This window comes from Nyctereutes procyonoides, unplaced genomic scaffold (genome assembly GCF_905146905.1).
Source record: "Nyctereutes procyonoides isolate TBG_1078 unplaced genomic scaffold, NYPRO_anot_genome, whole genome shotgun sequence".
Classification (NCBI taxonomy): Eukaryota; Metazoa; Chordata; class Mammalia; order Carnivora; family Canidae; genus Nyctereutes; species Nyctereutes procyonoides.
The window spans coordinates 17,521,836-17,593,924 of NW_026575048.1; positions in this window are offsets into that span (position 1 = coordinate 17,521,836).

The window sequence follows — 72,089 nt, forward strand, 5'->3', positions numbered from 1 at the left end:
TAGCATGTTTAGTATCTGTCACTAGACTGAAAGTTCCATGAGGTGGAATGATGCCTACTCTGTTCAGAGGAGGGCATGATTTGGTGAGTGAATGAATGAATTGCCCATAACTGGTAGGGTAGACAATGGAGCATGGCTGTAATAAACTCATAGAACTTTCAAAGGTGGTGTTCTTTCCCTGTGTCACACTAAACGAGGATAATTTCTGCTTCACACACATGTGCCTTCTTTCACCATCTCCCACTGATATCTCTGCTCCATGGAAGTTATTTATGTAACTTTATGAAGGTGGCCTTCAGAGAAGTTATGCTTACCAAAAATGTTTATATCTCCAAATGGTAGCTTTTGCTGAAAAGACAGTGAAAAGTTAGGTTCACATTTTCAAATTATTTTTGTGAAAATTTAAATGGTTTCAGATCTTAACCGGGGCTTAAGAAGTTGAACGATGATGATGATGATGATAAAAAATAATAATAAACATCTATCAAGTGCTCTACACACTTTTTAATATATTAGCTCATTTAATCTTCACTGTATCCCTACTTATTTTGGAAGAGTGAGGCATAAAAAGATGATAAACTGAAGCAAAAAGCTACACTCTATCCCCCCTTCCTTTACCATCACATATAACTACTTTAAATTTTTCTCTATTTACCCCAAGAGCCCAGGATTTGGTAACAGATTTTTAATGCAAATCAATTCTCAAAAAGGTGGCACCTTAGACCATTCACCTCAACTAATACGAAGGCATAGCATTTGTCTATCATCAAATCAGTGTGTCTTCCATCTTGGGAATCAAAAAGCAATGACAAGTTCAAAGCTCCAGACTCACAATCCTGCCTGGGAGACAGGAGTCATCACAATTGAGAGCCCGCCCACAGCAGCATACATGGGAATGGAGGGGCAAGTGGGGAGACGGTATGTCGGAGACCAAAATGTGCACCCCAAAATATACTAGTCTAGCATGAGGATTATTTTGAGCTGAAAGCAATTGAGAAAACACAAATACAAGATGAGCTCTCTGTAGTCCCCCCACACCTAAACATAGATCATAACTTCCCCTTGTGAGGGTGCCCCCTACCCCACCCCAAACCACTTCTTGTACCATGAAGGGACTAACAACCTTAACATCAGAAAGGAGATGGCACTGAGAAAGAAGTCTACACAAATGAACCTTACTAACTCATTCTTATCCACCACTATTTTCCCCACATATTTGCCTTCCTACAATTTGCCTCAGGAGCTCAAAGTCCCTTTCCTTTGTCTTGTCACTTTTCTTTAAATATATCCTCTTTTTCTCAAACAGTCTAAAAGCCTACAATGCTAGCTATTTCCTTGTGGGGTCTTCTTTCTATAAAGTCCCCCTATGCCACATAAAACTTTTAACATCAAATAAATTTGTGCGCCTTTACTCCTGCTCACCTGTTGTCATTTGTTTGTTTGTCTATTTGTTTGTATTGTTTTTCTTTTGTTTTGTTTCTCAGTCCTAGCTGGAGAATGTAAGAGGGTGAAAGGAAAATTTTCCTCCCCTACAGATAATAGATGAGGGTATCATATTCCAGCTCGCAAGAGTCAGACCTGAGAAACATTTCTTGGTTGGGTTAGGTTTAAGGCTGGCTAAAAATTAGAGCTTGAATCTACAGTGGTGAGATTTAGCTACGGTTAATGTCTGGGTCATGGTGAGTGTAAGGATCAGGCTATAGGTTAAATTGAGAACCTTGTTTCAATTGAAGCTTAGTGTCTATGTTTCAGTCAGGGCTAGACTTCTACTTAGACCTTAGAGTTAGTTTATATATTGGAAGCTGCTGAGATCTGGTTTGGGGTCACCATTAAGAGTTTAAAGTTATTGTCAGGAGTCCAAGTCAGCATCACAAAGATAGTTGGACACTCTATCAAAAGTAGTATTTAGATCTAAATTCAAACCTTAAGGAATGTTACCTTTTAAAGTTCTGACAAAATCCTAGATAAGAATCTGTGGTCAGCCTGTGTTTGGGGTAGAGAAATGGGACAGATTTATGTATGTTGACAAGGTAAAGATGAATCTGAAATTGCATCTGGTGGGGACAGCTCCACAAACGCAGAAGGTGGACATGACTGCTGCCCAGAACAACTTTACCCTGGGTCCCTGGTGTTACTTATGGCCATGAATAAGGAGCACCTCAGATCATTGTACTTCTTTCCATCATGAGTCACCCTTCCCCCTGGCTTGCTTACCCTCCCTACCCTCAAACCAACAGCTAGCCTGTCAGGCTTTAGTAAGTCAAGGAAATCTTGGTTATTCCATTGATAAAGATAAGAAATCACTTCGATGTCTTCCAACCTGGAGCAGGGAACAGATCCAGGCCTGCACAGATTCTGTTTGTGAGTTTGCACCTCTGTGCCCCAAAACACCCCTACACTGCAGCCCTAACCCAAACAGCCCTGATTGTCCCTCATCCAAGGTCTGTTTTTTCCATGTAGCTAGATGTGGAGCTGAATCATTCAGCCTCTAGGGACTTCCCAGGACAGTGAGTGGTGAGCACTGCATCCCAAAATAAAAGGAATAAAGAACAATTTAGACTAATGGAAAATGCCAGGGCAGCACTGGCCTCACCCGGGTACCACCACCGTCTCCACTCTAGTGATGGTGATTGGGTGTTGTCTAAAGAAGAGACCAGGAAACTCATGAGTAAAATCAAACTGCAGAGTCTGATTATAATGATTTATCTGTTGAGAAATACCAGGGATTAATTTTGATTATCAGTGTAGAAACAACAAAGAAAAATGGCCCCAAATGAGGAAGGGAAACACAACATAGCTCAGCTACACAGCGAAGTTTAAGACCACAGGGATACTTGGCCTCTGTTAGGAGTCCTGAAGCTGCCAGAGGGTCTTCTCCACCTCTTTCCCAGGACAGCAGGGTCTGATCTGCACAACAGGTACCCACATCTTCTTCACAAAACTTTCCTGGACCCATTTGAAAAAGCAGTCATAAGCAAAATCACCTTTCTCCACTGGAAAAACACTACAATTAGAGGTACATTCCTCACCAAAGAAAGTACAAGAAAAGAGAAGGGACAGGGGGGACCTGGGCTTTCATTCGCTGTGATGCACTGAGGGGTCCCCTCCTTCAGGGCACAGGCTGCCACCTGTGAAACAGGGATGGCTGTGCCCATTCCCCCTCACAGGGGCACAGGGGCCACAGTGGGTAGAACCCCTGCTAAGGAAGCCAGGGAGCTCAGACAAACACATCCGTTACCTTCTGTGATCCCACGTGTGAGTCTCAGGAAGCAGTGACCTGGCGACGGTGGTATGTACTCCCGTCCTGCAGGACTGACATTGCGGGGGGGGGGGGGGGGCAGGAAATGGGGAGGAGACTTTGTCCAACTGACCCCCAGTCCCCAAGTGTTCTTACCACACAGCCTGCATTTGTCCCTTCCTAATTTGGGGCCATTTCTCCTTGTTGTTCCTACACTGATGACCGAAATTAATCCCTGGCATTTCCCAACAGCTAAATCATCATAATCAAACTCTGCAGCTGCCAGATCTGCTGACTCAAACCCCCTATGTATTCATATGATATTTGCCGGGTAATTACAGAATAGAGGTAATTATATTCATGACTCCATTACTTTCATAATTCCAGAGACCCAGAAATCACTAAAAAAAAAAAAAAAAATCTCACAGGGTGCAGAGAAGAAATTCCTTCAATAACAACCCTAGCCCACCTCTTACCCTGTTTGTCCTCTCTCTGCAAACCTTGCCACTCAGCAGTAGCCGCTCCTGAAGGCAGAGAAGAGGGAGAAGAAAAAGGAGACTGACACCTAATGCTCAGTTAGGACCAGAAAGTCTATGGGTTGTCAAACCAATGTGTGTTAGTTATAGGAATGCAGGCTATGGTGTGAGTGAAGCCCTAAACGCCAATGAGTCCTCAGGGGCTTCACAGTGAAGAGGGATGGTGTACTCATGTCACAGTCCATCTCGGGTGGTCCCCACTGGGCACAAGTCTCATGCTCATGTGGGGCTCCAGGCTCCCTCAAGCTCATGGTTCTGCCCGCCCCAAGTCTTCATTGGCTTCTCCCATCCACTGAAACATGGGGAGATTTCACTGCTTTGGCTCAGACGTGACACTCACGGTTCCACTCGCTTTCCTACTGGCAGCAGCTCATCGCAGGGTGCCATCTAGGTGCCAGCATATGGGTGGAAACAGCCCCGGGAGTCAGCCAATCCCAGGGGCAGATCCATGCTCTGGTGGGGACCTCACCCCCTGGAGGGTAGCTGATCATTTGTGCCACCCAGATCCTCCTGACAGGGCCTGAGTGAGCCTCGGGGGTACCCATGAAATGATGGGCCACCGCAGCTGGACACCCTGAGGCACAGATCAAAGTGATAAGTATCCTAAACAGATGATGCAGAAAATTCGTGGTCTCCTTCTGTTATTGTAGCATCCAGAAAAGACCCTCTCGCAATCATGTCCAAATGGGACCCTGAAGCTAGTCCCGGGCAGGGCATTTTGCCTCTCCTGTCTCCTACTCCCCAGCCCGACCTCTCCTGCATGCTGCTGGACCCCCAGATGTCTCCTAGCATCAGTCCTCTCTGCAGAGCATCTGCTCCCCACACATGCAGCCGTGGGCCATGCCCCTCTGCAGCCGTGGGCCTGGGCAATGGTGACCCACGCGGCAAGGATTCTGGTCACCCGTCAAAGGGCAGCAGGATGGCCGCTGAGCCAACAGAAGAGGAGAAGGAAGCAGGCTGTGATGGCAGAAGTCAGGAGTCAGGATCCAGTCAAGCTCTGCACATGATGCCTCGAGGGCCTCCCCTGGGGATGTCTGTTTAAGGTTGGTGGCGGAAAAGGAGGCCCAGGAGCAGAGGCACTTGAGAGCGTGGCAGAGACTGGTCCTCTGGCCTGGAGACCACAGGAAGGGCCCTGCAGCTGCCTGTATTTGGAGCAGATCCTCCAGGACCGAGCCGGAGGTTGGCGGCCTCCTTGAACCTGTCTGTGAGCAACATGGGGTGGGAGGGTTGGGGGGCCCTGGACTGAAGGGAGCACCAGCGATGAGGCCAGACAAGCTCACACAATGGGTCCACTCGAAGCATCTCACCCACATCAGAAAGGCCCATAAGCCCAGAGTCGATTGCCCAACCGACAAGTGGTGTCTGCCCGACATGTTTCACGTGTGGAACACTCAAAGGAACTTTTCCCCATTTCAAAACTCCAACCTCATGGCTATCCTATGCTTCCCATTCTGCACTTTCCACTTCAGCAGTTTTCTTTTTGTTTGTTCCAGAAAAGAGACAGAATTAAGTTTTACTGCGCTTTTACACTTGAAAGCCTCTACAACTAAATAGAGCTTCTCCCCCCAGAACTGCTTTTGTGGGCTGCTCAGAGCACCCTACAAGTAGGGCACCCAGGGGCAGCCTTCCTGCATGGAGCACCCTACCTTAGCTCCCAAAACTGAGTGCGAGTACCTCCCCCTGGCAGAGCCCTCCCGTGAGGGAGTTAAAAAACAGGACAGGGTGCAACGTCTAGGGCAAGAATAAGCATCTTCCAAATGAGACACCATCCTCCAAGCATGTTTCACCTGTGAAACTCAGGATTTCCAGAACACTGGTGGAAAACTTCGTTGGTCTAACATTACAATTTTTGATTCAAAATGCAGTATCTGGATGCATCTATTGACAACCAATAATAAAGAGCAAGTCTAATTTCTTTCTTTGTTGTTTTTTTTTTTTTTTTCCAATTACTCTTCAAGTAGAAGGGAATGGGCCTTTCACTGCCCTCCCTTCTCTGGAGCCTCCTGTGTGTACTACCTGTCTCTGCAGTTCCCTTATGTCTCATCCATCCAAAACTCCAGTATCCTCCAACCTCAGCCATCTGGAGCACAGCTGAGAAAAGAAAGGTCCTACAAAGGCAGCTGAGCACACAGGTTAGACGCACCAGGATCTGCACAGAGACGTGGAAGCCTCAGCCTTCCTGTCACACCTCCGTTTCAACAGCTCCTTAAGTTTAGTCCTTAGCCCATGGCATGTGAGGACAGCAGTTGGGAAGGGAACAGGAATTACTACAACAGACAGGAAGGAATATTGGTAGCAATGAGGGGTAAACAGACAGAAAATCAAGAAGCAGGTGACAAAAGCTCTAAATCACAGTCAGCTGGGTGGGTGGCTGATGCCTAAGCTAACAGCCCAAGGCTTTGCAGGAGCCGGAGGGTCTTGGAGGAGGGGTCCGACCTGAATGGAGAGAGGAGAGGAACCGGTGCAGCAAAAATGCCAAAGGAGCCAGTATTTGTGTTTGGAGGAAAGGCAAAGGAAAGAGGTCAGGGTGGGAGAAGGCATCTTAAAGGCAGCGCGTGGAAGCCAGGCCAAGCTGGCCTGGGCGGGCGAGCCTGGAACCAATCTGCTGCAGTGGTGTGTGTTGGGTGTGAGCGTGGGCGCCCGTGCACACGAGGCGGGGGAGCGATGGAGGGCACAGATGACGAGGACAGCTCTGGGGGCTGCGAGGCAGGGGCATTCCATAGGGCCAGGGAGCACCCCGGGTCCGAGCAGGGATGACATCAAGGCAGGATACCTGCGGGCCTGGGAAGGCCGTGGCTCAGATACATCATCACACGGATCCAGAGTGGCAGAGCCGGGAGGGACCCAATTCATCTTCGGATCTCACTCCCTATTTGTCACAGGCTGACACTGAGACCTGGATGGGGGTGGGTGGCAGTGGCGGTAACAGGTCCAGCGAGCGGGACAGCCAGGGCTAGCTCCGAGGCCCCCGCCTCCCCGCCCCCATGCTGCTCTTCCTCCCCCTGTCCCCACCCTGCGGGGTTCCCAGCAACCATCCTTGCCCTGTGCTGGGATCAGCAGGGTCTCTCTTTACCCTGAGCTCCCCCAGCAAGCTGGCCTCCACCATTTAGCCTGGACAGAAGCAGGCAGTGGGGCGCCTGGCCGGCTGAGGAGTTGGGAAGCTTCGTTAATCATGCTTTCAGAGCACTTTGCAATGCAGAGATGAAAGACGTCTGAGGAGAGCAAAGTACAGCCATTACAATCTCCATCTTCCTAATTGAGGAAAATGAGGTTATTTCCAGATCCTCTGTGATGCAATGGCAAATGTGCTTGATAGGCCCGCGCTAGGCTTCTCCCCCCGCAGCTGCTCGGGGCCAGCCGGTGGAGCGCTGTGTGGAGGGCACCCAGCTCCTCGGCTGCAGGTTCGGGCCCCACCACTTGGGCGTGCCCCAGCGGCCCAGCATCGCCCCCGATGCCTCAGCCCCGAGAAGGGCAGCCTCGACAAAACATCAAAGTGGGGCGCCTTCGTGCGGCATGAAGTCCTCCTCTGCACTGAGTAATTGGAACAAAACGACCCAGGTAGTCTTGCTGTAACATCAAAGCTGCGTATAATAACCTCACAGATGAATTCAAGAGTGAATACATTCACAGCCACTGCTCAAGTTTGAAGTATGCCATGATTTTTTTCAGCTTCAGAACTGAGCAGGGAGAAAAAGAAAAATCACCAGCCATAGCTTTCTTTGTTAACCAACTGCCTCCCCTTTCAGGCTGCAGTGAAAGGTGTGGGCCTGCAGCCTTTAAGTAATAAGAAGTCAGTCTAGGAACAGCCATGTGGATGGAAGACCAAGACTCAGAGAGCGGCTCAGGGGAAAGATCCTGAGGGTAAAAGATAAAACATCCTAGTGAACACGTATGCGCACAGAGATGCCTGGGTGGCTCAGTCGGTTGGGTTTCTGCCTTTGGCTCAGGTGATCCTGGAGTCTTAGAATCGAGCCCTGCTTTGGGCTCCCCGCTTGGCGGGGAGTCTGCTTCTCCCTCTCCCTCTGCTCCTCCCCCTGCTCATGCTCTCTCTCTCTCTCTCTCTCTCACTCTAAAATAAATAAATAAAATATTTTCTGAAAATAAAACATGGGGCAGCCTGGGTGGCTCAGCGGTTTAGCACCGCCTTCAGCCCAGGGCCTGATCTGGAGTCCTGGGATCAAGTCCCACGTCAGGCTCCCTGCATGGAGCCTGCTTCTCCCTCTCTGCCTGTGTCTCTGCCTCTCCCTCTCTGTCTCTCTCTGTCTCTGTCTCTCTCATGAATAAAAAAATAAAATCTTTAAAAAAGTAAAATAAAATAAAATAAATAAATAAAATAAAATAATAAAATAAAACATGTATGTGCAGAAACACAAACTCTCGCCCACTGGAGAGGCCACTGGTGTGCGGAAGGCTGAGTGCAGCATGGAGGGGCACTGTCCAGAACATCTGTGATGGTTCATCAAGATCATGGTGGAGGGGCTAGTCGCCTCTGTGGCTTCCAAGGAATGGCTCCCTTGATTTAGGCTAGAAGACCAGAGGCAAGCATATATTTATATTTATAAAGCTACCAAAGGGAGGATTCCAAAATTGGTAGCAGAGCTAATTCAGAAGTAGCAGAGCTGTATTACATATATTTCCAGAAACCAGTCATCCCTCTGGGATGCGATCTCAGAGGTCACAGTCAGTGTGACCCAAGAATAGGATTCTGAGGTATACTGTGGCTAGTGTCTACAAATAGCCATCTGTGAGATAATAGAAAATATACTGGTCTCTGGACCCCTCGTTCCTGGGCACAGAGCTCCCAAAACCCTTGTAATTGCCTGGATGATACAAGTGTCTTTTGTTCTATTGAGGCGAATCTGGGTGGGCTCCAAGATCAAGGCTGGTCACCAGACAGACCAACCCATGAGTGGAAACCTGTAATTTCCAGCCCCATTTTGCCCATTCTCCTGAAAAAGAAGAAGTAATAAAAATGGAGCTATGATCAGTCATGCTTTGCAATGAACCTTTCATAAACTCCCAAAACTACAAGATTCAAGGAGCTCCTGGGTTGATGAAGATACAGAGATCTGAGGAGTATTGTGCACCTGGAGAGGTACATTCCCTGTGCATCTCTTCCATCAGGCTGTTCCTGAGCTATCTCCTTTTATAATAAAAGGTAGTTGAATAAGTAAAATGTTTCTCTGAGTTCTGTGAGCCACTCTAGGAAATTAATTAAACCCAAGAAGGGAGTTGAGGGAACCTCCAGTTTATAACCCATAAGTCAGAAGCACAGATAACAACTTGGGCTTACAATTGGAATCTGAACAAGGGGTGGTGGTGGCAGGGGCGGGGGACAGTCTTATAGGACCGAGCCCTTTCCTTACGGGACTTAATGCTATCTTCAAGTGCAGACTGTCAGAATTAAGTTGAATCACAGAACACCCAGCTGGTGTCAGAAATTTGCTTGTTGTAGGGGAAACACCCACATGTCAGAATTATTTGGAATCAGAATGTTAAAATCATTTGGAATACCACTAAAAACAAAGCTTTAGAACACCTTCTGTCTCACTGCTGTACCACATACCATCTGCTGCTCTCTGCCCTGCCTGAACTCCTCCATTCCCATTCCACCCTCCCCACCCCCCCCCACCCCCGGGCCTAACCAAATCCCCTGGGCTTTGGCTTCCTGTTGATCTTAACTCCCTGCCCACCCTCTTCCCCCAGACCCAGATGTAGCCTTCTGCCAATACATACCTTGCCACCCATTTTTTTGTAACTGTCATGCTGTAGGGATTGCAGGCCAAATCAACATATTATTTATTCAACCCATTTCACAGTTGAGAAAACAAAGGGTCTAAGAATATGACTGGCCTCTTCAGTGAGAGAATATATGGATGGCACATTACGGCCATAACCGATAGGAACATCCTCTTCACAAATCAAGAGGTCTTTAGATACACTATCACCCTCACACCAACTCTGTGATGCAGCACTCTGGAAACCCTCACTTGACAGCTAAGAACACAAGTGTTGAATGACCCAATGAGCTCACATGCTGCAGGGCTGCAGCCTATTCCTAAAACTCGTGTTCTTCCCATTGTCTTATAATCCCTTGCCCATGATTATGGACTGAATTCTGTCCTCTAAAAAGATGATGGATGGAACACCTGGGTGGCTCAGTGGTTGAGCGTCTGCCTTCAGCTTGGGGGTGACCCTGGAGTTCCGGGATCAAGTCCCACAACAGGCTCCCTGTGAGGAGCCTGTTTCTCCCTCTGCCTGTGTGTCTGCCTCTGTGTCTCTCATGAATAAATCAATAAAATCTTAAAAAAAAAAAAAAGATGATGGAGTTCTAACCCCCAGGACTCATGAATGCAACCTTATTTGGGATTAGGGTCTTTGCAGAGGATCAAGGTAAGACGAGGTCATTGAATGGCCCCTAATCCACTAGGACTATGCCCCTATAAAGTAGGGAAATGCGGACACAGAGATAGACATGCACACAGAGAGAATGCCATGTGCAGAAGAAAGCAGAGATGTGGAGATGTATCTACAAGGAATGCCAGGGGTTGCCAGCCAACCACCCACCAGTGGCTGGGAGAGAGTCAAAGAACAGACTCACCTGTCACAGCCCTCAGAAAGAACCAACCTTCCCAACACCTTGATCAGAGCCAAGAGACAGTAAATGCCTGTTGTTTCAGCTGCTCAATTTGTGGTACTTTGTTAGCTGCCCCAGACAATGAACACAGCTCTATTATAGGCATTTCAACCTTTTTGCTCTTACTGCTCATGTGGATGCCACAGGCCTTCCCCTAGGCCTCCAGCCCAGGGCAGAGTCAGAAGGAAAGCAAACCACCAAAGGGTTCAGTCTCTCAAATTTGCTCTCCTTATACTGAAAATAGACTGGTTTCTGGAGACTCTCATATACACCCTCTAATCCCAAGTCCTGCCCACTCTATACACACACACACATACCCTCTCCAGGCACCCCACAGAATTGAGGGACCTGGGCCAGCTCTAGCACCCTGGGCAGAAGACAGAAGGGCCAAGGCAGCCTCTCCTGTTACCTGAAGCCACCACCTGCCATCAGTACCTTTCCTCTGTCAGTAGGGTCAGCAGTGTCCAGGCCCAGCCAGTGTCCCCAGGTGGGCTCACACTCCTCCACCCCACACCCTGAAGGTCACATCAGGGTGCCCTTACCTGCCCCATCAAGGAGATAAACTGTTCCTGGCTGCCAAGGTTGACCACAACCCTGAGAGCACAAAATCTTTGTTCAGAGTACTTGGTGCTAGTGACCCTAGAGGGTACTGACTTTCTTGTCCTCTGTTCCTCAAAGGGCCCCTGCTCCTCCACTCATAAACTTCACTACTTCCCACCCCACTGTTCTAAAGAAATTCAGTCACTTTTATAATCGCAACTGTGTCTTATCTGTACACACAAAAACCTAGAGGATGAGTCTCCTTCTGCTCCCCTCTGCTTTGGTTCCTCATCTTCACCAAGCATCACAGACCCCCTGTGATGTCCTGTCAGCTCCAAGGAGGCCCAGGACATCAGATAAAGGAATAGTAAGGTCGGGTGTGCTGTGATTTGCACAGGCATCTGCATGAGGCACAATCCTCGTCTCACTAACTTGGCACCCGTGCGGGGGGGCTCTTGCCCCAGAGGCTGCTTCCCCTTATTCTGAGTCTCCTCTAACAGCCCCTCCAGGGTCCTCGGGGCAGGAGGCTGGCAAGTTCAAGCCACAGGAAAAAGAAATGCCTTCGGATAAGTTATTCACCCAGGAAACCATCATACTGAATGATGTCTATGAAAGCCCCTACCTCATCATAATTCTATCCTAAACAGAATTTTAATTTTTGTTTAAATTTTGTGACTAATTGTGAATAACAGAGCCTTATTGATGCAATTTTGTGTCACAGTTATTTTTCCTACAAGGGGTGATTTCTTTTTAAAAGCTTGTCAGTTCGGTAGGATCACACTCTGTATAAACCAGAGTTACTTTTTTTCCTACTAATACATACCTGATTTTACAATGTGCTTCATAGTAATTCCTGTAGAGCCCATTCCTTTTCTACAAAGTGAGTGCTGGAGTTTACTTTCTGATCAGTCAGTTCCTGGCCCCTGCACATGGAAGGTCACTACTCATATACATATGAATTCAATGCAGGAATGAATGACCAAAAAAATTAATTAAAAAAAACCTTCCATCATATGAAGTATTCGAAGGTTTTTCAGTATCTCTAGGACATTTTGAGCCTCTCCAGGCTACCTCTGAAATGTTCAGGATTTGGGAGGGATTTGAAAAAACTTGAAGATCTCTAAGAATGTGAGAAAACAATTAATGACTTGGAAAATAGGACTCCATAAAGTAGGTTAGGAATATGGCCATATAGTCTTAATAAGAGACCACTGAAGAGACATGAATACTTTAAGGAGCCTTTGAGTCTAGCATGAAATCATCCACATCTAATCTACTTTTTCATTCTTTTATTACTAAAATAAAACAATTGTCTCTTCCCCTTCATTTCTACTCAATGGCCTCGTCCCTACCTTTGTCTACTTAGTGTTCATCAGCTCTGAGAGAGAGGTCTCTGGTAGCTTCCCTGTCTTAACTGTCACAGTACTGTACAAGTGGGAGGAGAGGCAGTACAGGGGAGCATGACCAGGTAGCCAGGTAATAACCATCTACCCACCCACCACTCAATCCACACTTCTGCATTTCCAGCCAGTACCTCCAAGGTGCCCTGCTTTATCTGTAGTGTCTCCTACATCTTCCCCATTGCAAACCCTATAATCAGAATTATAGTTCTCTTTCCCCACCTCCCATAATATGCACTGTGTCCACCCCCCATGTGGTTGCCTCCACCCAGACATTCTTCCCCTTCACCCAGACATACAAACATCCCCATCCTGTAAGATGTAGCTCAAGTCTCTGGCTTTCCACGGATCCAATCTCCTTCTGGCCCCGGGAGCAACCCTTCCTCTAACTGCTTGCCTACTACTGCCACCGACTGTTCCCAAAGCATGTAGACTTATGCAGAAATTTATATTTTCATGTAGACATACTTTATCCTCATGACTCAACTGTAAGCTTCCCAGAAGCCCATGTGTTGAGCACATAGTTAATATTCAATATATATTTGCTTATGTGAAGAACTGTAGCCAAGCAGTCCCTATTGATCTTGAGAGTGGAGTAGGGGAGCTAAAGTAGAACACATGTGGGTCACACATAAAAGCAATTTTATCACCTTACTACTTGTCTACTTCTGCTTCATCATACCTATCCAGCATTGTTGGCAGATATTCCAATATTCTTGAGAAGAACATAAAACAAGTATACAGATGAGTCCAGATGGCACTCCCACCATCACAGCTCCCTTTCATCTGGAGACACAGACTTGTCTCACCTGCTCTTTATCCTGCTCCTCTCGGGTTGCCTTGGGGCTTGGCCCTTTACTCCCTGGATCTTGAGGACCATCATCCATCTCTCTTTCATGGGTTCTCTGTCTGACGACATGGGCTCCACCCTAAGACTGATGAAACTGGTCTAGCTGGGGCCTAGACACTAGCAGTTTTGAAAAACCCTGCCTGTTTCAGCCAGTTAAGGCCTGCCGCATGATACACCTCCACGATGAACTGAGAGGATGAGGGTTGCCTGCTGAGAGGAATGACAATGTGGCAGTGCTACAATTTAAATGAGATACAATATGATTTTCCTAAAATTCAAGAAAAATAATAAGTTCTCTGCAAGAGATACTTCCTGGCCTCATGTTCCAGTGTCAGGTCAGCCAATTCTGTCTTTGGAAAGAGACCCTCAGTAACTGAGGGTCAGGTTTTGACCCTCCCCACTTTTTAGCCCTGAAGGCCAGCTTTAATCTCCCTTCTGCTCACCAGGGCAAGCCTTGAGACACTATTCTTTCCATTACCTGGTGAACTGGCACTTTCAAGTGAGTCATTTGGGTGGGGGAGGGCAACTCTCCATGTTCACTTCATGGGGACCCAGAGGAAGCTGTGGCACTTCATGGTTCTTAGGATATTCTCAATCACACACAGACACACACAGACACGCATGCACACACACACACACACACTCTCTCTCTCTCTTCTCAAGAATATACAATAAGTCTCAGATACAGGATTTAGCACAGCCTGAATCCCCATTAAGAAGAGAAACATTTTCCTGAAGACTACATCATCTATAAAGAGTTTTTTTCCTGAGCACTGTGAAAATTCCTGTGCATTATTACACAGAAGAGCTACTGGCCTTCTCTCAACCTTCCAGACTATGTCCAGGGGTCCATCAATGCAACAGAAATGACTCATGAAATGAAACCATGTGCCTTTGAGGGTCACATTCATGTACCCAGAGACCCTGAAAACACTGGCTTGTCAACCCTGACTACATGGTAGCATTACTTTGGGTGGGGGTGGAGAGTAGCTTTGAAAAGTTGTCCATGTCTGAACCTAATCATGTTCAATTCAATGACCAGCTCTGGAGAGATGCCCAGGCATGACTGCAAATCACAATTGCAGATGCTTTGAAAGTAAAGTTTTCCTTACCTTACAACAGAAATTCCTAGGCAGGGCAGCTTCTCTCCTGGTCTCCATTCATAGAATGGGGGAATAGATGAGGTTTACTTTTTGTTGCCTCCCTTACCAAGAATTGAGCAATCCTCTGGAGAAAAGGTAAGAAGTCAATGTATTGGTACTCCCAGATTCACAAAAAGGATAAAGATGCAGCAGTGTAATGGGCTGAATTGTGTCCTCCCAAAATTTATGTGTTGAAGTCCTTATCCCAAGTACCTCAGAATGTGATTGTATTTGAAGATAGAATTTTTAAACAGGCAATTACATTAAAATGAGATCATTAAAGTGGCCCCTATCTCGTATGACTGGTGTCCTCATAAGGAGAGGAAATTTGGTCATAGAGACACGAAGGGAAGATCATAAGAAGACACAGAGGAGATGGCTGCCTACAAGCTTAAGGAGAGAGGTCTCAAAAGAAACCAACCTGCTGACACCTTGATCTTGGGCTTCCAGCCTCCAGAACAGTGAGGGAAAAAATTTCTGTTGTTGAAGCCACTCGGTACTTTGTTACAGCAGCCCTAACAGACAAATACAGTCCCTTTCCAGAAGAAGCTAGCAGCAAGAGTCTGAGACCCTACGGTGATTGACAATGAGTTAATGGTAAGACTTGAGCTGGGTCCTCACTCTAGGAAGCTGTGGAGACTTTTTCCAGAGCTAAGAGCACATAGGTATCTCTTTCTGTCAGCAACACTTTAGTTGGAGTCTTGCTAGAGGAAAAAAAAAAATATCACAACTATGTTTTAAAAGCCCCCAGGTCACTTCCATCCCCAGGGGCCTAAGAACGGCTAACTCTGTCCCCATAGGGCCTTCCGGTTTCTTCAGAGAGCCGGGCTGTCCCAGCACCTTGATCTGGTGGAGGATTGCATTCCCTGCCTGGCAGAGCCAGCCCCCTCACTCTCCTGAGTCCTTCCCATTCAGATTGTATTCTGAAGCTCCCTGTGTGGGGTGTGAAATGCATGAATGCTCTCAAAAGAGCATCTTTCTCAGGGAGCCTGAAACTGTGACAAAGAGGGCATCTTCACCTGTGAATTAGCTTGATTTTTTCAGCTGCCACTGCTGGCTTCTTCAACAGAAGAACCGGCCTCTCTACAAATGGCGTCTCTGAAAGCTGGAGTAACACTCTGTAGCTAATAGCACATTGCTTCCTCTTCTACTTCTTTTGTGGGGGGGGGGGGGGTTGGTGGGGGAGGGCTAAAAAATGTTTTCTTTTAGCAGGCAACTTGAAAAATGCCCTTCCAAAGAACTGAGTTGTCAGTATAAACGTCTAAATGAACCTTTATTAGAACTATAAAAAAAGTCTACTTAACATGTAATTGGACCATTCTTCATGCTTAAACACATTGTTAAAATCATGTCAACAGCGAAGTTAGAAACCCATGGTAAAAGGCAAACATTTTATCTGCAAGCTCCATTTTATAGCCTGGTAAGATGAGATCACATCCATCTCTGTGCCTTTCAAAAGATGATAGAAATTTGCCCAGGTACCTCTACACCATTTGGTTTTTTTCCTCTCAGATTTACTGAAATTAGCTAATGGAAAAGTCACCTGAACAAGATCCTTGCACAAATGCTTGCTGTGAGCAGGATGGAGAGATGCACTCAAGTCCCCCACACCCCAATGTGACTCCATTTCTATTCCCTTACTAATCCTAATGTTCATAGAACTGTTTATTATCAACCAGTTTATAGATCTCTAGTTAATATTTGCTCAGGGTTTATGTTGATTTCTCAATACATGCAATTTTCTGGTTTCATCTTTATCTTTAAGGATTAGATTGGATCGAGCTGCCTTGTAGTAATTTAGTTTTTATCTTATGCCTTACAGTTTTATGTTCTTGTAATAGCACTTGCTTTTCCTTTTTTATTTAATTAAATATATCTTATTTCACGACTACAGCATTTTTGTTTTGAGTTTATTTATTTAACAGCTGGCAGGGTGCTGGTGTTTTGTAGAGGGAACCACGCTGGGTATTTTTAGAAATTCAGAAGTTGGGGAATGCACCAGCTGAGAAGATGCAAGAAAAATCTGAACTTGGGACATGAATGCTTAGAGATTAAACTTGGATTGCTTTGGTTGCCTGATGGAGCTCCATAGATTAAGTCCTTAAAACAAAACAGAAACAAAAACAAACAGACAACAACAACAAAGTATATTTAAAAGTATGCTCAAGAAAGATGTTCCAACTCCATCTTTGCCCTTCGACAGAACAGCTGTCTCTGTTCATGGGCTCAGCCAGTACAGTAAAGTAATACCAGGCATTGCTGCTGCCTTAGAATTGCCTCCACATCGTCCACAGAAGGCGCTGTAGATCTGTGAGGCTTTCTAGACATCTGAGCCTCCAGTGACCAGCTCGGTTCAATGGTCCTGTGGACACAAATTTTGGATCCATACAAGGCACGATCAGATGTACGTGTACAGGTACCTCTAGCAATAGGACAACTGAGGCACATGACTTGCTTCCAATATGGACGAACGAGATTCAATATACAGCTGAGGTCCACAGTCCTGCCTTCCACCTGCTGACCCCACCAGGCCGCTTTCAGGCCTAAAGCAATAGCTTGAAGCAACAGCAAGGGCTTCACCAAAACTTGGGGCCAAGGCAAGTCCAGTGAGATAGCTGGGGCATAAAATTTAATGGGGGCTCGGATTTGGGGGTCAGGCAAAGTTTGTACAATAGGTGACACCTCTTTAAATTCTATGCCCAGGTCCCTTGCTGGACTCGCTCTAGCCCTGTGGTCCCCTCTTGGATGTATTGCTCCCACAGCCACTGCCACACTCAAGGTCCCAGGTAGGAAGCCACTGTGGGTCCTCAGGCTTCTGGTTGCATCTGCACCTGGAACCATTTGCAGCCATGCACCCAATGCCTGTCCTCCATCCTGACTCAGAAGCCTCTGCCCTGTGGTCTTTCCTAAGAAGCACCATCATTCTTTCAGGTTCCCAGTTAGAAAAACCTTAGAAGGTTCACCTACATTTCCCACTCATCCCATTGGACCAGAAAATCTTGCTGACTCTTCTGCACTCTCTCTTTCTAGAGCCACAGCTCCTGCTTTAAATCAGACTCACATCGACTTACAGCTGTGTTATTGCACCAGTCTCCTAAACAGCTCACTGCCTGGAGGCCTACCCACTTCTAGACCATCCTCCACACAACTGGTTTTCAAAACATAGTCCCTGGACCAGCAGCATCAATATCACCTGGAAGCCTGATAAAAATGCAAATTTTCAGGCTCCATCCCAGAATCACTGAATCAGAAACTCTGGAGGTGGGATCCAGCAATTAGAGGTTGAATCTGCCTTCCTGATGCACACTAATGTTTAAGAATCATGCCTCTCTGGTACACAGATTAAGTTAAAATCTATGCTACTTTCTGGCTTAAAACTCCTTCAATGCCCCTCTTCAGACGAAAGTCAAATTCGTTAGCCTGGCTCTCCAGGTACTTTGCAATAAATCACCATCCTACATCTCCAGTCACATCACTTACTGTTATCCATAACTTAAGGTCCAGTCAAGTTGCTTTCCAGACTAACCCCCCGAGAATGGACAGCTTTCTCCTTAGTTACCTCTTGTTCTCCAGGAATAACATCTATGTGTCCAATAACCGTATTGTTCTGTTGAAAGCATGTCCACAGCAGTGCTCAGAATCCTGGGGATAGATAAACCATGCAGGAGCAGGGGACATTGCTCGGAGTGGAAGGGAATTACCATGGGCTGAGTGGCTACCACTGGCCAACCCAGTTGCTGATTAATTCCCCTATAATGTCTCACTGAATACCCATCAAAAGAACCCTATGAAGGATTGATGGAAACTAGGAGGCCAGTATACCCAAATCCTAAAGTGAATAGGGGAGGAGAGAGCCTCCCTGGGAGAGTGTAGAGTAGGAACAGTTGTAAAAAGATGAAAAGTAGGGGGGAAAAAAATCCATGCTAAACCCAGCCCAGAGGCCAACACCTTCCTCCCGTGTTGTTCTGGAATGCTAGAATTCCAGAACCAGTCTGCAGGGCCCATCCTGTACGTTCCTCAAAAGATTTTTTTCTTTGTTCACAGTTGCTGAAGCAACAAAATCAAAGGGGCCATTGTCTTAGGCCCCTGATCCACAGACTCATCTAAATCAGGTAAGAAGAACCAGCCCCAGAAAGAACATGGGAAGCACCAAAGCTGGAAGACTGGAGGGTGAACGTAGGTTCAGATGTGGGGGCCCAGGGTTCTCAGCGACAGGTCTGCCAACCCAGCATCCTGTGACCAGACTCAGGGCTCCAGGCACTTCAGACCCCAGCGGAGCGGTGGCCTATGCTTTGCTGAGTGTGCATGTAACGAAGTCACTGAATCAGCCCCAACCTCCGGCCCATCTGACATAGTTGTCTGAGTGCAGCATCACACTCAGGCAAACTCTCCACACCCACAGGCATAATGAAGTGGTCACCTAAAGTTTCGGTAGCTGCAGAGCCGCTGTCAAACCAACCTTCACATCCCAAACCCTGCCAGGTGCCACCATCCTTCCCAGAGTCTCTGCCAGAGGCCAGCATGAATCCTGCAGGGCAATGTGGGTGGGGGGCTGCTTCTGAATTCTTGCTCTTATAGTCTGAGCCTTTCAAGGGTGTTTTGCCTTTCAGATTTATTTCAGCGAGTTGCTGTTAATTGTGTTTTCAATTAGTTATGTTTAAAACATCTTGCGATTTGGGCAACTGAAATTGCAGTGCATTAATAATTATTAAACAGAGGTTCTAATCCATTATTTATTGAATAAATTTTTAATACTAATGCAGAATCCATTGTCACTGCCACCATGAGTTTGGCCATTAAGGAAAAAGCTGACGAAAGGAAACTGAAGCTCCAGGATTCTTAAGTGAAGGCCTGTGGAGCAGAGCTTCCTGGAGGAAGGACTGGCAGCTGTTTCTCTTTTATGTCTGTTTAATCAAGGCTTTGTTGCCTGGAGAGACAGAGGGAGTTCCCACATAGTAGGTACTCAGTAAATGTTTGCACAAAGAGCGAATGAATGAATGAGTAAATAAATGAATTTAAGAGGAATTAAACTAGGAGAGACTCTTTAAGATCTAAGATCCTTTCTATTTTAACCATTAACAAACACAGAGCATTCAGCCAGGCAATGAAGTGTCCGTGACGGATAAGACAGTAATCCCTTCCCTCTTAGTCTGACAGATCATCATTACACAAATTTAAATATAATTATAAAGATGTAGTAAGCCAAGGTGGCACAGAAACCCACGTGAGGAGGTGAACCCTGCTGGAGCAGTCGGAGGAGGCTTCAGCAAACAGATGATGTTAGGTCCCAGGCGCCAAGTTTTCCAGATGTAGACAAGAGGACAGGAAGGAAGTCAAGCATATTTATGGGCAAAGACAGGAAGGCACAAACATGGGTGCGGTCAAGGTCATGAGGAGTTTTCTGGGAGAATGAGGAAGTGACCTGGAGAGAAGGAGGGGGGCAAGAATACAGGGCTTTTGTGAGCCACGTTATCAGGTTTTATTTCCATCCTGCAACAAACCCACAGGTGGGGAAGCATTGACTTCAGGGCAGGCTACCAACCCCATTCTACTGTGTAATCTAAGCAACAGGCTGAGGGGGCTTGGCTAAAGTTGCAGTGACGGTGAGAAGCAAGGGGGTGGGGAGCGAGAGTGATGTAGTAGCTACAAGTATGGAATGGAGACTCCCCAACTTGAGGCAGAGGGTCAGGAAGGCAAAGAGAAGAGTCAGAGATGACTAGTGCTTTGGTCATGGCGGTTTTGAGGAAGGAGGACTAGGTCGGATATGTGTTACGGGAGGCAGGGTGACACACACAACTAAAAACTTTGGAGATGTTAACTTTGAGGTACCTACAAGAAATCCAGGAAGAAATCCAGCAAACAACTGGACATATAGGTCGGCAGATCAGTAAGAGATGGAGGATCATTCATACAAGGATGACTGGTTTAATCATTGGTTCAGAATATACTCGGTCCAACACTTGACTAGATAAACTGCCTGCTATGAGAAGTCATTCTAAAAGATCATCTATAGGGGCACCTGGGCAGCTCAGTTGCTTAAGCAATGGGAATCGAGCCCCATGTCAGGTTCCCTGCTTAGTGGGGAGTCTGCTTCTCTCTCTCTCTCCCTCTGTCCCTCCCCACTATTCATTCTCTCACTCTCTCAAATAAATAATCTTTAAAAAATAAAGTTCACCTATAGAATTTTTTTAAAAGGATATCTAGACATAGGGAGAGTCTAACATCTCTGTCTAGGGCAAAGAAAGAGATACAATGAGAAAATTAAGCAGCAAAATGCAAAGGGATTTTTTTTAGAATCCACACCAGTCTTAAACTCAACTCAGAAAAATGGATCAACTAATATTACAAAACATCACCTCTAAACCTTTGGGACTCCAGGGATTCAAAAGTGACATCATGCAACTCCTCTCTGCCTCATCAAAATCCCTCAGAAGTTTTGACCCCTGGTTCTACATCCCTGCCCCACAAAGAAAGTCTTTCCAGATCTTTCTCTGATGAGAAGACTAGAGTCTCTACCCCTCTGTCAACCTCTGATCCTCTTTAGGCTCTGAGGCCCATGTGATCTCAGCACTGTTAATTTGTCCTACTCAACCATACACTGATACATGAAATCTATACAGGCCACAACCCAGCCCCAGCCCCACCTGAAGATTCCAGCAAGGCCTAGGACAGGGCTAAGCACATACAATTTGCTCTGGTAATTTCTGGTTCCCTAGGAACATTGTCAGCCCTGAGGGCCTCCCCTCTCCCAGGGTGGCTTAGCTTGGTCAAACATAGAGATGAGCTGTGAGGTAAAATGGCCCATTGGATCCAGGTCTTCACACATCTTCTGCCAAGTTCTAGCACCAGTGAGACTCTGAGCCCCTTGCCAGCTGGAGAGAAGACAGGAGGAGGAAGCAGGAGGAGGTGAGATGGGTTCAATTGGGTAAAACTCCACCTCCCTTCTCTGGAAATACTTTGGGATCCCTCAGGATAGACACTCAAAGGACATAAAAGACAATCCCTATGCTAAGGAAAGTGGAAATGAGAGGTATAATATCAAAAGATGGGAAGCAGTCATGCCCACCTCCACGGGAGCTGTATGTAGGCCAGCAAGCTCAGAAGTGAGGTCTATAGGAGCTGGCAGGGGCATGAAAGCAGTGTCCATGCAGACATAGTGTGGAACAGTAAAAAGTGAGCCAACCCAGGAAGCTGTCTCCTTCCTTCCAGGAAAAATTCACCATTTATTTCCTTACTTATTTTCCTATATGCTTCATTAATATAAGCTCCTTGAAGCCAGGAACCTGAATTTCTCACCTTTCTACTCTCTACAATGCCTAGCAAAGGGCTTGACACACTGTAGACACTCAACAAATTGCTACTGAATAAGCAAATAAATAAGGCCTATTTGTAAGAAACTATTTACTATGAAATAGTTGAGCGTTTCATAAATGAGCTTCTAACCCACCACCGAGTTGGCAGGAAAATATAAAACAATACAGTGTCAAATACTACTGAACAGTACTATGTGACTTCTTAAATACATGCTACCAACCCAAGGCCAACAGAAAGAGAAGGGAGAATCAGGTACAAACACAAAGGCCATTGCATGACTATGTGGTTTTTCAATTGTGTATTTGGGTCAGTGTCTTCCAGGAGAGACCAAAGATCCATTAATAACAGGTGGATTTTAGGGGAAGTCTTTTTAAAGGAAAATGTTGTGCCTTGTGAATACTCTGTGTCCTCAAGGAAAAGAAAATCAGGGAAAGAAAAACTGCAATCAGCCTACTCAAGAAGAATTGGGTTGGGGCCAGGAAATCAAAATGAGAATGAATTTAACATTTGGCGTTGCTAGAACTATCAGGAGATGCCTATATATATATTTATGCTTTTATATATAATATATATTTATATATAATAAATATATAAATATATATATTATATATATAATAATATATAAATATATATTTATTGATTTATTTTAAGAGAGGGAGGAAGAAAAGGGTGGTAATCTTTGTTAAAATTACGCCAGCTAATGAACAGCAGGAGTGGAATATTCTTTTTTTTTTTTTTTTTACTATTAGATATAGTATCATCATGCCACTGAGAGATGCAGACCACTGTCATATTCAATAACTGTATCAGCAATGGAACATGTAAAGATCTTAAAATTACATGATCTAATTTGACTTACATTGACAACCTCAAAAATATTACTACTGTTGTCCCTTTCTACAGGTGAGAAATTAAGAGTCCCCAAGTTAATCAGTGCTAGATCTAGGGTTCAAATGCATGTCTTCTGACTTCTGTATTTTTCCTTCTCTGTGTGGCTTGGAGAACTTTCTGATGGCAAATTCCCTGTAGGTCTGGGAAATGGTGGTGGTTCTTATCCCTGGGTGAGATCCCAGCTCACCCAGAAACCAGAGCTATAGAGGCCTTTGTGTCTCTTCTATCCAGTTGATACCTAAATCTCATAATTAGCATATGACACACCCACCTTTTCCAGGCATGGATTCATGGTGGGGCTAGCCCCACTTAGAAGCCACAGAGAGGTTTATCTACAATAGAGCTGCCTCATGACCCTATCAGAAAGAGATTCATAGTTGGAACTCAGAAATCAAGGAAGGAATCGCATGTCTGAAATTATTACACCTGTAAGAGGCAGCTTTAATGGCTTGTCCCTAGATTGCGTAGGGACATTGCATTGTCCCTGTTCCATCCAGGCCCCTCTCCTCCTAGCCTGCTGCTTCAGCAGCATACTCACTGTGATATAGACAATGAGAACAGTTTACACACAGTATTATTGTGAGTATATGCTGCAAAAAAATAAAAATAAAATAAAAACAAAAAGAGCATGGATAAGCACTTGTTAATGCATCCCACACTATCTTGAGAAGACAACCTGAAGACTGGCTCACCCCTGACACTTCCCTCTGTATGGCTGACCGTGGACCCCAGGGACTGAGTGAGAGGGAAGGCAAGGATCCAGGACTCAGTGCATTGGTAATGGTTTTCCAGAGAAACAGAACCAACAGAATGTATAGAGAGCTTTAGGAGAGGAGATTTATGATAGGAACAGGATTACATGGTTATGGAGGCCTGGAAGGGCCATAGTCTGCCATCTGCACACTGGACAATCAAGAAAGTTTGTGTTAAATTCGATCTGAGTCCAAAGGCTAGAAGAATCAGGAGCTCCAAGGTCTCATGGCAGGAGGAAATGGACATCTCAGCTGGAGACAGAGAATCAGCCCTTTCTTCACCTTTCTGTTCCATCCAGGCCCCCCAAGGATTAGATGATGCCCCACTCCCACTGGATCATCTTGACTTGGTCTAATGAATCAAATGGTAATCTCTTCCAGAAAGACTCTCTCACACACATATCCAGAAATAATGTTTGACCACCTCCCTGGGCATCCCTTAAGCCAGTCAAGCTGACATCTAAGCTTAATCCTCACACTCCAGATGCCCTCCAGCATCAGAACAAAGCTGCAGCCAGGCTCTGTCACTTGTGTCTACTTCCTGAAACACAGAAGAGCAACTGTCTGATGGCGCAGATTGCGTTGCATTCCACCTCTAATTGTGCCCACCCTGCCCTGATTCAGACAATAAAAGTATGTCTTAAATGAAACCCTCTCTCTTTTCCCTTGATACTAAACCTTCTCATTTCTCCTTCTCTCCTTTGCAGTTAGTAACCTAAGTTGGCCTGGAGCTAAATGACCCAGTTAATACAGCCTGGATGAAACATGGCTGATGATAAAAGCACCATCCTATAGACTAAGGTGTGGCCCTGATGGCATCGGGGCTATTGCATATTGCATCATTTTCCATTCTGCTACAAGTTTAAGTTTCTAGGTCGAGAACTCAAGAGGCTAGCAGGCTCTGGATCACCCAAGGGAAACCAAGATCACCTAAGTATGACCTCACCTGCCACACGGTTTGTCTTCCCCCCAGGCCTAGATGGATGAGCAAGAGGTTTACCTTGTTTATTAAAGGAGTGATGCTTTGTCTTTTAGAAAAGCATACTGAAATATTTATTGAGGAAATGATGTGATTTACAAGATTTGCTTCAAAACAATATGGGGGATGGGGGTGGGAGGATGTGCCTGTGGTGTAGATGGAGCAGGTGAGGCTTAGGTAAATCACTATGGGGACTGGTTGATGGGTACATGAGGCTCCCTAAAAGAGTCTGTCTACCTTTGTGTATGCTTCAAAAATTCTTCACAAAAATGCCACTTTTTAAACAGCATGCTTTAAACCTGAGAAGCTTTAGTAAATAGTCCTAAAGAGCGCGTTGTTAAATAAATAAAATTCCAAAATGTGCTTGGTACCTCTCTCACTAATTCAGGCTAGTTTGTATTTATTGTTTAAACTAGTTTTTACATCCTGAGTTCATCAGAGGACTTCCTTTTAATTTATCCTAAACCTTTATTTCAAAAACAGTCCCTCGAGGAGAGCTTCCAAATTATTACAAACCAGGTTCATACCCATAGACTTTTTGGCAGCCTGTCCCCAGCCTTCTCCCACCTTAGCCGTGAGCAGATTGTTTTCCTCACTGGCCAATTTAGAGAATGTAATGACTCTACCACTTTCTCTCTTTCTTTTTTACCTGGCTGTCCTGGACCTCTGTGCTTAAGTAAAACCAGAAAAGGAGAGACCAGAGACTGCAGTCATGTTGGGACTCTAATCTCCACTGGAAAAAGGTTCTAATTGACTGAAAAAGCATAAGAATCTTCTTCTCCATTGACCCATACCCATACATAAACTGCTGCGTGAACCATGGGGGCCACATCTCAGGTACTTTGTTTACCAGCCCATAATACCCAAATTATAGGCCTGCTGCTTGCAGAAAGAGTGTGCAGAAAAGCCAGTCCTATCAAATCATAGAAAAGGCCTAGCCACCTCAATCAGCATATGCTCTACACTTAGCTAATTGCCTGGTCCCGTCTGGCCCCCCACCCCACATCTGTGCCGTCCTGATACCTTCCCGTTCTTACCCTAGCATCTTGGGAATGTCACCTTCTATCTAGATCACCCCATCCCAATGATGATAACATTTCTAAAATTGGTTTGTATGTAAATTAATTGGGATTTTAGTTGGAGAAACAAGTATATGTGTATGCACACAAGCTGATTTCCCTTGGGAGATTCTGGCTACAATTACTGCCCAATTATACTCAGGATCAGCACTGACAACACCTCAACCCAGCCACTTGACACTCGGTTCCCCTATGCCACCCTGAACACAACTCAGGGTGACGACAGCAAAAATAGACCTCACTTCTTAGCTCTCTTTCTCCATGTCTCACTGAGCACGAGAAATAGCTTTTAGAAAAAGTATGCAATGGTGAGTGGGGTGACATTACCAGCTCAGTGCCCCATGTGCTCTAAATCCAGGGCCAAGCAAGGGTGGAAAAGGCATACTTCTGCTACAGAGTAAGAAACAGAAGGCTGCCCCTCCAGGGATAAAATATGTGTTTTCTCTGGCACATGTCTTCTCCTTCTTCCCCTATGCATGTTGCCTACTACTTGGTTAATTGACAAACAAATTATCAAATGCTATTTGATGGGATAGTCACACCCCTGGGCAAGAAATAGTTTCCTGATATTTCCTCCAAACATATTTTTTACACTACATTTTACATTTACTTGGCACAAAGACAGGTTCAGATAAATGAGAACATATACATGTCCCTTTGGGTCTATCCCTAAGATCCTGCCCCCTCTAACCTAATGACAGTCTTTCTTATCTAGGATTCTCATGAGCTGCCAAGTGTTTAGTACATAGGCCTGGATGTCAGTCGCAAAGGATAATCAGCCTTCAGTAACTCCAGGTTTCTATCCAGGAAATGGATATATACTACTGAGAATCCTACAGTATGCTTTTGCAACCTCCAAGGAGCCAAAGGAAGTCCTTAGTTCCCACCAAAGTAGTCAGACCACCCTTCCCAAGCTAAGCTGCAGCAACCATGGTATTTCCAAGTTTTCTCACGTGTACATTCAGTCAGCTCCAGCAGGCAACCACTCTTCCACTTCCAGACAATCTAGAGTCATTCCAATCCATTAGCCTATGAGGATGGGGACATGTAAGTAATACCTCATGAATGCTTCCTATGCTTCCTAGAGAAGGTAAGACCAATGTTAGTACAAGAAAGTCAATTAGTGCATCTTTAGATGACATCACTCCCCACTTCTCCTAAGGAAGTTTGACCTAGCGAGGCAAGTTGGGTTTTTTCCCCTAATTTTTTTAAAGACATGGCAACTGAGATTCAAAAATTAAGTCATTTTAAAATTTTAAAAAATACTAGGCACTCAATAAATAGCTAATTAACACAGAAAATAAGACAATCAGACAGATACATCATCAGACTTCACCCTCTTCTTTGCTTCTTCTCTTCTTTAAGGGTTCCAGCCTCTAGGTGAAGGATATGGTTACTATGAAATCCTGGTAATTGTGATCCCAAGAGAAGTGCTACTCGTTTCTGAAAATCATCTGAAGTGTCTAAAGACTACACCTCAGAGAGGGCTTCCCCATTCTCAGCCCTGCTGGCCAGAGGCCGTCCCTATCAAAAGCCTTGCACAGACCCTCCTTAAACGAGGATTCTGAGTTCCTGGTGGGGCCGAGTCCTATCATATGCACTTGTCTCCCTTAAGCACCCAGCCAGCTGCAGACACAAATTTGTTGCATGTTTCCTGCACCTACTGGAACTGGGCTTCCCAGCAGCTCTGTCGATTGCACTCAGAGGGGAGAATCAGAGGCTGTGTTTCATAGGTCCCGTGCTAATTGGAACTTAAGTACAGCTCCCCAACTTACTAAAATTATTTTCCCATTGGGCACTAATTCCAATTCAACCTCAGCCCCACAAAGGCCCTCCACTGGGGTACAAAGGAGTGACATTAGAGATGGGAAACCAGGTTCTGATATCCAGAACCTGAGTGCCCCTTTGTAGGTTTTAGCAAGACAGCTGGAATGTCACCTCGGATGCCACACAGTGTTCTAACATTTTTCAAAGAATACTTCCATTATGTTACTGGATTCCCATGACTACCCTGTGAGGAATATATGCTCCAGATTAGTACCCTTGCTGTGTACCTGGCAATCCGGCAACATTCAGCAAGTCACCCACAGTCAAACAAGAGTCACTGACAGAGGTGGACTCAAATGCTGGGGTTACCTCCGTCTCTCCTTGCTGGTGATTGCTGTTACTGTTGCTGGTTCCTGGAGCCCAGTATAATACTCTGGGCCCTCTATACACTGAAAGATCTGGAAGGGATCTATCTGCCTCTGCCTCTTGCCCCACCCATCTCTTTTCATTGTCCTTCTCCATGACATGGTGTGGCCCTCCCAGGAATGAAGCCAGGTCTGCAAGTGTCAGCCCCTCCCTGCAGCCTGGCACTCGAGCTGTCTGGGGAGAATGCCACATCATGCATTTATAGATTAATTTGGCAAGAACTCATTAAGTCTTCTTACATGTACTTCAAAAGATTTTTTTGACCATTTATAGTTTACAACTGTGCATCTTGTAAGGTCCTGTTAATATTGAAAATGGTACTTTACATCCTTTTATGTCTTTAAGTTCTTACTTCTAATAGAGCAGGACACTACATTTTTAGGACATCTTACTTTCTAACTGCACTCTCTTATTGGTTCTCATAGTTGTTTTTTTTTTTTTCTGTTCTTTTTTTTTCTTTTTCGGTGGTTTTTGTAAAAAGACAGTAGCAGTTTTGTATCCTCCCTTTCAATCAACGTGTGTATTCTTTGTTACTTTATTGACCAGGACCTCCATAACTCTATGATTTTACTAACTCAAGTCTTTTGTGTTTTTTGGTCTTGGTCTTTTTCCGTTTCCTTATTCTATATTTTATTAATTTCTGCTTGAGTCTTATTATTTCCTTCTTTCCATTTGCTTTAGATTTAGTGTGCTCCTTTTTTTCCCAGTATTTTAAGATGAAAGATTGGGCTATTGGTTTGAGATCCTTCTTCTTTCTTGTTAATATAGGTATTTAGAACTACAAATTCCCTCTAAACACAGCCTAAGATTTTAGCATGTGTGTCTTCATTTGCACTCATCTCAAAGTATTTTCTAATTCCCCTTCAATTTCTTCTCTGGCCCACTGGTCATGTAGGGGTGGTTGTTGAATTTCTATATATTTTTCAATTTTCTTTCTTTCTTTTCCTTCTTTCTTTTCTTTTTTTGTCATTTATTTGTAATTTCATTCTGTTATGATCAGAGAGTATCCTCTGGAGGATTCTAATTCTTTGACCTTTTTCTAAGCTTTTTTTCATGGACTACCATATGGGCTAGCCGGAGCACATGCCAGGTGCACCTGATTAGAATATACATTTGGCTCCTGTTTCTTTAGATGCCTGTCAGGCCTGCGTGGTTTACAATAGTGTTCAAGTCCCCTATTTCCTTGTTAGTTCTCTGCCTAGTTATTCTATCCACTATTGAAAGTAGAGAATCAAAGTCTCCAACTATTTTTTTTTTTTGCACTGTGTGTTTCTCCCTGCAGTTCTAATAGTATTTGTGGACTCCATTGTTAGGTGTAAACACAATACTTGTTATAGTATCATGATAGACTGTTATTTGTATGACTATAAAACATCTCTTTTCTCTCTTTTAACATTTTCTTTTTGCCTTTTGTTTCTTTTGTCCAATAGTGGTAATAGCCACTCCCAATTTCTTGTGGTTGATGTTTGCATGATAGATCTTTTTCAATCCTTTTACTTTCATCCATTTGTATCTTTGAATTTAAAATCTGTCTCTTACAGACAGCACACAGTTGGATCATGATTTTTTTTAACCTTGTCTGAAAATCTCTGCCTTTTGTATTTTAATCCATCCATATTTAATGCTACTATTGTTATATAGTTGACCCTTGAACAACACAGGTTTGAACTGTGCAGATTCACTTATGTGTGGAATTAGTTTTTGATGAATACAGGACAGTACTACAAATGTATTTTCTCTTCCTTATGATTTTCTTAATAACATTTTCTTTTGTTTAGCTTAGTTTATTGTAAGAATGTAATAAATAATACATATTTATGCTAATCAACTGTTGATACTGTCCATGAGGTTTCCAATCCAAAGTAGGCTATCAGTAGTTAAGTTCTGGGAGAGTCAAAAGTTATTTATAGGATTTTTATATCAGCCTTCTCATTTGCCATTTCTGGTTGTTTATTCCTGTGAATTCAAGTTACCAACTAGTATCATTTCCTTACTCTAGCCCAGCTTTTCTCTCACCTGTCTCTGAGCACTTGTATTGTCAAGTATATTACATTTTTCCATCTATGCTAAAGATCCAACAATACAATTACATTGTTTAATACAGCTGCTTTCCAAATCAGTTAAGAAAAGAAATAATACACCTCTATACTTTCTTTCATAACAACATAATGACCTTTACTCTTTGTGTCTTTCTTGTGGATTCAAATTACTATCTGAAGTCATTTGTTTTTATCCTGGAGAACTCTAGTATTTCTTGTAGTTCTACTAGCAACGAAGTCTCTCAGATTGTGTTTATATAAAGTTTTTTATAAACTTTTATCTTCAAAAGATTGTGCTACATATAAGATTCTTGGTTGGAAGGTTTGGTTTTTGTTGTGCTGCTACTGTTGTTTCAGTACCTTAAATATGTCATCTCACTGCTACCTGGCGCTTATGGTTTCTGATGAAATGTTAGTTGGTAATAAAGGTTCCCCTTTTATGCAACGAGTCATTTTCTCTTGCTGCTTCCAAGATTTTATCTTTAAGCATTTCTTCAACGCTGTGTCTAAGTGTTGATCTCTTGATATCTATCATATTTGGGATCTGTTGGGCTTCTTAGTTGTATAGATTAGTAGTATTCATCAAATTTCAGAAGTTTTCATCCATGATTTCTTCAAATATTTTTTTCTGCTCCTTCCACCTCCTCGCCTTCTGGTATCTCGTCACACATATTTGTCCCATATTTCCCTGACGCTATTCATTTTCTTTAATTTTTTTCTCTCAGCTTAGATTGCTAGTCTCTATCAATCTATCTGTAGGTTCACTGATTCTTTCTTCAGTCAGCTCAAATTTGCTGCTAAACTCCTCCAGTAAAATTTTAATTTCAGTTATTGTGCTTTTCACCTTCATAATCTCCATTTGGTTCTTTTTCATCATTTCTCTCTCTTTCTTGTTATTATCTATTTTATGAGACTTTATTGTAATATACTTCCTCATTCCTTTACTTCTTTAAGCATAGTTTCCTATAGTTCTCTGAATATACTTAAATGTTGTTTTGAAGTCTGTCTGTAAAGTCTGATATCTGGCCCCAACACCAGCAGTTTCTACAGCTTTTTTTTTCCCATATTGGTCATCTTCTATTTCTTCATGTGCATGTCTCATAATATTTTATTGAAAACTGGACATTTTAGATAATATATTGTAGAAATTCTGTATACTGTTCCCTTCCTCGGGGCCTCATTATTGTTGTTTGCTTATATATTTGTTTGGCAAGTTGGGTAAATTATTTTAGTGGTCTACTTCCCCCTAAGAATAAATCCTCTGATGTTACTGCTCAAAAGGCACAGCCAAGACCCTAGACATTGTCACTCTGGGATGGCAGTGATTTTACTAGGGCTCACTTTGTTTCCTCCCCTGATCTCTGTTGTCTGCCTCCATCAATATCATGCCTAGCTATCAGCTTCCACTAATTGCTGGCTAATTATTATTTTTGACAATCCCCTGAGGCACAAATCGCTCTACAGTCTGTTGCAATTAAATTTGAATGTCTTTGCAGGGGTAATCTTCAAGACCAGTCTTAAAGATTTGTGTCAACCCCAGGAGGGTTCTTAGCTGACTTTTCCCATAGTTCTCTCTGGTAAATTTCCAGATGGTCTAAGGTTTAGCTTATTGCTCTAATGGAGCTACCAATCTCCCCTTAATTGCTTATCATCAAATCTGCATTGTCTCTAAGAGAACTCCTAGGCTGCAACTTCTTCACACTATGGTACAAATAAAGTCTGTGCATCTGGGGAGAGCTTTAGAGCTCTTTGTTCTAATGGCCTACCTCTCCTCTTGAGCAACAAATCTGCACCACTGCTCCACAGCTGAACAGTGGCCTACTTCTCTGAGTCATAGCTCAACTCCTTGAGCCTCATTAATGATACCTTGGGTTGGGCAACAACCGCCCATCTTTGTGGCTTGCCTCTCCTGGCATGGAGCCTTTGCCCCAAAACCAAACTAGGCTGAGGTGATTGGAACCCCTCTTCCTGAATGTCTATGCCCAAGGTAGTGTTTTGGGTTTTTTTTTGGGGGGGGGGTGGATTTTTTACACACACACACACATACACACACAAACAAAGGAGAGTGGGAGAGGAATAAGAAGAGAACCCCATGTCTCTCAATTACTCATGCCTGGAATAGAATCTCTGAAACAAAGACATGGGAGTGGGGGGTTAGGATGAGTGATGCTAATGGTCTGCCCCTCCCTGGGAGACATCACATCCCCCAACTGGGTGCTCTTGATTGCATTTGCTGAGAGTGGATATGCAGCACTGTAAGCTGGGAGGGTGGGAAATCAGGAGAAAATTGTGAAGCAAATGCCCCAGACTCCCCCTGTTCTTACCAAGACTCAGTAAAACTTCTTTAATGAGTATTTCTTCATCTTCTATATTCCCTGAAGACAATTTCTAGGACTTTGAATGTTTTTAGAAATATCTATAATTTGCACCAGTTATGTTTTTAGACTAAAGAGAGGGTCAGGGCATCCCTGTTGGCCTAGCAGTTTAGCACCACCTTCAGCCAGAGGTGTGGTCCTGGAGACCCGGGATCGAGTCCCACATCAGGCTCCCTGAATGGATCCTGCTTCTCCCTCTGCCTATGTCTCTGCCTCTCTCTCTCTCTCTCTCTCTCTCTCTCTCTCTCTCTTTCTCTGTCTGTCATGAATGAATGAATGAATGAATGAGTAAATAAATAAATAAATAAATAAATAAATAAATAAATAAATAAATAATCTTTTTAGGAAATAAATTTGAAAAAATACAGGGTCAGTGCTCCTCACACTACCATTCCAGAGATCACCTCTCCACAAGTCTTTCTTGGGTTCCTGGAGGCATGAGGGCAATCTGAACTGTGGGCTTTAGGTGGCAACTTGGACCCTGGACCATTGAGAAAAAGGACAAGAAGAGGGAGAGGTAAAAATCAAAGGTGTAGGGGAAGAAGAGAACCCAGGAAGAGAGAGGAGAGAGAAAAAAGGTAGGACAGGTCTGTCTAACCATAACCTTGATCACAAGGCAAGATCAAGAAAAATAAATCTGATTTCAGTCAGGGACAACACTGATTTTGAGGTATGCAAACTTGATCTCTCTGGCAGCTCTGCTCTTCCATATATGAACTTCTCCTCCCTGGTAGTCTCTCTGTGAGGGAACTGCCACACTGGCCTTTTTTTTCCCCCCTCCCACAGTCTTTTTACAGCTCTGTGTTCAATTTCCAAAGGAAGTTGCCCACCTTTAATTCACATTAGAGAAGGTTTCACTGGCTGGGACCTGTTTAACATGAGTTCTTGCTAGTGGAATTTGCCTTTTAACCAGGAAAACCCTATCAATCCCAAAGGTATAATCCTCTAACTAAGGAACCTAAGGACTCACCACTGAACCAGCCCAGAAAATATTAGTCCAAAGAGAAGGGGACCTTCTAGAACATTAAGATTTTTTTTTTTTTTACTGGATCCTGAGGCCTGGAGAGCCAGATATTGTGGCTAAAGAATTTCTAACATGTCCCCAAATCTAAGGAAGTATACTTTTTCAGTAAGCACAGCTGCTCTCCATTTGGTTAATGATAGCCCGTTTCAAATTTGGTGTGTACAAACAAAGGACCAGCAGGCCCATCTCTTATAGCTTTCTTTCCCACAGAAGCTTTCTTTCCCACAGAAGCCTCTGTGCCTCAAGCCGTTGCATGGTCTCTGGTAGAGACAGAAGTGTTTGTGTTGCATCTGATGCAATAAGACTGGGCTGTGTCAGGTGAGTGCCAGGTACAGAGATCAGGTAACACTTTGATCTGGCAGCATTTAGTAGGAAACAAGCCAGTGAAAGGATCTCAGAAAGATAGCAAGAGCCATGCCAATAGCAATGCCAGAACAGAAGCAAAAAGGAAGAAATAAGTACAGGAGAAACAAAGTTCTCAAAGCTCAAACAAATTTGGCTCAATCCTGGTCTTTCTAGGTGATTTTCTCAGGCTTCTCTGTGCAATCTCAAGGGTCAACCCAGTATTAGTCAATACAATATTGCCTATCTATAACCCCACACTTGGGAGAAAGTTACATTCTCTAAAAGTCCATCAAGTCACTGCCCCTTAGAAGCATTCCTGAGTCCTTTCTTTTTTTTTGGGCGGGGGGAGGTAGTTGGGCTTCTCCGTCTTCTTGTTTCCTATTGTACTCATTCCGCTTAAAATGGGCAAAAAAACAAAAGAACATACCCCCAAGATATCCATTCTTGAATAGAAGATTCCATCCCTGTCATCTGCTGAAATATAACAAGTAAACTGGAATTTGGAACTCTGGCCCCTTATAGGAACAAGAGCCAACCCATCTCCCCTATCTTTGGTGAGTGTTTCACTAAAACCTATGGAGGATGATAAGTGAGGAGCAGTCTTGGGAGAGACCAAGCTTCTAAGATGGCCCCTTCCATCTGTCTCACAAAGTGAGCTCCATAAGCATAAGAATTTCTTTGTCTAATTTGCTGCTTTTCTGTAAACCCCAGCACTGTCCTGGCACATAGTCAGTGTTCAAATACTGACTAAATAAATAAGGCTGTTATTTTGCAAAAAGAGAGGATTTCTGGGTTGCCACATTTCATAAAAGACAATCCACACTCATCTTTAATAAAGTTGGCTGCTTTGGAATACCTGGAAGTGGCTCAATTCCTTGCCAAATCACCTCCCCAAATCCAACCATTCTCTGCTGGTGCTTTACATGTACTCATCTTAATCATTTCTATACACCTTCCAAATATGCTCAGGTCAATGAGGGCTGCACTATCACAATCACTTTTAATGTCTGCCTCATAATCACTAGCACCACACAACTAGAGCCAACAGAAAGACTATTTTTGGTTTATATAAAAGGATATGAGAGGCCATTGTGTCAATTACAGGAGACTAAATGAAACACGCATTGCAAACTGAAGTTAACTTTCATATAAACTTCTCTCTGCCGAGCAGTCTGAAGGTCAACATTACATGCATGTATGCATATGTTGAGAGAAATACAGAGAAGGATGGAGGGGGAAAGAGGGAGAGAAGAAAGAGAAAAAGAGAAAAAAACAAGAACAGGAAAGGTAATAAGGAGCTTTCTCACTTCCTCTATCACTTCCTTTGACATCATCACCTTTCAGCCCTTTACCTGTATAGAATCCTGTTTCATTAGCATCAGATAGTGAAGACTGTGTGTTCAGTAATAATAGCTTTCAGACAAGAGAACAAAACAGAAGTGAAATATCACTTATCCCACAATAACAAGAGTCTCTTGGCATCAATTCAGCATGGATATCACTGCCATCTAAACCCTAATAGCTAAGGACCTGAAGCCCTCGGTCCAGGTTTGGTCACTGGGTCCTAGAAAGAAATGAATGTTAATAAAAATCACAAATCAAGAGATTTATTATATAAAATTGGGCTGAGTAGGTAGGGTCAGTTTGTATACCTAATATTGTCACAGGAAAATTTAATTAAATAGAATAGGAACCATGGTGTTATTGTTGACTATTGTTAATTATTTTTTTAAAAAAAGACTACCATAGTAACAGATGTTACATGTAACATGTTACAGATGTAACAGTCACCCTCCAGGAGGAAAACAAAACAAAACTTTGGATACTGCTACTTCATTCACATTCTAAGTCCCAAAGTCTACAGTTTGGCATCCAACGCCACCCAGATCAACCTCTAATCTGCCTTTCATGTCGCATCTCTCAGTTCTTATATACTATGTTTCTGCCACTTTAAAATACTTGCTATTCTCTAATAATCAACTCCTTATGATCACCTACCTCTCTTTGGTTCACACCACATCTTTTGTTCACACACACCATCTTCAACTGAAGACTGACTTCCTCTCCATTTGTCCATGGCCAAATTATACCCATGCCTCTAGGCCCATCTCAAATGCTACCTTTATTCTGAAAATACCACCTACAACTCCTGATTGCCAATCACTCCCTCCTCCTCTAAACAACATATCCAGCGACTCAACAAACTCTATTATTGAGTAATAATAGGAGTAGCAGAAATAGTAACTTACAATAAAACCAGCTAATAAATATTAAATCCCTTTATTTGCCAGGTACAACATTATGTACTTAATATTCATTGACTCATTTATTTAATGATTTTCATACATGTTTTATTTCCCGTAATCCTGATGGCAGGCTCCAGTCTAAATGATCCTACTCTACTATAATCCCTAGCATTATGCCTAGACACAGTAAATGAACAGTAAATGCTTACTTAATATAGATGAGTTAATGTACCAATGCATGAAGGTATGAATGAATGAATGAATAAAACAAAATTCTGCCCTGTTTATAGGCAGAATTTTCACAGACCAGTGGGCTGGGCTCCTGGATTTGTATTCATATTATTTGAGTTCCTTTTCACTCTGGACCAAATTTCATAGCCTCACATAGCAAATCACAAAATTCCTGAAGCTACAATGTATGAATGGGGGACCTTTTGCACAGGATCAAGCAGAGGATTCTGATCATCCAGTTCTCTAAGTCACACTCAGCCTCAACAAACTAGAAAACCAGATAGCAAACTTTTACCTTTCATTGCTGGCCCATACTCTCCAGCTCTGGCATTCAAAACTTTTATGCTTCTCTGTCTCACAGGAAGTGATAAATGAATTCAAATTTATACACGTTTATCTGAATATGCATCCCCTTCTAAGGGTGCTTACAAGGCTTAGAGCTCAGTGCTTAACTCAAAAGAACTACAGGGTTGTTTCAAAGGTTAGAAGAGGAGAAAACAAAAAAAAAGGGAAAAGGAGAAAACATAACCAGGATTTATTGCATGTCTAGTCTTTGTCCAATATCTACATATATTATCTCATCTAATTTGCATAATGATTTTATTAAATAATTATTACAATAGTAATAGTGTATTATATGCTAGTTATACTTTTAACAATTTAATGCATATTATCTCACTCAGTGTTCCCATCAACAGTATGAAAAAAGTACAGTATTTATCCCCACTTAAGAGATATGAAAATAACTATACGAATTTAAGTTACTTGCTCCAGCTAGCAAAGAGTTGAGCCAGGATTCAAATCTAGTCCTTAGTAGTACATTCCACATCTTCTAAGGGTAGTAGTTTCCCAAACTACACATAAAGAAACTGCTTCTCAGAGGGAGTACCAGACCCAAAGTCATGCACTTAATAGATACAAAAGTTAGAATTCAAGTTTTGATATTTTGATTCCAAAGTGCATGTCTTTTACTGAACCCTTCAGTTTAGGTAATCTCTTAAGGCAACAAAGGTATCCTCTATGGAGCTTCTCAACCTAAAATCCATGTGCCTTTAAATAAGGCTATCCCTGAGAATGAAAGTGATCCTACGGAATCTTACTAAACTTCCTTAGGCTATTTTGCTCCCACCATTCCCAGCGCTAGCCTCTTCTGTCCATGGTGCTGAACTTGAAGGTCAGCATGGCTACCAAAAAAAGAAAAAGAAGAAGAAAGAAGAAGAAGAAGAAGGAAGAGAAGAAGAAGAAGAAGAAGAAGAAGAAGAAGAAGAAGAAGAAAAGAAAGAAAGAAGAAGAAGAAGAAGAAGAAGAAGAAGAAGAAGAAGAAGAAGAAGAAAGGCAATCTGAATCTATATTGTAAAGGATCTGGAATACTTCTCTGAGCCTGGCCATTGAGAGTCAGTAAATCTTTTCCAAACCCTACACCTCAAGCCACAAGTCTCTCCTTTCTTCCAATTGAAAAGGGTGAAATAAGTGTGGCTTCCAATTAACAAGAATTACTCAAGCTAATACCTTTCAATTCTATAATTCCAAAGATTCCATTATCTGGGAATCAATGAAAAGTCAGCATGAGAAAGTCTATTTCATAAACATCAGCCCAGATCTACACAGAGTTCAAATAAAAAGGAATCAGAGATTAGAAACTCTCAAGTAGGTCTGAAGCCACGCCACTGGGCTAATGGAGGGTGCTGAGGCTAGTGCTGAGAACAAAGGCTAGAGACAGAGTATGTCTTTATATCTGGTAGAGAATTGATTTTCAAGCCATAAAAATGTTAGTTAAGGAAACACTGACATGAAGTAGGGCAGGGTTGGGGGGAAAAGAAGTTGGAAAATAGCAAGTGCAATTTCAGGCTTATGAGAAATGGAATTAAAGTTAAGAGAAGGAAGGCAATCTATTGTTGTCCAGAAACTGGCAAACAGCACAGCCACTGCATCATTATAGTGGCAACGACCTGCTGTGTTCATTTGTCTCTGAGCTGTCTGATCTAGGAGCTGGGTGATTTATCTACTTTCCACAGCTTCAGCTGGGCCAGGCCAAGAGGATAACTTGGAGAAAGAGGTGGGGGTGAGGGTGGTGACACTCAAGTACCAAGCCAACGAACTCCATATGTCTTGTGTTAGAGAGCACAGTCATATATCAACCAATATCACACATTTATTTCACACCTACTATAAACAAATCTCTGTGCTGGAAAGATGCTGGTCATGCAAAGCTTGAAAAGGGCATTGGCCTTGGAAAGCTTACAATCTAGTGGCAAAGATTAAACATGCAGAAAACAAATTAATATATGCTGGACCATGGCTAGAGCAAACAGAATACAGAGAACACCTGACTTTCATATCATGGAAGGCTTCTGAGAGGAAGTAGCACTTGGATCAAACTTAAAAAGTAAGTAGGATTTGCAAAGGCAGAACGAAAAATGAGAGTGAGCATTTGAGGACAAAGCAATTAGCAAAGCTTCAGAAGCAGGAATGGATCAATTATATTTTGAGAAGGGTAGCACTGTCCATCCAAGGCCAAATTCATGACCCAGAATCTAGATATGATGTGTACAGTCTTCAAGCTCTTCACATCAAGGGACAAAATCTAGACAGCAATGAATGCTTAAGGCTCTGTACATTAGTACTGAGCTGAACAACTTTGTCAAAAATTGAATGACTTCCAGTATCAAAATTAAAGTTTTAGATTTCTGGCCACAGTAGGATATGCTGATAAAGTACATAGACATATCCAAACCAAACATTCTTTCACCCTATGACTCTCCCAGAAAGCTATCTATTAAGTTAACTAGGACAACACTTCTTTAAACTATTGTATTCTAATCCTGGTAAATAAGAAAATTTAGTGGTTAGTTCTGGCAGGAATAAAGATTCCTATGGATTCTTCAAAGTCAGACAAATAACATTTTGTTTACCTGTATTGGATTCAATGACCTCACTGCCAACTTGTTATTCCAGCTAGGTGCATCACATTCTCATTACAAGTTAGGCTACCTCAGATAGCAACCACCACAGCACAACTTACAGAATCAGAAACAAATCAGAGGGTAAAAGGAAAGCCAGGGAACCCTCACAGCTTGAGGGAAAAAACACTGTTTTTTCTAATTTTTCTAATTTCTAATTTCTAATTTCTAATTCTAGAGATATTTCTAAAACATATCTGATTTTTATTTCTAACTCATGGAAGGAAGAACTAAAGGATAGGATAAGAACTATCCTTTAGGAAGAACTAAAGTCAGGATAAATATTAAGATGCCACATCTCAGAGGCAGCCGTTCAACAATAATCTTTCTTGCATCACAACAAAAGGACCTTGGGTGTGCGGAAGAGAGGCAGGAGCAAACATGGAATTTGGTGTTGCGAACAACCTGCAACAGAAGACTCATCTTGAGGAAAGCTCCAGGGTAGTACATCTGCAAGCAGATAAAACTAAAACAAATGAAAGCAAAAAAGTAGCTAGCAAATTGGCAATATTTGGCTAGTGGAAATTCTAGAGGAAAAAAAAATACAAACTTCACTCAGAGAGTAGAGCTCATCTGGACACAGACCTCGCCACACCACTGAGAACACATTCTGTAACTTGCTCAGTGATTCCCAATTGTCAATTGCTGAGCATTCACATGTAAGAAGCATTCATAAGTCATCTCACTTGATGACTTCAACTCTGAGTTTCCCTGATCCTCTGACTTCCTCCACCAGCACCTTCTTGGTTCCTCCTCAATATTTTCTAGCAGCCTCTCCTCCAAAGTCTTCAGGATGCTCTTTCTCCTTCTTGATTGAAGGTGGTCCCCTGAATGCAGCTCTCTCTTTACTCCCTCCCCTTGTTAAACTCAGTCCCTGAGACAGAATAGCAGAAGGCTTAGAATTGAATCACAGGGACCTCCAGTGACAAGCTTTGGCAATGTTAGGCAATGTACTTAACCACTTTCAATCTGTTTCCTTATCAATCAAATACAGATAATAATACCTTCTCAGCTTATGTCAGTTGACAATTTTGAAAATCATATGAGATGATATAAGGGAGAGTGCTTTGAATACGGTAGAGACTTGTAAGCTGTTCCTCTCTAAGGTAAGATGGGATGATAAAAATTGTAGCAAATCCTCTTTCATCTAGACTACCTCCCCTTCCAGCTCCTTCACTGTTTCTCTTCCCCCTGACCTGGCTCCAAATGCAATCCCTGTGTATGATCTAAACATGCCCATCCCTCTTTTCCTCTCCCTTTACCTCCATTCTACCACTCTCAGGCAACCATAAGAAACTCTTTACTGTAAGACATGGATTAAACAGATGTTCTGCTAAGTTCAGATAAGGCCAGAAGCTGGGCTAATTGTAAACCATACTGTTGTTCTACCGAGAAACATCTCAATCTTGTATTTAACCATGAGAGCTCTGAAGTCATACCTCATGAGTTCAAATTCCGCCTTCCTTAGTATTACTTGCCTTTTGACTTCAGGTCAATTGCTTCACTTTCTTGTGTCACAAATTCTTCAACTATAAAATAGGCATGTTAACAGAAGTATCAATCTTATGAAGCTGTTGTGATTTTTACATAAAATAAGATGTAAATTATCTGGAACATTATAAATATGGAATATTTGGTATAATTTCACAAAGTAAGGGGTAGTAACATGAACTCAATCATTCAACAAATATTCAAAAATTAATTAGAAATCTATTTGCTCCAGGAACTGGGGTTACAGAGAGAATAAAGCAGAGATCTATTCAAGTTTATTAGAGTCTACTGTGGAATAAAAATAAGCAAATAAGAAGTTATACAGTGGTAAGTGTCATGATAAGGAAAAAATGAAGGATGCTATGAAAACACATAGGAAGGACATCTTGGAAGGATGGGAAATGAAAAGGGAAAAAGTAATAAGGTATTATGGATTGAATTTTGTTAACCCAAAATTCATATGTTGAAGTTCTAAACCCCAATATCTCATAATGTGACTGTATTTGGAGATAGGGTCTTTAATGAGGTAATTCAGGTTAAATGAAGTTATTAGGCCTTTATCCAATACAACTGGTGTCTTTATAGGAAGAGGAAATTAGGACACAGACTTCCACAATGGGAAGACCATGTGAAGACACAAGGAGAAGGCATCCATCTACAAGCCAAGGAGTGAGACCCTCAGAAGAAACCAATCCTTTTTTTTTTCTTTTTTTTTTTATCGGAGTTCAATTTGCCAACATATAGCATAACACCCAGTGCCCATCACCCAGTCACCCCCACCCCCACCCACCTCCCTTTCTACCATCCCTTGTTCTGAAGAAACCAATCCTGCTGATATATTGATCTGGGACTTCCAGCCTACAGAACTATGAGAATATAAAATCTTGTTGTCTGAGGTACCTAGTCTGTGGTTGGTACCTTATTATGGTAGCCCTAGGAGAGTAATACATGGGGGTATGACAATGGAAGTGTTCAGAAACATATGGCCACACATCTGAAACTGAACCATGAAGACTGAAGTATGAGGGAAGATGTCAAGAGGCCAAAAGAGAAAGTCAATGCCACTACTTAATCATGATAAGATCTTATATTTGTATACATTCCAAGTTCTTTGGGAGAACACTATTAACTATTTTTGTCCTCACAACAGCCTTAAGGTGTTTGGATACATCTGATTTGCAACTATATTTTACAGAGATCAAAACTGAAGCCCAGACAGCTACATGAAAAAGAGTGGTATGGAGCTGAACTTGCTTTACCAAAGTTAGATTAGTGTAAGAGTGAAGATATTAGTGAAGAAATAAAGCTAACCTTTGTATTTGATACTGAATATACTTTAGCTTTACTGATGTCATTGGAATGGGAAAAAATAAATTCTCAGGATAATCCTTTAACATGCAGAAACAGCTAAACCATACAAGAAAATAAGTTTGGAGGCAGATGCAAGTGTACAATTTGAAAAAGACAGAAAGAATGGTTGTATGTGGGCTTACAGATGAGTTAGGCCAGTAGATAAAAATGGAAACTGGATATGACAAATGTTTTGGAGGGACTGCGGGTGGTAAGTGAATTTAGTAAAATCTGTGTGTTCTTTTCAAGGAAGGACAGAAAGGTGAACAGTGAATCAGTCCTCTCTCTTTAGTCCTCAAACGTCTTCACCAGCAATTTAAGCAGTCTGCATCCCACTCCCAGCACATCTTCCTTGAGTTTGACCCTGAGTTGAGTTCTTTGAGCTGAATCTCCACCACCTGAGAGCTTCCAACAAATGACAAAGTAAAGTCAGCATGGTGTTGTCACTGTTCTGACACAATCTGGTGAGGGGACAACTGGGTGAGTTAACTATGTAAGCATTCTTCAAGCATTACATCAGTCTTCTGATCTATGAGATAGGCCTCATTTAATGTGAGAGCTAAAGAAATGAATTAGAGGAGGGGGTTAATGCCTGTTAAAGCGTTGTGCCTGGCACAGGGCAGGACCTGGATGAATGGTGGATTTTTGCCTCATGTTTTAGGTGGAAAGTTGCTGCTTAAAACTTGGAAGCTGCAGCACGGTTTAGATACCAGCAAGCTCCCTTACCACTCTGAACTTCACAGTATTCAAATGCATCAATAACAAATTAACATTTCCATGACTATGTGCTCCCCAGAGCAGACAAAGACAGCTGGCAGCACCCAGCATCACCCTCCTACTTTCTGAGATGAGGAAGCTAAAGTTAAAAGAACCTAGTAATGTCAAGTAAATATATTTGAGCCTGTCACTGGAAAGTTCCTAATAAGGTTTCCAAGTGATTCATTTGGTGATGGGAAGCATCTGACTCACCCAGTCTGCCCTTGTACACATCTGCAGATTTGATGGACAACTGGCCTCAGCTAATGCTTTTTCAGAGCAATCCAAGGTGTTCTTCACAGGGCATCAAAAACACAACAATGACTCCACTGAGAAATGATGAGAACCAAAAATAACAATTGTATCATCTTCACCAACACAAGAGCACTGGAAAGATGAGAACCAGTATTGCCCAGAAAGAAAGACATGCTATTTTTCAAGTCATTAAGGGGTAAACACCAGAACCACCAGATTCCCCCAGGAGTTCATGTCAGTGGGCTGCACTTGACTATACAGACATCGCGTGCCACATTACAGGGAAATGTCACTAAGCCAAAGGATCTCAGACAGGGCATCCAGTAAATTCTGAGCAAAGCTAGTGGCTGTATCTGGCTGGACTCCAAAAGCAAAGCATTTGGGAATGTGACCTTGCTACATGAAACCTCCAGATGGTGAATTAGAGACAGCCTGCCACTCACAGTTGAAAGGTTCTCCTGGACACCCTGTGCAAGTGTGGTATCTTCCAACTGCGTCCCCATCACTTCCGTCTGCACCCATACGGGTTCCTGTACCATTTGAGGCACTCCCTGATGTTGATGTATTATTTGATTTTTCCTAAAATAATGCTTTTAAGGTTATTCAAATGTTCTGCCTCCCTTCCTAAATTTTAAGTTTTTCTCCAAATCCTCATGTCCTTCTCTCCTTCTCAAACCCAAGTTTCAGCCCTAACCTCACCATAGGGCCCCACTCTAATGCCTGTGCTATGACTCAGAGAGAGGATTCCTGTTAGCTTTAATCTCAGAGGACATGGGATGCCCAGAAGTCTTCATATATGATATTGGTCAAGAGAACTGTCATGCACAGTGTCATCAAAGTGTTCACTCTTGCATATCAAACTCTTGCTTATTGCACCAATTTTTAAGTTCATTAAAATAGCATGCAACTTGCTTTCCAAAGTGTGATATGTTTGTGAGACTTGCAAGAAATGCAAAATGTGGAAAAGAAGACAACTGTTGTTAATAAGGACCAACTATTGATGATGATGATGATGATGATGAATGCATAAATGTATTTTGTGCACATTCCCCTTCTCACTTCATGCTGACTTTGCTAACAAAGAAGATTAAGAGACTCAAAATAGGGAGACAGAGAGATCTTTGTAAAGATGCAGAGCTTCCCTATCCACAGTTGGACCCTGGAAAAATTGCATAGGTTCATACCTCTAAACCACAGACCCAGGATTTAAAGGCCTGCTTCAGTATAAGGCTGTGATTGCTGCTGCTAAAGTGTTTTCAGAATAGTGATATCCACAGGAAAGATCCTATAACCTGGGAACACTCCTTTGCACACTCCTAAACAGTCCTGGAGGACTTAGACACACATAAAAAGAGAAAGGCTTTTCTACTCTCCTGCTTTCATCTTTTCTAGATCTTTCCTCCTTTCCAAATTCTACATACATATTCATACTCAATGCACACTCAAAAAGAACAGAAAATATCTCACCAACTCTGACCCTGTTCCTGAATTATTTGCCCAAAAGGAATAGAAGGTAGTAGAAACCTGAAATGTTTTGTTAACCAGAAAATTTGCATCTATTAGTTAACTATGATATCAGTAAGTATTCATCATAAAAAATTAAAACAATGCAAACTAGAAAGATAAAGTTTCCACAAATGATGGTTTATGAAGATTTTACAAATAGAATAGTCAACATTCTCCTTTACATATTGAGCTACAAGTTCTGATTTACCTCCTGAAAATAGTGTATGATTAGAGCATTTCTGGAAAATTATACCATAAATTGATAACCATAATTGCTTCTTGGAATAAAGAAAGACGTACTTTTCCTAATCTTTTATACCATTCGAAATTATCACTATGAACATGCATTGCCTTCTAAAATCAAAGATAAACAAATTAGACAATCAACTTGGCTAATTTTTTTTAATTGTTCTTATTAAGAAGACATCAAAATTCAGGCCTTCAAATTAAAGTTCTTTTTTAGTTTGAGGATCTGAAAACAGAGGCTTTGGTCCCAGATCTCTCCTTAATATGTCTCACGACGTGTTTCCAAGTCATGAACACAGAATATCTTTTCTATTTTTCTTCCAAAATATCTTTTCATATATCAAATTTTGTAGTTTTCTATGGTTCTTGTACATATCTTGTTAGATTTATACCTAAGCATTTCATTTTGGGCTGTTATTGTAAATTATATTTTTAATCTGAATTTCAATTTTGTTAAGTTGAATTGGTATATAGGAAAACATTTGACTTTTATATATTAACTTGTGTCCTATGACCTTGCCATACTCATTAGTTTAAGGAGATTTGGCTTGTTTATTAGTTTTTTGATTCTTTGGAACTTCTTCATAGATAATCATGTCATCTCTAAACAAAGACAATTTTATTTCTTCATGCCCAATCTTTAAAACTTTATTTCCTTTTCTTGTCTCATGGTATTAGTTGAGATTCCATATAATGTTGAGTAGGAGTGACGAGAGATATCCTTGACTTGTTCTGATCCTGGGGGGAAATTCTCTCACCATTAAATATAATACTGTCAATTGTCAGTTTTTTGTAAATATTCTTTATCAAATTGAGGAAATTCCCCTCTAATCCCAGTTTGTTGAGAGTTTTTATCATGAATTGGCGTTACGCTTTGTCAAATGCTTTTTCTGTACAGTCAATACTATCATATGACTTTCTTCCTTACCTGTTAACATGATGGATTACATTGATTGATTTTTCTAATGTTGAGTTAGCCTTGCATACCTGAAAATAAATACTACTTGTTTGTAGTGTATAACTCTTTTTATACAATGTTGATTCAATTAACTAATATTTTATTGAGGACTTTTATTTCTATGTTGATATAGCTTTCCTTTCTTATAATATCCTTATCTAGTTTTGTTATTAGATTAATACTGGCATCATAAAATGGTCAAGAAGTATCCTTTCTGTTTCTATTTTCCTGGAAAAGATTGTTGAAAAGTAGTATCGTGTCTTCCTTAAATGCACGGCACAATTTAACAATGAAACCACCTGGAACTGGAACTGGTACTTTTTTTTTTAAGTTATTAATTATTGATTTAATTTCTTTAAGAAATTTAAGGCTGTTCATACAATCTATCCTCATAAGAGTTTGGCAGTTTGTATCTTTCAAGGAATTGACCAATTAAACTAAATTATCAATGTTGTGAGCATAGAGCTACACATGGTATGTCTTTATTATCCTTTTTTTTTAAAGATTTATTTATTTATGATAGACATAGAGACAGAGAGAGGCAGAGACACAGGAGGAGGGAGAAGCAGGCCCATGCCGGGAGCCTGACGTGGGACTCGATCCCGGGACTCCAGGATCACGCCCTGGGCCAAAGGCAGACGCTAAACCGCTGAGCCACACAGGGATCCCCTATTATCCTTTTAACGTCCATTAACTCAGTAGTGATAACTTTTCTTTTATTTCTAATTTTGGAAATTTTGTGTCTTCTCTCTTTTTTCCTGGTTAGTATGACTAGATGTTATTCAATTTATTAAAATTTCAAAGAACCAATTTTTGGTTCATTGATTTTTTTGCTATTGTTTTACTATTTTCAATTGCATTGACATTTGCTCTTATTTTTATTAGTTATTTTTATGCTTATTTTAGGTTTAAATTGCTCTTTTTTTCCTCTAGTTTTCTAAGGTGATTTAAGATTTATTTAAGATCTTTCTTATTTTCTAATATATGTACTTAAAGCTATACATTTCCCTCTAAGCACTGCCTTCACTGCATCCTACAAATTTTGTTTTCATTTTCATTGAGTTCAAAACAATTTTTAATTTCTCCTGAGACTTTTTCTTTCGTTCACATGTTATTTAGAAGTGTTTTTATTTCATATCCAAATATTTGAGTATTTTCCAGTTATTTTGGTTATTGATCTCCAATTTAATTTCATTATGGTCTAAGAGCATAATATGATTTCTATTATTTTAAATTTGTTAAGATGTATTTTCCATACCAGAAAGTAGTCTATTTTGGTGAATGATCCATGTAAGCTTGAGAAAAATATGCATTCTATCATTATGGGATGGAATATTCTATAAATGTCAATTAGATCAAGTTGATTGATAGTGCTGTTCAGGTTGATTAGAGCCTAACTGATTTTCAGCCTGCTTTATCTATCAATTACTGCAAGTCTCCAACTATAGTAATGTATTTTCCCATTTCTCCTTGAAGTTGTGTCAGTCTTGCCTCATGTATTTTGGCACTCTTTGGTTAGTTAAATATACATTAAGGATTGTTATGTCTCTTAAAGAATTGACCCCTTTATTATTATATAATGTGCCTCTTCATTGCTAATAATTTTCCTTGTTCTGAAGTCTGGTTTGTCTGAAATTAATATAGCTACTCCAGCTAGCTTTTGATTAATGTTGGCATGGTATATTGTTCTCCATCTCTTTACTTTTAACATATCTGAGTCACTGCATTTAAAGTGGCTGTTTTGTAGACAAAATATAGTTGGGTCTTATTTTTTTTTACTCACTCTGGCAATTTCTATTTGTTAATTAGTATAATTAGACCATTTACACTAAAGTGATTATTGATATAGTTCAATTAATATCTATTATATTTGTATCTGTTTTTATTCATTGCACTTGTTTATTTTTCACACCTTTTTATGCTTTCTCTGGTTTTAACTGAGCATTTTACATGAATTAATATTCTCTCCTCTCTTTGCATATCAACTATTTTCTTTTTAAAAACTTAATCTTTGTCCTAGAATTTGAAATACACACTTTTAATCTAGGCCCACCCTCAAATAATAGTTGCATTGCTTCATTTTTAGTAAAAGTGCCTTATAAATATCAGAAATGCTGCTCTCTATCTCTTATGAGAATGTTGTTATTCATTTTACTTATCCATAAGCCAAATCATACAATCACATAGTTATACAAATAAATTATTACTACAATTACTTCAACAGCTATCTTCTAGATCAATTAAGGATAAGAAATATAAAGAATTTTATTTTACCTTTGTTCCAGGTAAGCATATTTCAGTGTGATTTTTCTGTATTTACCTGTCTCCCCAGTTTTTGAAGTGATGGTTACCCTACAACATCATTCTCTAATGTTCTAAAAAAAGTCAGTGATATTTTTTTCCAGCTTTTTTCTTGTTGTAAGGATGGAAATGATTACTTCCAAGCTCTTTACATGCAGAAGCTAAAACTGGAAATCCCTTGACTTGTGTTTCAATAGACTCATCTATAAAATGGAAAAGATCCTGTGCTAGAGGCTTCAAGAGCAATTAAATCATATAAGGAGAGGGCTTTCAGGAGGATCATGAGCCAAGACCTATATGATCTATTAGCCTGTCCTTTGTTTTATCAAAGTTGTTTTTCTTTTTTTAAATAGGCTTTATTTTTACAGCAGTTTTAGATTCACAGTAAAATTGAGAAGGTACAGAGATTTCCCATACACCCCTGGTTCTACATGTCACAGCCTCCCCCACTATCAAAACCATGTGCCAGAGAATCAATGAACCTTCATTGATACATCATAGTCATGAAGAGTCCATAGTTTACAACAGGGTTCACTCTTGGTGGTGCACATTCTATGGATCCAAACAAATGTGTAATGACATGTATCCATCATTATAATATCATACAGAGTATTTTCACTGCCCAAAAAAAATCTTTTTTCCTTTTCCTATTCATATTGTAATTTTTAAACATTATAATCAGGAATCTCAAGATATTATATCCTGAACTTTATTTTTTTTCATTCTATCCATACATAATCATACAGACTTATATACCTTTGCTCACAAGGATTTCTGAATTAAGTCATAAAAGTACTAGATTATGTATTCCTCTTGATCTCTATATCCTTGACATTTGCCTACTCTGCATTTTCACAGTACGGATTCTACCTAAAATATACCTAGGCTCAAATTAGGAATAACAATGGGGGTACTCAGGAATCAGATGAGTTATAGGTTATGGGATGAAAAGTGCAAGGTTCAGAAAAGGCTGGGTCAATAGAAAAAGCATATTCAATGTTAGAGTGAAGCAAAGGATAGATGAAGAAACAACATCAAAGGGTCTGTGACCCTCACTACCCTGGGATAACTGTCTTTCCTTGGGATTCCAACTGAACCTCTGGTTGTCAGCCTGCCTGCTTTCTCTCATGTTCAAAATTACCATTATTCTTAGAATTATAAAATACCCAAAATGTAATGAACATGAGAATTCATATAGTCTGGTCAATCATCCAAGGCAAGAATCTTTTCAAACTGAGTTATATTACTAAAGCCATATCCAGTTTTGCCCTCAGCCAAACCTCATCTTACAATTTTCAAATCTTATTGTGTAAGACTTCACATTCTGAGGGAAATATGAGAATCCTTCAATTGAGAATCACCTGAAGGCTTCATTAACTTGAATGATTTACTCCTCACCCAACTACGAGCTGGATAAACTGCCATCTGCCCCCTCCTTTGCCTTGGTCTTCTGGCCACTCTCAATCCATGTGGCAAGGGCCCATACAGCCAACCTACCCCAGGTTTGAAATAAATAATATGAACCCTGGTGCCAAATGCATGAGTAAAGTTCAAAGATTTATGCTATCTTTTAAAATTGGGCCAATTCCTGTGCACAAGAAAAAAATCGATTGTTGGGCCTGCTTTGTTCTTAAAAAAAAATCAATCATGGTTCCTGCCAATGATCCCATTACCCTCTGGATGCCGGGGTCCCTCCCTCACAGGCCCCATTGCATGTTGACATCAGCTGTACTGAACTGCATTTCCATAAGACTTCTGTTTTGGTTTAAGATTGAAATCACCTTTTATATTCCCTTCTCTTCTTAGCATCTTTAGACCCCTATTACTTTTCCCCAAAATAACTGTAAGTGTGTGAACTAATTAGCTTAGGAGCACAGGCTCCCTTAATGCCTTCGGAATCCTGCCATGTCACACTGCTTTTTCTATGTTCTGAGCTGCAAAATAGCCCCTCACTTGGTTTTGGTTTAATTATTCTTCAAGGTCATCCCTGTGCCACTTGTGTCCATGTTCCTTTCTTCTCTGCTTCTGTTTTTAAGAGGATTTTTAAATAGGTTTGGCAGCTCAGCCGTTTTTGAGTCATTACTAGCTTCAATCCCCTTTCACACTTATTACTTGGCCTATTTTTTTCTCTAGCCTCGCCTCTTTCTCTGCTATATTTGCAATAGTGTTTCTGATTCTAACTCCTTTGCCAGGTTGGAATTGTTCTGTGTTTTGGTGGCCTGTATTATTTCCCCACAGTTTGAACGAATCTTGCATGGTCTTGATTTGGGAATTGGCCCTTTCCTTCTATTTACAGCACAGACAGACCTTTTACTTCAACATCCAATTGCTCCTCTAGGAAGCTGGGCTGAATGTTCCCTTAATCTTCAGGATGCTTACTGGACAGGTAAGAGCCCCAAGAAGACAGCTTCCCCATTCACAGGTGTTCCACAGCACCCTAGCCTTCCAGATTTCCAATCCACCTACTGATTCATTTCTATGTTCAACTTTGACAGAAACCAGAATTGTGGTTAAGAATAATAAAACAAATACAACAATTATAATAACAATGCCACCTCCCACCAGAGAGCACTGAAGTATTTTCAAGCACTTTCCTATAAATTATACAATACATAACACATTATATGTATAACAGACTTTTTTTTGCTTTCTTCCAATTATTATTCTAATTTTCTATTTGCTTCCAACCTTTTATTGTAATGTTCTTTCCCACTTTGCATTATCAAGCATCACCTTGTAGAGCTTTGGAAGACACTTCAGAGATGAATGTAGACTGAGGGGTTTTGAACTCCTTAAAGTAGCAGAACACAAAGTTAATCCTAAAACCAGGGCTCACATCCTATAAGGAATGTGGAGGGATAATCAGAAAACTGAGGATTAAGAACTCACAACTGAGTATGCCCAACAGAAACTGAGGAAATATCACAACTCAGAGGTACAAAGAAGACCCAAGCATCACTCAGTAATGCCAACAGCAGGCTCTAGGCAACACCTCATTCCAGACATTGCAGACAATGGAAATAGATTCTTAACTGAGATTTAGTATAATTTTCAGGTGGGACAAAGTCTGCCAAGTCTGAGCCTCTTTGGGCAGAAGGTCTGGACATGCTATCAAAGTAGAGTGCCAAGTATAGAGGGAGGAAAATAGATACCCAATGATGAAGCAAGACAGAAGACTCAAAGGCCAGGGAAACACATCTTCAGAAGTGCACTGTTATGGTCTAAATTGGAGCTAGAGCCTTTAAAGAGGTGATTCACCTAAAATGAAGAGACAGTTTGGGTGGGCTCTAATCCAGTTGACTGGTGTTATTATAAGAGAAGAAAATTTGGACAGACAATAAGATACCAGGGATGAGCATGCACATTGGAAAGACCACTTGAGGATACGGGAAGAAGGTGGCAGTCCGTAAGCAAAGGACAGAGAAGAAACCAAATCTACCCACACCTGAATCTCAGAACTCTTGCCTTAAAAAAATTGATTTCTGTTAAGCCACCCAAGCTGTGTTCTTTGTTACAGCAACCTAAGCAAATGAATATATTCACCCACAGGATAAATTAAGTAGAAAACTCTCAAGTCATTTGTCCTGAGTTGAAATCAAACATGATCTCTTACTTGCTATATGACCTTGGGTAAGTTATGTAACCTATCCATTCCTCAGCTTTTTCATGTTTAATGAGGAGGTATCTACAACACTGTCATGAGAATTAAATAAGTAAACCCTTGTAAAACAGTTGGAAAACATGATAACGTGCTATGTGTTAGTTGCTGCCATCATCATCATCATCATCATCATCAACATCATCTAACATGCAAGGATTTTTCATGGATTTCAGGAAAGGCAGAATAAAATTGATGAGACTGGGGCAAACATGTAAATAGAAATGGATTTTTGAAGCAGAAAGTTTGTGACCGAAAGCTTCTACCAGGCAAACATCAATAGCTAATTCTGGGAAATGAAGACAGTCCTGGAAGATGGAGTATTTCTCTCCCCCTTAATTCACACACATTGTCTGAAGCATGGGCTTCCCAGAATTCAAAAGCATTTCAGCAATAAACATTAAGCACCCACATCCTCAGTAATATGGAGAAAAAGAATAAAGATAAATGCCATCATTGCATATGTGCTATGGGGCAGGCTTGATGCCACCACACCCAAAAACAGGAGAAAAAAATTCTGGAGTCACATCAATTTTTTATGTTAAATTTCTACATGTTCTTTCATGTTGTTGTATATGAGAAAACTATGAATATTGCCTTTCCTTGAAGAGAAGCCCTCTTCCCACCCTACCATGACAGAGATAAAGTGGACAAGAGTTAGTGTTCAAATTGTTGGATAGGGTTGGAATGAATCCTTTTTTAAGCAATGATTTCCATATTCTTAGACAAAAGGGTCATTTGTCTAAAAAAGTAAGCACAGGCTCTATGATGTGGTAATAACATGGGGAACTAAATATTTGACACTTTGAGTTCTCCAGTCTTCATTTCAGCCTGCTTAGGAAAAAAAAGGAGATTGAAACCACATTCCTGGAAATGTCATATTTATCGACAGTGATAAATTTCTGAGTCTGAAAGACTCATCTGCACTTACTTTTGCAGCAAAGACTCAGAAAATGGGCAATTGCTTCCCCAACATGAAAAAAGCATCCTGGAGCCGAGTATTTGATTGGAAAAAATGAGACCAGCCTACCAAAGATGAGAGCTCTGGGAGATCATTCACGTTCAGAAAAGAAACCAAGTGTGGCTAAGAAAAGGCAAGCCGACTAGTCCAACAAGAGGAACTGAATAGAGTCTGCATATTACACATACAGGGAGTATGTCTCATCGTAACATTTTTTTCCATCACTTAGAAGACTGGTATCAAAACACTTATCTCAAAATTCTACTGGTCTACAAATCTATCTCAGAATTCCTGGTTTTAGTCCTGTTTTTCTAAGGCTCAAGAAAGACCAATGTTGGTTTGAAAAAGAGATTATTTCAAACTATTTTATTCTGATCCCCTGAGAAATCAGATTTCTGAAAATACCTCAATTAGATTTGTACTTTTGTGACCCTTCAGCCCTAACAACAAAGTCTAGGAACTATGAGTTATGTGTCTGCCAAACAAGTTAAGGAAGGCTTTTAATAAGACCAAGAAGGGCAGAGCACTTGGTGAGGCAGGTAGGAATGGAATGTATATGCGGTTTGGTGGCTTAAAGAATTTTTGAGGATGTTTGCCTTCTGCAGCCATAAACTCCCCCATGAGTGGCTCTACTCTATATCCTGTTTGATAGACTGGTTGATCTATCGTCCACTCCTACTCTACACAAACTGGCCAGGCTACATAGCTAACCCAGATTCTGCAAACACTGAGACCTGTTGGCATTACTTTTCCCCCCTTGTTTATTAGTATGTGTTGACATCCAGACAGATTCTCAGGCAGGTCCTGTAGACTTCAGATTTTCACAATATTACAATTTCAGCAGGCTGAATGTTAAAAAATGGAAATTGGACAGACTGTTATCAACTTTAATCGACCATTAGAGCATCAGAGCCTGAAGGCACAGTATTTAACGGTTGGAATGGGGTGGTCAAGTAAAATGCTGTCTCTTTCATTTGGAATCTGGGAATAAAGCCAACCCAGATAAAAAGGGAAAAAAAGCCATTACTCTGACAGCTGTGGCAGAGCACAAGGATCCGCGTTGCAAAGGAGGCCAAGATGCAAATATTGCAGTACACTTGGGTAAGGTTTGTCTGTGAGTTCTGGTTTGCAGATTTTGTACATAATGGAGATAAATAAACCAAGGAATGAGATACTGACCTATCAGAATGAAGGCCATTATCTAATATCAAAAATGGATACTGTGACATCATATTATATTGCCAGCCTTGGCCTCAAAATGTCATCACCTTTCTGTGCAGCAATGGCTGTCTTCTTGGAGAGGCAAATAATTTGCTGCTTTGGTTAGGCTTCTCTGCCTCAGCCCTGGGTTTAGAGAATGATTCTGGAATTAAGGTTTTTAACGACACCGGTACTAGTGAGCGTTCACCTGTTGGCAGCCATCTTGTTAAAACCACCCATGAGAGAAAAGTTGCTTTACTGTAAGTGAAGTCCCCATTCTCCTTTATGCCTCTGTTGGCCATGCCAGATTCCTTCCCGACACCATTTACTCTGCTAATGTGGTTTTGCACATTATGAACTTTCAGAATGTGAAACTGAGCACAGTTTTCTTTTAAACAAAATATATTGTTTATGTAAAGAGTCTAATGGCCCATAGCAATCCAATTTACATGTAAAGTACAAGATTTCATATTGGATCAGTTTTATTACCTCACATATGAAAGATATTGAGCAGTGGTAGGTATATTGTATTTGTATCAGAAAAATACAAGGGCAGATTTATTAGGCTTGTGCTTAATAATATTAGAATCGATTATCCCAATGAGACGTGAGACATCTGTTCATGGTGGGGGGAGGCATGATTTCCACCCCTGCTGCTTTTCAGTGAACCCTCTCCCCTCAATCAAGTGACCATACCTAAAGGGTTAATAAAGCCTCCCAAAGTGAGGACATGAACTCTCTATCAGCAACAAGGGAATATTGTTGATATCATTTAAAATTTATTAAGCACATTTAGTTTGCTGGGCATTGTACCAAACCCATAAAACATAAGATATTTTATCACTGGTTGCTTTCGTATGCTAAATATGTTGATTTGCTTGACCTCTCAAAAACTGAATTTAATCTTTCCCATATTTCCTACATTATGAAACCCCAAATCTATTTTTCTTTATACTTTAGCTTTTCTTTCTGTGAAACTCCAGTCACTAGACAATCCCTTTACAGAGTAATCTGTATTCTCATAAACTATAAACTATTTGAAATACCTTAGGAGAGAATGCATCTTTTTTATTATTATTAACTTAGAATGTTGTTCTTTAAGCACTGTGGTTGAGACAGAAGAGCTAATCCTTTTGAGTACTACCAACAGATTTTCTTGATGCCCTCTCTCCGTTTGCCACAATACATTGTCATTCAATACAATTGAAAGTTCCAATCAATATCACTTAAATCATATGAGGATAAACCATATTCTTGATTTAACAAAAACTAAAACAAGGAGGCAACTTTGTAAGGGACACATAAATTTGAAATGAAACTACTACAAAGGTCAATTTACCCATAACATCCTGCTGGAAATTTTGTTACGTTTTTGGATAAATGATTTTGTTTTATGAATTTTCATCTCTAAACATTTTTTTTTCATGTTTTCAAAGTTGGAAAAAGCTTTCTTTTCCAACCTAAGCTGCTTCTTGGAGTAAAAAAATGTTCCCTAGGTGCCCATGTCTGAGTGGATGTGATTGTGCTTTTGGAGTTAGATACACACATTTTCCACGGCCTTCTAGCCTCTAGGCATGCAGGCAAAGTTCGAACACAATATCTCAAATAAACAAAACTAAACTGAACAGCTAAAGCCTTCTTTCAAGGAAAGACAAACCCATTAGCAAGCAAAGGCCAGACCACAATGTGACTCTTGCCTATGCCCCAAAGATAACTCACCTGTGCTCATCCTAGAGAGAAAATGTATTGTCTGTGTGTGCATTGAGTCCACACATAGCTTACACTTTTTGAGCCTTGAACAATGTGTCCTCTAGCATGGATTAGTTGTATAGTCATTACACTTGTGGATATTGGTTACATGAGTATTGTCTTGCCTTGTGCAGAAAAACAATGCTTAACTAAAATACTGAGTTTACATTAAAAACATTTCTTCCACAATAAATCTTCCTCTCTGCACATTCCCAAGTCTAGGCTTAGTGCTAAATCCAACCTTTGCCAGCACTGGTGCTCATCAGGAAGAGAGGGAGCTGAAGCAGGGGAACTACTCCCCAGACAGGAAGTGGTGCCTCCTAGCTGGGTCATAACTGCACAATGACTGGTCTCCGAAGGTCACTAATATGCATCCATCAAATTAAGGAGCTCTCAGGTGCTCCTTTCTCTTCAGATATCAGAGACTAGGATTCAAATGGGAGAGAAACACACATTTAATCAGTTAATAAACTTACTTCAAACAGGCTTGCCCCATGCCTTGACAAGGAATTTCTGTTTCTCATGTGTTGTCATTTCTATTCTTAATGCATTAGATCTACCCTCTTTCGTTGATCTCCATCAATGCTTGCTACCAGGCAAGCATCCATGGCACCTTACTTGTCAGACACTAACGCAGCTGTCTTAGTCTGTTCAGGTTACTGTAACAAAATACCACAGACTGGATGACTTATAAACAGTAGAAATTTATTTCTCACAGTTCTGGAGGCTGAAAGTCCAGTATCATGATGCCAGCATGGTCAGGTGAGGGCCCTCTCCAGAGTCCCAGACTTCTCATCACATCCTACATGGTGAAAGGAGCTGGGAGCTCTGTGGGACCTCTTTCCTCAGAGCACTAATCCCATTCATGAGGACTCCACCTTAGACCAAACTACCATCAAAGGCCACACCTACTAATGCCATTACCTTTGGGGGTTCAAATTTCAACATGAATGTGGGGAGGGCACAAACATTCATACCATAACAGGGAGATAAGATCCATAGTGATATAATTATTAAATAACACAAGGAGATGTGTGATTAAAACATCAAAATGCAAAGCTATTGAAGTTCAGGGAAACAAATATTCCATTATATCCATTATACTCTATCACCAAGGCAGAAAAGCAGATGAACATATTCTTGAAATATTTCCAATGGTAATTGAAATAATAAGAGTTTTCCTTTCCTTGCCCGTAAGCAGAAAATTCAAGTAATCACATCACGTTGGTACCTTGTCATTCCATTTACTAGATGAAGCAAAAGAAAAGCATCAATAATGCCCCCATTTTTATATGAATCTAAATTTCTTTGGTTTCCACCTTATTTCCTTTCCTAATGCAAAATGCATTTTCCCAAAGAAACAATGTTATACATGTGACAATTAGTACCCCTCTAACTGCAGCCCTTTAAATGCATCTGACAAGCCCATGTCAGCTGTTAGAAGAAACTAGTAAAAAAAAAAAAAAAAAAAAAAAAAAAAAACCTCTTCCAAAATATCTCCAGGTTCTCTCCAGCCTTTGTAAGAGCCAAAGATAAAACTATATAAAACACAAGATGCTGGAAGGAATCAGGGATCTCTCTGACTAGAAAACTTTCTGAGCAAGAGCAGTATTGTAAAATATCTGTTTATTTGCATATCTTCTCTATTGGTGGTAAGCTCTTCAAAGAATGGGGCAAAGACTTCCCTATCTCATTCTTGTACAGTGCCTAGAAAAACCCACAAATGGTTGCTTAATTAATTAATTAATCCATGCTTCAAGGTTAATTAACTCCCCCAAACGAAACTTCTATTTATTCAGTGGTCTCAACCAAAGTTTAGAGGGAAAGCAATCTAATTGAATTAATTCACCCTAAGACATAAATTATTAAAAATACATCAGTTTGAAATAGGACTTGACAATGGTATTTCTTAAAATCTCAGGAGATTTTCATGAGCAGCCTAGCTTGAGATTTACTGGCATAAAATGTCCTCTGTGCTGTGGGCCCTGCTTCTCTCTGCCGCTTCTCCCATCATGTGCCCACACGTAGACTGAAATAGATGTCCTTTTACATGCACACTGTACTTTGCCAGACCCCCAGGTCTCTTTCACCATAGTTGGAGAACCTAGAAGTTAGAGAGATGTTACTGTCTCCCTCAATGTCTTCCTACCACTATTATTTGCCTTTTATGGTCTGAATGATTATGTCCCACCAAAAACCATGTTGAAATCTTAACCCGCAAAGATGATGACATTAAGAGATGAGGCCTTTGGAAGTTCTTAGTCATGAGAGAAGAATACTAATTGATGGGATTAGTGCCTTATCAAAGACTCCAGAGAAATCCCCAGCCCCTTCCACCATGGGAAGACACAGTGAGGAAGCACCACAGTGAGAAGGCCCCAGGGAGGAGGGCCTTTACCAAATGAGACCACCCTGGTGCCTTGATCTTGGACCTCCCAGCCCCTAGAACTCTAAGAAACAAATTTATGTTGTTTATAAGCTACCAAGTCTGTGGTATTTTGTTATAGCAGCCCAAACAGACTAAGACATTGCCTCCTAAATCAGAGTCTTTTATTCCTGGAAATGGATGTCAGAAATTATGTTGCATTATGCATATTATTAAATCTTATTCATTATAGAAGAGCTGAATAAGAGTAAGAAAACTAAATCAGAGGCTACTCTGGAAATTAGGTGAATGTAAATGAGAAGGACAGACAGAGGGAAAGTTCTCTAGGATTCAGCAGCAGCAGCAGCCCATCCCCGTAGTGGATAGATGATGCTGGTATTGGGTTTTCTTCATCTTCAGGGTAGAACTCATTGTCTAACTACAGAAAAGGATTTATTGGAGTTGCCAGAGCTTTGAAAGGGGGTCATAATTCCTGACACCTCTTCCCATTTTTTCTTCATCCTCTAGCATAAAATATCCAGACAATTTGGTTATGACTTAGTAGGTACTGATGGTAGAGCTTAGGGTTTCATTTTGATGGATTCCAACCTGACCCATCCTGCTGGATTTGTCATAACAGAGGAGGTCACAGAGACCAGAGTGAGTTCAGGGCAGTTTTAAAGTCCATAAAAATGGATGTTTCTCATGAAGTCAACAAAATTGTATTCTCTGATGATGGATCTGCTACACGCATTGCTCCATCTGAAATATTTAGGGCTTATTCTTTGAAGATTCTCCTGAAATACCCCCTCAGCCTGTCTTCCACAAACGTGCCTTCTTGAGCAATTTGGTTGCAGTAGGGGAAAAAAAAGAGGTAAGGGGATTTATCAGGATTAATTAATACACAAGAGGAAAGAGATGTAGGTGATTAAACTAGCCTCTCAGGTCCATCATAAATATTTTATTCATTTGTGTGTCTGCAATCCTGTTTTAGCCATCTAGGAAATGGCCCTGAATGTGAAATCCAAAGCCTCATATGAGTGAAAACAGGGTGTAAGCACTCTTTTAGCCAGGACCACAGATGGAGAAATTTAGAGCAGTAGGATTTCATCAGAAGGGAGATAGGAGGGGTCACACCCTTACTGCATGCCCTGAGGAAATACAGAGGAAAATCTTGGTGGATGGAAGACAGCTCCCAGAGAAGCCGGTGAACTGGATTGGTACCCTAAACTCTTCTTTACCTGGGCCTCTCCACTGGCCTCTGGAGGTGCACTCAGCTTTTCCTCTCTAGCACATTCACTATTGTTTCCACACACCATCCCTCTGCCCTCTACCATGTGATGCCTTCCCTTTACCCTCCACCTGTCTGCCTTTTCCAACCCAGCCTCAGAAATCAAGCTCCAGTGTATCTCCACAGTGAAGTCTTCCATAACAATACTGGTTCAGCATTATCCACATTACTTGTAACCAGAAGGTTTTGTCTCAGAGTGGGGCTGATTTCATGAAGGAACATTTCAACTGCCCAAAGTAATTAAAAAGGAATTTTATTCTCTACTCACATCTCTCAAAGGGCATGAAAAGGTCTCCCAACGCATAGTTTGTAGTAATATTTATTAAAACCCTCTTTTATCAATTGCCTTCCCATTCCTTTTTTTTTTTTTTTTTTTTTTTGCCTTCCCATTCCAAAGCTACTCCAGCATCATGCTCTTTGGCCCCTCCCCAGAAAGCTGCCCTTCCTCCCCCAGCCCATGAGGCTTTCTTTCTTCTTTTACTGCATGTGAAGAAGGGGTAGGGGTCATAAGCCTGTGATTCTCTTTAGAGTTCTGGAAAGAATGTCTGCGAATATGCAGAAGTCATGAATTTGTATCCCATCATCTACTCATCCTATAGCCTCGTTTTTTGACATTTTTTCCTGTGTCTTGATCCTGTCTTCCCAAATCAATTGTGGATTATTTAAGGCAAGAAGTACGGTTTATTCATTTTTGTATTTTAGCACAGTGTGGGTTCTCAATAATAGTTCGTGGAATGAATGAAAGAATTAAATTATATAAAAGTCAAAGATTACATTTTATATTTCATTAATTCCTTCTGCAAATATCACACATTACATACTCTGTTACTATTTGCTGATGATAATAAAATAGGAAGGCAAACCAATCTCAGTGAAGAGCTAGAGGGAAGGGAGAAGTTAATTTTATAAAGACTGGAAGAGGAAAAGATCTGAGGCCCTGTTCACAGAATAGTTATTGGTACTACCAGCCCACACTGCCCTCAATCCTTCTCTGTGCTCTCTTTTGGTCCAAGCCAGTAGTCCTGACATAAGTTATGGAATATATGACAAAACACCCAGGTTGCAGGAGCATTTTCAGTTGAAGAGGTAGCACTCTGAGACCAAAGATCCAAAATAATGTCTCTTAGCTGATGAATTTCTAAACATGAGGAATATCATTGACTTTCAAAAGTACATTACAAGAAGGACCTCAGGAGTTTTTTATTCCACTCTAAGAAAATTCCTTTCTAAATTATCTCTAGCATGCATGGATGAGCTGTCAATGCCTCTTGTTCAGAAGATAGGTAGAAACTCAAGAGATCCATGAAGAATTATGTCACACCATGAACCCTCTTGATATCCTTGACTCATTCCCATACACTCAAGTTGTACAACGCACTCGATACACGTGGCACCCTGAATGAGTGCAACTTTCCAAGTGTGGCTTGACCAGTACAGACTACAAATAGGATAGGCATCCTTCTAAGGTCTAAGCATGTACCCTTAGCAATGCAGCCAAAGGTCACGTTACTTTTGAGACTTCATGACTTCCACAAGGTCTGGAAATCTTTCATTATAGAAAATATTTTCATTACTTGGGGTCTGCAGATTCATGGTTAGTCAAGGGAAAATGATTTAGGAAGGAAAGCATCATGTCAGGAATCCCATGACTTCAGTATCATCACTATATTGTATATCACTATATCACTATATTGTGATATCACTATATTGGCTTGGATAGAAGGGTTCAGGAGGAATGGATGGTCCAAAGGCAGTCTTTTACCCATAAGGAGTTTTTAGTCAACTAAACTTCTAGGGTTTGTTCACCCAAACAGTTATCATGTATTTAGATACTTTTCCTTCTACCATGAATTTGCACAATTTGTTATATGAATCTTAAAAAATAATAAAAATATGGGGATCCCTGGGTGGCTCAGCGGTTTAGCGCCTGCCTTTGGCCCAGGGCGCAATCCTGGAGTCCCGGGATGGAGTCCCGTGTTGGGCTCCTGGCATGGGGTCTGCTTCTCCCTCTGCCTGTGTCTCTGCCTCTCTCTATGTCTATGATGAATGAATAAATAAATAAATAAATAATCTAAAAATAATAATAATAATATTTTGCTTTGTTTTGCTTTTACCCATTCTAAAATTGATCTTATCAGATGTGATCTGTCTGTCCTTTAAGTTCTTTACAACCTATTTGGTTCCTGGGTTTGTTATACACCATCATCCCTATTCTCCAAAGACTTGATCAGCATTGCTCTACCTTTTTGCTTTTAGTTGCCTTTGTATTTTTGGTTACCAATAACATCATGAAAGAAACGCCCTAACCACAGGGAATTGAAGGTTGTAATTTGAGTGACAGGTACATATATGCAAATGCATACATATGAGTATGTGCCCCCTCCCCCCACATAAAACAGGGGCACATGGCGTGCGCTTCTCTGGACACACACCCAAATACACACCTCAGTACAACATCAAAATCAGTCCAGAGCACATGATAGGTATGAAGTAGTCTATATTAGGTGCTATCTGGTAAGAACTGAGAACACTTGCTGGGACCAGAAAGAGAGGAAACATAAGCACACAGTCGGACAGGAAGGTGCAGCTTCTCAAGACATGGCTTGAATAGCCTGGACCAGATATTGCTCTCATGGAGCCTCATGGACAAAAAGTTATCAGAAGGGAAAGCAGTAAAAAAAAAAAAAAAAAAAAAAAGGAAAGCAGTGCCAATTCATTGAGCTCTTATCACCTGACAGCACCTTAAGATGAATTTTCTCTTAACTGTCACCAAAACACAGTAGTATCAGCCTTACCACCTTCACTTTGTATATAAGAAAATCAAGGTCCATATAAGTTAGGCCATGTGTCCACATAACACATTGGTTAGTAAGCACCAAAACCAGAAATTTCCTTTGGGGCAATCTGATCCACGCTGCAACTGCCTTGAGGTTGCTGCTTTGACCCCAGATAACCTACTGGCAAACCCCAACTTGCTATAACCCAGACCTCAGCTGGCTCCTTCCCTTGACTGACCACTGCACTTGTCCTGAAAGCAGCCCACAGCTTGTAGAATGACACCCATATGAGTCTTCTGTCCTCACTTGGACCACAGGGCAAAGCCACTACCTAACCACAGTCAGCTCCCACTTGCCTTCTCCACAGCAACCCTGCTAGGTTTCCATCCTCCTCCTCCTCCTCAGGTGAACCCTGCTTCACCCAGCACCTTTTCTACCAGAGGAAGAACTCAACTTCAAATTCACTTGCTTTGCTTTTTGCCAGCAACTTAGCTAGAGGAGCCAGACTGTCTAAATCTTGACTCTTGACTTTCCAATGGTGTGATTTCAAGCAAGTTATTCAACCTCAGGTTCCTTATCTGTAAAATGAGAATAAGAGCAGAGTCTCTCTATTGGAATTCCTCGATGATGTGAGTGATTTGATGCATGTAAAGATTTAGAGCAGTGCCTGGCATGACAAGCACAGGAGACATGCTAGTTCTTATGTGTGCTGCTCTGGGGTCCAGGAGGACAAGAAAGCACAGCTTCCCCCACTGAACTCTAAGACTGAGTAAAGGGGATGCTTAGCTCACAACCAAAAAATAACTAGAATTGAGATGAGTACTATGAAGGAAATGAGAACATCTACTAGGAGGGTCAGGATGAATAGGAATCAGCTAGATTAGGGTCAGTAAACCATGGTTGTGCTAGTTTTAATAAATACAATTTATTGGCACTTTTGTCTATGTATCATCTGTGGCTGCTTTTGCTTCACAGCCCTAGAGTCCCAGCAGAGACCTGATGGTCCCCCAAGCAAAAGCTATTTACTATCTGGCCCTTGAAGACAATGTTTGGTGACCTCTGAGCTATATGAAGAGGAAAAGGGAGATAATAACATAGAGGATGTAGGAAGGCTGGGCAAGGAACTGGGGAAATGTACATCCCTCAGACATGAGCTCCCCCAACTTCCTGAAACCATGAACCCACATCTAAAAGTGTATCTATATATATAGCCAGCTTTCACCTTCTTCCCCTGGCCTCTGAGGAAAAAGTGAACCCCCTAGACTCAAGATGGCAACTCCCTCTGTGCTCAAGCATTTCTCTAAGAGCTCGCTCTCCCATGAGCATACTCTCTCTCTCAATCTCTCTCTGGTGTTTCTAGTCTCTTGCTCTTTACTGGGCCCTTGCTCTTACCTCTCTCTAGTGGAGTCTCTCATCCTTCCCTTCACTCACCAGTCCACCCAGGCCAGAAACCTACAAGTCTTCCTGGAGAGCTTCTCCTTCACCTTCAAGAGCCCCATTCATCTCCTTTCCATAATGTCCCTCCTACGTCCTGCCTCGCCATTTCTATCTCCACTGCCTCCTCTTCTTCCTCAGCTCTGGCCAGAACCTGCTGCCATCCCTCCTCCCACACACCTGCTCTTTCTCTTTCCCCACTCTGCCTTCTGGGATAGCCTTCTAAAATGTAAATCTGACCCTGTCACACCCCTGCCTAAAACCCATTAGTGCCTCTTACCTGTTTACGGGGAAGGATCCAAACTTTTAAACAAGTTAATACAAAAATCTGCATAATTTATCTCCAAGACATCTCCAACTTCATCCCCTGGCAAGCGAGGACCATCTGTGCTACTGTAACAATCATGCATCTTTCTTCTTTACCTTTTGAACACCCATCCATGTTCCACAAACTCCTCACCTCATGAATTCTTTGTAAGAACACCAACCAGATGCACACTTTCCCAGCTTCCCTTGCAGCTAGGGTACAGGATGCGTGATGTGACCTCAGTTTCCCCAGTTAGATGAACCCAAGTCAGATTCTGAACCTATGGCCAGCAGTATGAAGGATGCACAGCACAGAATTCATTCTGGTGGGGCTGAGGACAGCAATGTCCACGCTCTATGTCAGTGCCCAGGGCCCAGCACTGTGGTGTCAAGAATGAAAGCCACCATGACTATGTCCAGCAAAGGGGCAATGAATCTCCTCTAGACTACACAGTTCTGTTGTACAACTTTGAGAGTGATTCCTGGATCCCATAGTGTCAAGCCTCATATTTCTGCACTCCTAGAAATTCTGTGAGGTCCCTATTTTTTTAATAAATTCATTTGTGTGCTTCGAGAGTTAATTTCTATTGTCTAAAAGTAATAATTCTTGCTAATATACTTGTGAAGTCTTTTCTTATACCTTGTTCCCACTTAATAGAGAAAACCAACTTCTCTTAGGTAGTCCCACTGTGCCCTAATCTCACACATACACACATATACACACACACAACTGCAAGACATGTATGACACTTATATTCATGTCTGCCTCCCTCTCTACTATAAACTCATTCATTCATTTATCAAACATCATTATGTTTCTACTAAATGCCAGACACTGATGTAGGTTCTGGGAATATAGCAGAGAACAAGAGAGAAAAGGTCTCTATCTTAATTGGGCTTGGTTTTTAGAAAGCAAATGTATCTTATTTGTATTTAAGTGTCTAGTGTAGTGACTTTTGAGTTCCAAGCCTTTCCTGTGTCTCTCTTCAATTTGACCTACTGGCTAAGATCGCATGGCACCAATGACCTTCATCCTGAGCATTGCTTTAACATCAACATATGACCATAAAAGTAGGGGTAGAATGTGCCCTGATCGTGTTTGCCTTTAACTAAATCCCCAGAATAACTATCTTGCTCCTTTTAAGTAGCTTGAAGATGAAAGATGACTGCATAGGTCTATTTATGTGTTACAGACGACCAAGAGTTTTGATTTACTTTCTTGTGTCCCTTTTAGCCTAACTCTTCCTAAGACTGGGAAAACAGTAGGTGTTTAATAAATTTAGGTTGAATTTGGCTTAGTTGTTTTATATATAGATATGGATATCCTCACAAACAGAGCTTGAGAAGTGAGTCACAGGGTCTAATTTTTGCAGAAAAATTCAGAACAGCTTCTGATTAGTGAGTTGGTTCCATTTCCCAAGAAATCACCTTAACCTTTAAACACAGAAGGTCAGCGTCTCCTCTCTCTGCTCATGCATAATTCCCCTGCCCTCTGCTCTTCAGTGCCTCAGCAACCCACCCGAGAGAGAGACCGAGGGAGAGATGGAGTCAGCGGGAGGAAGAACACGGCCGCTCAGAGGCCCAGGCTGCCTCCCCGGGATTGACTCAGCCCTCAGAATATGTTGTCTCATTTGCTACATTATTAATAAAATTGCAAGAAGTTTGGGAGAAAACTTTTTTTCCCACCTAGAAAAATTAGCATTTACGCCACACACTGTGCAAACTTAGGAAGATGAACATCAATAAAATAGAAAATGTTCCCTTTGAATCTTATTCTGAAGCCAGTGCCAGCAGAGCACTTTGAAACAGTGAGGGAGTCAATAGCTCAGATTGGGTAAGTCAGGGTCATCTGGGCACAGTGGGCAGCCCCAGTATGGGGGCCTGGGACAATCCAGCTAGCCCCCACTGTCTGCACCATTGTCTCAGATAGTGGGGTGCAGTGTTGGAAGTGATCCATGACAGACTTTGTTGTGGGGGCGGTGATAGCTCACAAGAGTAGAGAAGATGCAGATTTCCTGAAATGAGGCCAAGGTCAGGCAAGTTGGCTTGGTAATTTCCTGAAAGGCCCAGCTGGGCCTGCAGGGCTGAGCCTGCAGCTGGAGGGAGTCAGGTGAACTTAGGTGGGTAGAGGCGTCCAGGCAGGTCATTCTAATTAGTGGAACTAATTCATCATAGAACCCAGATTTCAGTAGCTTTTTTGCAGCCACGTCAAACAGCTAATGGGCCAAATGTGACCTCCTCATACAATCTTCCCTGACTCCCCCATTTAAAATAGCACCCCATTACATTTCCCATTGCCTTTGCTCTTACCACCCGTAGCCAGCTCATACCATAAACCCTACTTATTTGTCTTGCATAGTGTGTACTATATATCGCTTTGCATTACAGGACTAGAATGCAAGCTGCATAAAGATGATGTCACTTTATTCACTGCTGTGTCCCCAGCTCCTGGATCAGTGCCTGGCACCCAATTAATATTTACTGAACTTATAAATAAATATATCCTGAGCTAAAACTCCTAAGTCTTTCCATGTGAACTGCTCATACACCAGCTTCCACTCATCTGTGTTTGTGCAATTTTGAGTTTTTAACCAAAAATGCAGTGTTTTATCTTTCAGGTTTTGATTCATTTAGCCAGTCTTTCAAGATTAGTAAGTCTTGATTCCAAGACAATTGTGGATCCTCTCACACTTGTTTCAATCCCCCAAAACCCTAGCAGCATGCCATTATCCCTTATTCGAGCCGTGGATAAAATAATGACCATAATATTGAGTTTCCTGCCAGTAGATATGTTCTCTCAAGGCCAGATTAATTGTTCTCAACCAGTTAAGCCAGGAATCAAGGAGACAGAGGCTCTCAGCGCTGGAATGGGACTTCAAGATCAAGTTACCAGGCACACTGATTTTAAAGATAGGGCCACAATGGGGAAATGAGTGACAGTGACCTCTCTGACATCAAAGTATAGTGATGTTTTGTCACCCTTTCACTATTTTTTATATTCCCCATATGAGTGAAACCATATAATGATTGTCCTTCTCTGATTGACTTGCTTCACTCAGCATAATACTCTCCAGTTCCATCCACATCGAAGCAAATGGTGGGTATTCGTCATTTCTAACAGCTGAGTAATATTCCAGTGTATACGTAGACCACATCTTCTTTATCCATTCATCTGTCGATGGACACTGAGGCTCCTTCCACAGTTTGGCTATTGTGGACATTGCTGCTATAAACTTTGGGGTGCAGGTATCTCGGTCTTTCACTGCATCTGTATCTTTGGGGTAAATCCCCAGCAGTGCACTTGCTGGGTCATAGGGTAGCTCTATTTTTAATGCTTTGAGGCACCTCCACACACTCTTCTAGAGTGTCTATTCCAGTTCACATTCCCACCAACAGTGCAAGAGGGTTCCCCTTTCTCCACATCCTCTCCAACATCTGTTGTTTCCTGTCTTGTTGATTTTCACCATTCTCACTGGTGTGAGGTGGTATCTCATTGTGATTTTGTATTGTATTTCCCTGATGGCAAGGGATGCGGAGATTTTTCTCATGTGCATGTTGGCCATGTCTATGTCTTCGTTGGTAAAATTTCTGTTCATGTCTTTTGCCCATTCATAATTGGATTGTTTGTTTCCTTGCTGTTGAGTTTAATAAGTTCTTTATAGATCTTGGATACTAGCCTTTTATCTGATAGTTCATTTGCAAATATCTTCTCCCATTCTGTAGATTGTCTTTTAGTTCTGTTGACTGTTTCTTTTGCTGTGCAAAAGCTTATTATCTTGATGAAGTCCCAATAGTTCATTTTTGCTTTTGTTTCTCTTGCCTTCATAGATGTATCTTGCAAGAAGTTGCTGTGGCCAAGTTCAAAAATGGTGTTGCCTGTGTTCTCCTCTAGGATTTTGATGGATTCTTGTCTCACATTTAGATCTTTCATCCATTTTGAGTTTCTTTGTGTGTATGGTGTATTGAAGAGACTTATTGAAGAGACTGTCTTTTTTCCAGTGGATAGTCTTTCCTGCTTTGTTGAATATTACTTGACCATAGAGTTGAGGGCCTATTTCTGAATCCTCTATTCTGTTCCATCGATCTATGTGTCTGTTTTTGTGCCAGTACCACACTGTCTTGATGACCACAGCTTTGTAGTACAACCTGAAATCTGGCATTGTGATGCCCCCGGCTCTGGTTTTTTTTTTTTTTTTCAATATTCCCCTGGCTATTCGCATTTTTTTCTGATTCCACGCAAATCTTAAGATTCTTTGTTCCAACTCTCTGAAGAAAGTCCATGGTATTTGATAGGGATTGCATTGAACATGTAGATTGCCCTGAGTAGCATAAACATTTTCATAATATTAACTCTTCCAATCCATGAGCATGGAATATTTTTCCATCTTGTCTCAATTTCTTTCAGAAGTGTTCTGTAGTTTTTAGGGTATAGATCCTTTACCTCTTGGTTAGGTTTATTCCTAGATATCTTAGGCTTTTCTCAATTTCTTTCAGAAGTGTTCTGTAGTTTTTAGGGTATAGATCCTTTACCTCTTTGGTTAGGTTTATTCCTAGATATCTTATGCTTTTGGGTGCAATTATAAATGGGATTGGCTCCTTAATTTCTCTTTCTTCAGTCTCATTGTTAGTGTATAGAAATGCCTTGATTTCTTGGCATTGATTTTGTATCCTGCCATGTTGCCAAATTGCTGTATGAGTTCTAGCACTTTTGGGGTGGAGTCTTTTGGGTTTTCTACGTACAGTATCATGTCATCTGTGGAGAGAGTTTGACTTCTTCTTTGCCACTTGAAATGCCTTTTATTTTTGTTGTTGTTGTTGTTGTCTGATTGCTGAGGCTTGGACTTCTAGTACTATGTTGAATAGCAGTGGTGAGAGTGGACATCCCTGTCATGTTCCTTATCTGAGGGGAAAGGCTCTCAGTTTTTGCCTACTGAGAATGATATTTGCTGTGGGCTTTTCATAGATGGTTTTTAAGATGCTAAGGAAATGTTCCCTCTATCCCTACACTCTGAAGAGTTTTGATCAGGAATGGATGCTGTATTTTTCAAATGCTTTCTCTGCATCTATTGAGAGGATCATATGGTTCCTGTTTTTTCTTTTGTTGATATGATCTATCACGTTGATTGTTTTATGAGTGTTGAACCAACCTTGCATCCTGGGGATAAATCCCACTTGGTCATGGTGAATAGTCTTCTTAATGTACTATTGGATCCTACTGGCTAGTATCTTGTTGAGAATTTTTGCATTTGTGTTCATCAGGGATATTGGTCTATAATTCTCCTTTTTGGTGGGGTCTTTGTCTGGTTTTGGAATTAAGGTGATTCTGGTCTCATAAAACGAGTTTGGAAGTATTCTGTCCCTTTCTATCCTTTGGAATAGCTTTAGTAGAATAGGTATTACAATCCAATCATGAAATGGGAAAAAGACATGAACAGAAATTTTACCAAAGAAGACATAGACATGGCCAACACGCACATGAGAAAAATCTCCGATTCTCTTGCCATCAGGGAAATACAATACAAAACCACAATGAGATACCACCTCACATCAGTGAGAATGGGGAAAATCAAAAAGACAAGAAACAACAGATGTTGGAGAGGATGTGGAGAAAGGGGAACCTTCTTGCACTGTTGGTGGGAATGTGAACTGGAATAGCCACTCTAGAAAAGTGTGTGGAGGTGCCTCAAAGCATTAAAAATAGAGCTACCCTATGACCCAGCAAGTGCACTGCTGGGGATTTACCCCAAAGATACGGATGCAGTGAAAGGCTGAGATACCTGCACCCCAAAGTTTCTAGCTGCAATGTCCACAATAGCCAAACTGTGGAAGGAGCCTCGGTGTCCATCGACAGATGAATGGATAAAGAAGATGTGGTCTACGTATACACTGGAATATTACTCAGCTGTTAGAAATGACGAATACCCACCATTTGCTTCGATGTGGATGGAACTGGAGGGTATTATGCTGAGTGAAGTAAGTCAATCGGAGAAAGACATTCATCACATGGTTTCACTAATATTGGGGAATATGAAAAATAGTGAAAGAGATCATAGGGGAAAGTAGAGAAAATAAGTGGGAAAAATCAGTGAGGGAGACAGAACATGAGAGACTCCTAACTCTGGGAAATGAATAAGGGGTAGCAGAAGGGGAGATGGGTGTGGGGATGGAGTGGCTGGGTGATGGGCACTGAGGGAGGCAGTTGACGGGATGAGCACTGGTGTTATGTTATATGTTGGCAAATTTAACTCCAATTAAAAAAATATGCAAAAAATAAAAATAAAAAATAAAAAATTTAGAAACTATAGTGATGAGTTCATAAAGCCTCATCTTCTCAGTGATAAGTAGGAGCTTTCATAGCAACAAACTTCCAAGGTGGCCTGGGAGGAATCCTCCATCATCCATACCAGAAAGGTAGGTTCCATCCACAAAAGCAAGCTCTTCTTTCTCTTTTCCCATCCAGGTGTGGCCCATGTGCAATAGCCGGCAAGACTGGGAAGCCTGCCCCGGACCCTTGGCCTTGCACTTCCTCATCCTATCCTTCTTCTTCTTCTTCCTGAGTCTGCAATGCTCTCCTGTTCTCTTCCTTCTCCACACCCGAGATGTGTAAACTTATTTAGATAGAGCGGAAAGCCAAGAAACACAGCAATAAGCTAGGCCAACAGATACTCAAAGAAAAGGGAGGCTTCTTGATGCTCTTGAGAGCATACAATTCTTTGGCTATTAGTGACTAGTACAGTATTTAAGGAAAATGTGTCTGAAAAGCCAGAAATGTCAAGGTATAGGGAAGAGCCAGTCACAATATGTATTTGGTGAATGAGTGAATGAATGAATGAACGAATGACTTTGCTATATGAAACAAAGTAAATGGAAGTAATAATGGAAACTGTTGGTGTTCTCTTAGACTTATCTTGGTCTGTGTGGGGACACCAGGAGAAATAATGGCCACTGCCTCCATACTTCAAGGAAAGCATAGGCAAGGAAAGCCCAACATTGGGGTACAATTCACATTCCAGAGGTTGCTGTGGGGCAAAGGGAGCTGGCATGCAGCTGAGGCCACATCCTTCCTTACCCTTCTTACCCTATTCTGCTTTCCTTGTACCACCTACTCCCGAGAGCACCTCCTCCATAAGTCACATTCTGAAGGATCCCATCTCAGGTTCTGCATCAAGAGGACCTGACCTGACACGGCATGCATCTACAACACAGGACCTAGTGCTTTGTACTAACTCTGGCCCCTGACCCCCCATTAAAATTCCTCCCACTCTGCCCCCATCACTGATACCCAGAGCTCAGTGTCACCAGGCTTCTACTTCTGCTGACCTTCCAGGCTCCACAGCCACAATATGATGGCAGATGGACCACTCACTCACCATAATGCAGAGACATTCAAAAGTAGCATCTGGAGCCCTAGTCTCAAACCCAAGATGAGCAGCTTATCTCCTGAACCCAAGGAAGACATAAGACTTCCAGTTATAGGAGCAGAACCTGCTATCCCAGTCATTAATTACTCATGGAACAAATTTGGGGAGGAGGGAGGGACAGGTGGTAAGACCAGAAATATGAAAATGAGACAAAAAGAAAGAGTCACACAAGCTTATCTTAAAAATTCCTGGGTGGGGGGGATCCCTGGATGGCTCAGTGGTTTAGCGCCCGCCTTAGGCCTAAGGCATGGTCCTGGAGATCCAGAATCGAGTCCCGCATCACGTTCCCTGCATGGAGCCTGCGTCTCTGCCTGTGTCTGTGTGTGTGTGTGTGTGTGTGTGTGTGTGTCATGAATGAATAAATAAAATCTTTAAAAAAAAAAAACTCCTGGGTGGGTCCCCTCCCCCCATTTCACCCGGGAAAGCAGCAACTCAGGCTGCCTCTGCCACTGCCACCTCCCCTGGATCCCCTCTGGGAGGCTGAGAAGGAAGCACATGCTCTGGGGTCAGAAGATCTGACCTTAACCCGTTCAGCTACAGATTCAAAACAACTTCAAATTACAGGCCCAATCAGACCACCCAATATGGTCTGGAATTATGCGTGCGACCCAAGCACCGAGACCGAACACCCACCACTCAACCACCTGGTTTTCCACCACCTTCTTCATCCTCCCACTTCACAGAACTGTACAAGACAGCAGACGAACTCCCGAGTCTCCTGTTTGCATACACACACAGCACATCCACAGCCCCCACAAATAGACATAGGACACACACACTCCCTACAGCTCCACCCCTGTCTCCTCCTAAAAAGGTGGAAGAGGACACACCCACCTTGCCTCCTGGCACACCCCCTTCAAGTGCCTGCCCTTCCCTCCCACACCTCCGACCCCTTCAGCTCTGCAGGCTCCATCCTGGGAGTATCTTACTGTGCCAGTTTTACCCCTTAAAAAAAATTGGAAAGACTCACAGGACTTGTACTCACCTGCTGCCTGCGGTGAGAACAGAAAGCACCAGATGGGCGCCCTCACCTTCCTCCCACACACACACACCTGGTGGATCCCCTCCGGCCGACACCACGAAGGGCACCTCCTGTGCTTCGGGTCTGCATCCCCACCTCCTAAGCCAGGTCTCTTTTCTCTCTATTAATCCTCTCTGAATATTTAACTTTTTCCTTTGCCAGCTTCTCTTCCTCTCCGCCTCTTGAAGTCTGGTTCTTCAGCCTCTGGCTCCCTGGCTCCCAGCACGTGTACCCACAACCCCCCACACCTGGGTCTCCAGCCAAGCCTCAGG